This window comes from Hibiscus syriacus, unplaced genomic scaffold (assembly GCF_006381635.1).
Source record: "Hibiscus syriacus cultivar Baekdansim isolate YM2019G1 unplaced genomic scaffold, ASM638163v2 tig00111648_pilon, whole genome shotgun sequence".
NCBI lineage: Eukaryota > Viridiplantae > Streptophyta > Magnoliopsida > Malvales > Malvaceae > Hibiscus > Hibiscus syriacus.
Window position 1 is genome coordinate 920,450 of NW_024063145.1, and position 72,089 is coordinate 992,538.

Below are 72,089 nucleotides of genomic sequence, written 5' to 3' on the forward strand. Positions count from 1 at the left end.
TTTGTGAGGAGGTAGGGAAAAAAAAGAAAAAGTTGAGAAAGAGACAAAAACAAAAGAGGTCACTAGTTACAAAAGCCAAAAGAATAAGGACCCATGGGAGGTGAGTGAAACTAATTGTGAGAAGAAAAAAGTGACCCAAAATCTATGTGCGAGCACAAAATAATTGAGAGAGAACCTTTTTTACAAACAACCTTGCATCCTTGTTCGCTTTAGGGAATCAATTGTTTCGATTTTCAACATTAATAAGGATTTTCCTAGTGTGTTTTCATCTATTTTACAGGATTTTCAAGAAGTGATAGGTGATCCACCTGACGGATTACCACCGAAAAGTGGAAAACAAACCAATCTAATTCAAGGTTCCATCATACCTCGTCAAACATACAATCTCGAAGAAACCATAAAGTTATATTTCTTACAAAAAGGTTGCATCCAAGAAAGCCTTAGTCGTGACGCAATCTTAATGACAGAACATGATTTGAGCAACTCCACAGGCTTTATAGTTAGTTTACAGGGAATCCATGTAAATGATGAAAAAGTGAAAGCAAAATGAGACTGGCCCATACCATCTTCCATCAACAAAAGTTATTGAATGGTGCTAGGTGACCCTCAAGATGGGTTACCACCTGAAAGCCCTAATCACTATGTCATATCAATAAAGAGTCACGATTTACGAGAGTCTAAAGGTAAGCATTTTACTACTCATTTTAATGATATTGTAACATACTTCTCCTTTTTACAAGGTAAGACTCTGGAAGTTGTCATCCATACTAAACACAACTCCTTTAAGTGCATAAAAGATCGAGTTAAGCAAAACACAATAGACTATGCATTACCACAAAGGTTTTGTAGTCCAAAAATCTCCTCCCGAGAATTTATAATTCATAAACCACACTTAGGAGACTTAAGGGATTACTTTCACAAACCAGTTGACATGTTTTTTCAACACTCATTCTCGCCACACACTAGGCAAACCATGGAGAGAATATATGAAGTAATCATAATGAAAGCCAACAGTAGCCACCACCATGCTCAATTTCAACCTAAACATCATATTACAAGACTTGTATGCAAAAGAGGATTTCAAGAATACAAGAAATCAATTCCTACAAAGAAAAAACCTCGAATAAAATGCATAAAGACATGTCACATTGATCTTGGTAAATGTTTCACAAAATTTCCTTTCAACACATCTAATTCTCTTTCTCTTGGATTTTCAGATTCGAGGATGAATCCTTTTGAGGAGTGAGGGAATGATACATGCACCAGATTCCATAATACATGCTTCTTTGGACTAATTTTTCTACTTGAACTATTAGAAGAACAAAGTCTCGAAGATTCAAAGCATATTTATTCGGTAAGCATAATGTGAATGAATCATTAAACGATTCTAATGTTGCTCCCTTTAATTTTTGAGATTCGAGGTTGAATATTTTTAAATTAAGGGAGGATGATACATGCATCACAAGGCTCACATCAAAGGAAAAGTAATAAATCTTCCAAATGATCTACTCGTCCAAGCATTGGAAAAGAAGACCAGAATAGCAAAAACCTTACGATGACTTTTTGAATGAGATCATGATTTTAATTGGTCAATATGTCTTCTGGAGATACAACCTTCTATCTCTTATCTTTCCAACGGTTCTTGAATCGTATCAATCCGATTCAAGAACTCAAGATACATTCATTTTAGTGAAGACAACACATGCAGAAATTCCTATACGAGATTAATATGTGATTTTGTAAATATTACAAATTTTCAATATTTATATTGATTATTAGTAATATACTTTAATATAGGATGATGAATTATCTTTTAGGATTAGATTTATTATTTTATTAGGAATTAAGTTTGAGTTAAAACATTATTTTTAGTTATTATTATTTTATTAGGAAATAAAGTTAAGACATGTTTAGTTTGTTATTATTTTATTCATTAGTTATTTAGGACCTTTAGAACTTAGCCCCTATATAAAGGAGACTTCATTCAACTATGTAAGACATATTTATTTGATTAATAATACAACCAGAGTTGTTTTTGCAAGTGTTGATTGCCTTGTGCCTTCGAAGCTTCTTCTCCTGAGTTCTTTTAAGTTCTTGTGAGGGAGATTAATCTTCACACTCCAATTTTCCTTTTCATCGCGACTAGTAGGATTGGTTAGAGTCATATTATTGTGTTTGCCTTTTCATTGCGACTACGAGGGTTCGATAGGACATTATCCATCTATTTTCCACAAATTCATCCTCCCCATCATCACCTTTTACATCCACCTTCATAAGGGAGATCTTTTGATTTCTTGATTATCATACTTTATTTTTAAGTTCTTTATCTTTTGTTTATATTATTATAATATTATTTTTACCTTATTTCTAGCATCTAAAAGAACCCCTAAAGAACCCTACTTGTTGCCGCCACCTTCTCCTATTCAGTCCCCATTGTTCTTCATCGAGTCTAGAGCTTTCTAGGTTTGATTCTTCAACAAGAGCAATGTTCATTAACTCACCACCGCTCCCCTATCATCCGTGACACGTTGCTCAAGCCATCCACAATATTTCATGACTTGTTTCCTTCTCATTGAGATTCCATCAATGACATGGTTGCTATGATGCGTCACTATTGGTGGTTGGGGAATATTTATGAACATGGTTGGCCACTTGTCACTTCGAAAACTATGTGTCGACTTAAATGTGCTGACGACAAAGGTTTTTGGGACATGCGTAGCTTTAACATGGCTTTTCTTAGTAAGAAAATTTGGCGCCTTATTAAATAGCCACATAGTTAATTTAGCTGGGTCTTTCCTATCAAATGTTTCCGTTCTGGGTATATCTCCATGCCACTATTGGAGACAACAACTCCTTCACTTGGAAAGGTTTGCATCGCACTCTTTTGGCACTTTCTGGGAGTCTATTTTGGAGAGTGGGATTGATAGTAATACGAGGTTACTTGGTGATAGCTGGGGAGGACCTAATGTTATTCGTATGAGTAGTTATTATATGGAAAATTCTTAGAACCCAATTTGCTGCTAAGAATTTATGTTGTCAGGGACAAAGTACTAGAACGAGTGCCTGGTTTGTAGTGTTTTTATTAGGGAGGATGCTGATTTAGTTCTCCAAGTTCCTATTGCTCCTTGTAAAACGGATTCTATTGTGGGGGGATTTTCATGATTCGAGGATCTATAATGTTAGATTTGGTTATTTCTGGCTATAGTAATCTACAGGGTTTCAAATAACGGACTGAAAACGCTATAGCGGCCATAATTTCGTGGTAGCGTCGTCGTTCGAAACTGGTATTTATGATTTTAGCGGTGGGTAACGGATTCACATAAATAACGGTCTATCACGCCCGTAATTTAACGGGTTACGGTGGGAAGCGTTAATAACGGGACGCTATAAGAGTTATTCCACCGTTATTGCAAAATAAATAAAATCAATAAAAAAGACCAGAAATTTCTACGGTTGAAAGAAACTAGATCTAGGTTTAGAAATTAGAAGAAAAAAATTTGTGTCTTCATCTTTTCCCACGATGACCTGAAATTTCTACGGTTGAAAGAGGAAGAAGAAAGTAAAAGGAAGAAAGGGGTTATACCCAAGGAAACGAAGCAGTACCAGGAGGAATCTTCGTGGTCATCTGACTGGAACTTGCAGGAGTTGAAAGCAGGGGAGCTAGAAATATTAGTTCTGGGTTTGTGAGTGAATGTGAAACAGTGAAAACGTATGGTTTGTGAAACTGTAAAAATTTTTTGATGAGGATATGAAGGTGAAGGTTGGGATTTGGGTATTTTTGAAGGCCAGTGCTGGCCCACTCCCACCTTATATTTTTTAAAATAAATTTTATAATATCAGAATTATAATTTTAACATCTCTCACCTTTTCAAATTCTATAATTTAATTCTTAATTTAGATTGTAAAGTTTAATTTTCAATTAATTTAGTCATATTTTGAGTAATCAAAATTTCTAATATTTAAATTTTACATTTTTAGTTTAATTCTATTTGATTTAACAATTTTATGTTCTTTAAATATGTCACTTTCGATTAGAAAACATTCTAAAAATCATTAAAAACGATTCCTTATAATTTTAATTATTGTTATTATATTTTAAAATAAGTTGTGTGAAATTTAAAAAAATTCACGACCGTGACACCCGTAGTGACCGCGATGGCATCCGTAATCCGCAACCGCGATAAACGCGACGCGACCGAAAACGTGACTGCTAACACTATCTAAATCCCTGGATTCTACACGTTCAAGATTAGTCTTCCAAACTTTTAAACATTATATCTAAGCTTAAGGTTGTTCCTAAGATAAAGATATTTGCTTAGAGAATGACGTGAGATGCTATGCCTGTTGGTTCTAGCATGAAAACTGCTGGGCTTTTGAATTGAGTTTGCTCTTTGTGCCGAACTTGTGAAGAAACAATTATCCATGTTGTTCGCTCTTACCCTCATGCTCAGGAGGTTCTTCGGTTGGCTGATCTTCCTGCTAGGGTTTTACTCAGCATTGCTCCTGATCCTTTGTAATGGCTGGATGACGCTTTGCATATCATGGGGCTTGATCAATAGAGGAAAACAAGGAGAAAGCCAAATCCAAGGCAATAATAGTGCCAAAAATATTTAGCGAAGAACCTCCACCAATCATTAATGAGTCAGTGACTAAAGCTCAAGCTCGTGAATTCCTGTGGTTCTTAAAGCATAGTGAATACAACGAAGTAGAGCAGCTTCACAAGAAGCAGGCCAAAGTCTCAATATTGGATAAGTTAATAAACTAATAGGTAGATCGGAACGCCTTGTTGAAAGTGCTAAACCAAACATTTGTCCTTGAGGATATATCAACATATAAATTAGACTGAATCATGGGAAATATAGCTACAGATACTATATCACATTCACTGATGACGAGATCTCGAAAGAAGGGATGTGATCAATAAAACCTTTAAATATCCCTACTTACTGCCATGACCATGTCCTGCCCAAGGATGCCCAAAGATAGCTCACACATGAGAGCTTATCACAATGTTGTCAGGGTGTTTGATGGAATCCAAAAAGACGTGATGGGAAAATAGATATACACTTGTTGATTAGACCTGCCATCTACAAAATTGACTTTGTGGTGATGGACATCCACCCGACCTATAACTACTTATTGGGAAGACCCTAGATCCACGTTGTATGGGCAGTTCCTTCGTCTCCATATCAAAAATTAAAATTCATGATTGATGGGAAGCTGGTCAACATCAGGACTAAAGAAGAAATCATTGCTTCTATAACATTCGATGCGCCATATATCGATGTCAATGATGATGTCTTGGAATTCTCCTTCGGGGCCTTAGAGTTCATTAATGTAACATATATAGCCGAAAGAAGTAAAAATTCCATGTCCCATGCTATTTGATTGTACCAAGATGGTAGTAAGGAAAACTCTAGGAAGAGGAGCAAAGACTTGAAAGGGACTAGGTAGGAATCTATAGGGAATGGTATGACCCATACCCATCGAATGGAAGAGGGACCATTTTGGACTCGGATTCAAGCCCGCCTTCCAACAACAGGGCCATGAGCTGAGAAAGAAATTTGAAGAAAAAAAAAACCATAATGAAAAGATATGATAACCCTATGGAACACATTTTCTTTTATCCCCAAAAGAACTCTTTCAAATTCAGATGAGCGTACGACATGGAGCAGCAACTGACCAATACTATCAAGACTGAGGAGCTGACGAAAGAATAGGAATTGAAGGGAGAAGCTTTGAAAGGACTTTCTGTCAACATGATTAGCAGGGGCAACCAACTTCGAAAGTTTTAGCTGGAATTAATCCTTGCTTCCTTAGTGAAGAACTCGACAACTGGATAGCTGAGGACCTCCCTGTAGTTTTTAGGGTTAATTCAAAGTAATATCCAAAGATAACATGTGTTAGAATTTTAAAGTATATAAAAGAACATTTTTGTAAAAATCAATGTTATCAAAGTTGATTAATGAAAGGTTTTTTTTGTTTTCTCAAATGTCAATCATTTTCATTCTTCACTTTTTTGCATCGCGTTCTTTGCACCATATTCTTTATTTTATATTGTTCATTCTTTACATTCATATTCCAATACATCCAAGCCAAAGTTTATGCAAATGTCACAATAATACTAGCATGCGTGTTCCTGAGGCCAGTTACAAGATAGATTTTGAGCGACATTTGTGTTTGGAAGAAGTCAATGAGTGCAAAGATAAAGAAGATTGTGAAGTTCCTAATGAGCTATTAAGATTGGTGGAAAAAGAAGAGAAACAAATTCTACACCACAAGGAAGAAACAAAGCTTGTGAATTTGAGAACAACTTATATGAAGAGAGATATAAAAATTGGCACTACTCTACCGCTTGAATAAGGCTAGAATTGATAAGTTTGCTCCAAGAGTTTAAAGGCATCTTTGCATGGTTGTGCCAAGATATGCTTAGGTTAAGCACTGATATAGTGGTCCATAAGCTTCTAATTAGACCAGAATACAAGCCAGTTCAACAGAAACTTAGAAGAATGAAGCCAGAAATGTTATTAAATATCAAAGAGGAAGTGGCAAAACATATCGATGCAGGTTTCCTTCAAGAGGCAAAGTATCCTGAATGGGTAGCCAATATATTTCATGTACCTAATAAAGATGGGAAGGTTCTCATGTGCGTGGATTATCGAGACCTTAATAGGGCTAGCCCGAAAGACATTTTTTCTTTGCCTCATATAGATACTCTAGTGGACAACACTGTTAGGGCATTAATGGTTTTCCTTCATGGATGGCTTCTCGGGATATAATTAGATCAAAATGAATCCTGAGGACATGGAAAAAATGATTTTTATAACCATATGGGGTGTTATGCTATAAAGTGATGCCATTTGGGTTGAAAAATGCTGGGGCAACCTATCAAAGAACCGTGGTAACTCTTTTCTATGACATGATGCATAAGGAAGTTGAAGTATACATGGATGACATGATTGCCAAATCCCGAACAGAAGAAGAGCATATACGGAATCTGAGAAAATTGTTCCAAAGAATGAGAAAGTACCAATTAAAGCTCAATCTAGCCAAATGCACATTTAGGGTAAAATCAGGGAAACTACTTGGCTTCGTGGTAAGTTAGAAAGGAATCGAGATCGATCCAGATAAAGTTAAGGTAATTCAACATCTTCTAGCACCTCACACGCAGAAAAGTTCAAGGGTTCTTTGGAAGACTAAATTATATATCTCGATTCATTTCTCAGTTGACCGATAAGAGCGATATGGTGTTAAAATTGCTCAGGAAAAAATTATCTTGAAATACATGTCCAATTCCCCCACTGATTCAAAAAACTGTGTTGTGCTTTAGTTTGGGCAACCTGGAGACTTAGGCAATACATGTTATATTATACCACATGGTTGATATCGAGGATGGATCCATTAAAATATTTGATTAAATCTCTTACTCTGACAGGAAGACTGACTAGGTGAAAGATGTTGTTGTCTAAGTTCGATATTGTCCATGTGAGCCAAAAGGCAATAAAAAGGTGTGTCATAGTTAACTTTCTTTCGAGTTGTTCCTCAGAAGATCACGAGCCTTTAAACTTTAAAATCCTAGAAATTGTACTTTGATGGAGCCTCTAACGCTTTGGAGAGAGGAATTGGGCAGTGTTGATTTCCCCAGAAGAAATCTACTATCCTTTCACAAGTAGATTGAAATCCTTTTGCACCAACAACATGGAATAATATGAAGCATGCATTATGGGGTTAAAGGCAACCATTGAAAGAAAGGTCAAAAAACTTAAAGTATATGGAGATTCCTCATTAGTAGTGTATCAATAAAGGGGAGAATGAGAGTCAAAGGACCCGAAACTAATTGAATATCAAAATTTGGTCATCGAACTATTGAAAAAAATTTGAGGATGATACATTTAGATGTCTTCCCCGAGAAGACAATCAAATGACCGATGCTTTGTCTACATTGGTTGTAATGTTTAAGGCTAATAAGAAGACAAAAATAATGCCAATAATTATACAAGTGTATAAGACTCTGACACATTGCTATTTTCTAGAAGAAGTGGATGGCCATCCATAGTACCACGATATCTTACAGTATATAAGATACCAAACATATCCTTCTGGTGTATCTGAAACTGATAAGAAAACAATCAAAAAAATGACAGTTGGATAATTCCTTGATGAAGAGATCTTATACAGAAGGGGCAGTGATCAAGTTTTATTAAGATATGTGATTGCCAAAGAAGCAAAGAGTGTAATGAAAGAGGTGCATGGCAGAACATGTGGAACACATGTAAATGGTTTATCTATAGACAGGATGAACATGAGGTATGGATACTATTAGGTCACGATGCATACAAATTGCGTCAATTATGTAAGAAAATGCCATAAATGCCAGATATATGCTGATAAATTTTAAGCACCACCTTTTTCTTTACATGTTATGAGCTCACCTTGGTCGTTTTCCATGTGGGTTATGGATGTCATTGGGGTAATCACACCAAAAGCTTCAAATGGGAATCGATTCATCTTAGTAGCAATTTATTATTTCACTAAGTGGGTAGAGGCTTCTTTTTATTCCAGTATCATAAAATCTACAGTTTGCAAGTTCATAAAGAGATAAATAATCTATCGATATGGGCTACTAGAAAGAATCATCACATATAATGCTACTAATTTGAATAACAAAATGATAGATTAACTCTTACGCAGTACAAGATAAAACATGCCAATGACGTGACCTACCGCCAAAAAATGAATAGGGTAGTTGAAGCAGTGGAAAAAAATCAAAAGAATCATTATAAATACTACAAAACTTATAGAGATTGGAATGAGAGATTACCCTTATATGGATATAGGACGACTATGCACACATCGATAGGTGCATCGCCTTTCTCTTTGGTATATGGAACAGAGGCAATTGTACCCATTGAGGTTGAAATTCCATCACTTCAAGTCTCAGAAAAAGTATAGTTAGATGAACTGAATGAGTTCAGTCCTGGGTTGATCAATTGAATCATATTTAAGAGAAGAGACTGAAAGCTATATGTCATGGACAAATGTTCCAAAAAAGGATGATGAGAGCCCATGATAAGAAAATTCACCCCAGAGAGTTTTGAGAGAGTGATCTAGTGCTTAAAAATATCTTAACAATCCAGAAAGATTTTCATGGAAAATGGATCCATAATTAGGAAGGTACATACGTTGTCAAAAATGCCTTTTCCGGATGAGCATTGATTTTGGCAGAGATTGATGAAAGAGTGATGAGGAACCTAATAAATTCACACTCTGTCAAGAAATGTTATGCATAAAAAAGAAAAAGAAAAGGAAAAGGAATAAAGAAAAAGAAAAAGGAAAAGGAAAAGGAAAAGGAATAAAGAAAAAGATAAAGAATAAAGAATAAAGAATAAAGAAAAAGAAAAAGAAAAAAAAAGGAAAAGAAATAAATGAAAAAGAAAGAAAAAAAGAAAAAGAATAATGAAAATAAAAAGGAGGGTTCAAGATGAAAACCTGTAAATGGCGTCTTGAAATAAAGGGAAGGATTTGAGTTGAAAACCTGAAAAGATGACTCAAATGCATTTTGATGTTAGGGCATCCAGCAAATAAACCCTCTCAAAGGCCTAGTAGTTCATGAAAGACTTCACATCTTCAAAGAGCTCCACTACATTGAGATCTCCTAGACAGATGATCACCTCGAGATGTTAAATTAATTGATTCATGAACACTGGTGCTAGAATTCATTATGACATATTCTATTTGCTTCCAAAGTCTCTATTAAATTCTTTCGATTTCCATGACTTTGTGTAAAAACCTATATTTTGTCAATAAACTTCATGATTATTATTTCAATCTTCAAATCATTCATTTTTTCATGTTACAACAACCTAACATAATACAATTCCAAACAAATATTTTTTTGGTATTACTTTTGAATTACCCTATAAAATATTGGGAATCCAAGGCAATCCACCAAGTCAATATTTACACTCATTGAAGCAATTGGTTGACAAAAGGCGACGCAAGAGATGTTAATAGCCCAAATGACAAAATAAGTAATGAAAAGATAATGACACAATTCGTTCCAAGGCATATCTCTAGCCGCTCCCGGGCAGAGGCATACTTAGATTATTAAGATAACAATCTTGATTTTATATAAAGAAGGATATGATTAGGGATCAGAAAAAGACTCAACAAAGAAAAGAACTCGACGAATATAAAAAAGTAAAACAAAGATTTACAAGACCTTAGAATTCAAAACATAAAATCACATCATACATACTTAGACATTTGTAAAAATAGGAACACATTTATGTTTCATCAAGTTTTGGACATCATACAGGAATTTAAAAATTCAACAGAGATTTCATCTCAAAACTTCAAAAGGGAAGAAGATGATTTCGGCAAAGAATCAATCCATATTTTTTATCATTGAAAGAAATGGGTCCTAGAAAAATTGAGGAACATTGGGTCACCACCTTTGGGTATTTCAAATACAATCACTAACATATGATAAGCTTTTGCAGGTTTAAAACTCTTCAAAGAGAGGATAAACCAATCAACATTTCCAATGGAAGGGTTCATAATGATAAGATCTCATTTGATGAGGGACAATAAGTTCATAATAAGAAGAAGAACTTGTTCAACCTTAGCTCGTTTCCATCATATAAGTAGTTGAAACATTACCAATAATTAGCTCATCCATCACATATGGACTAGGACCAACCTCATCGCTTTGTTTGATTCTATCATAGAAGGAGATGGATAAACATTTTCAGTAGAGAGTTCATAATGAGAATAACTCATCGATGAGGGAGAAGAAGTTCATAATGAGAAGAACTTGTTCAACCGTAGCTCGTTTCCATCATATAAGGAGTTGAAACAACACCGACCTTTGCTCATCCATCGCATATGGTGTTTGATTAGAATAAACACTTTATTTGAATCCATCAGAGAAATAGGTGGATCAATATTTCCAATGGAATTATTCATAATGAGAAGAACTCGCAGCTCGAAGAACAGAGATTGAGCAAAAAAATGGCGCTTTATATCTTTGTTTCATTCCCGTTCCACAAAAATAAGCAAAAAGTGGCAGTTGTAACCAACATTCTTTTTATTATTTTTATTTTTTATTACTTCAAATATATTATGAAACCCATTTACAGAACTGGGACCAAACAAAACCCAAAACCGGGCCCAAACCAAACCCAATCTCGGGCCTAAACCAAACCCAAACCCGAGCCCAAATTAAAACCTAACCTAAACTTATCCCTAGCCCTAGCATAGCCTCCTCAGCTACTGCCACCATGCCCTACCGTGCTCTGCCCCAAGAAAAAAGATTGTTGCTCCAACACTTCACGCCACACAAACTCAGCATCAATTACAAGTTACAAGGTAATGTCAGGATTTTTTTTTATGGAAAAATTTGCAAAGTTGGGTATAAAACACGCACCGGTTTTAAGAGAAGGGGACCTTTTCTTCCCATTTTAAGAAGCAATGCAAAAAAATTCAAGTATTTTTTCTACTTTTTCAGTTTAAAAAAACAAAAAGACTATGCAAGTAATAAAAAAAAGAGGAGAGTTTGAGCGGTTACCTAAGAGGGGAGATGAACCAAAAGGTCGTTTCATCTCCACGGTGGTCGGAGTGAGGGAAGGTCGAGCGTCGTAGCATTTTCTTTTATGTCTAGGGGTAGTTTTCAGACGTTTTACCCCAAAAAGGCATATAGGGTAGTAGATCGGGGCTTTTTCTTATTTTGGGATAGGTTTAGGAATTCTGACCACCGTGTGTGGCGGCCGAAACGGTGGCTGGAGCAGTGGTGTGAGGTGCTCGGCAATGGGCCGACTGAGAGAGAGTAGAGAGGGGAGAGAGTTTCATTTTTTTGGGATTTTCGGGTAAAGTAAAAAAATTAAAAAAGTAGGTTTTATAGAATTTTTGTGTAAAATCATGTTTAGGTCCCTTTATGTTTAGCTCGTTTTTGCATTTTGGTCACCTGTAAGGAATAAAATTTATATTTACCATTTTTCATGTGTGTTATACATTTATTGGGTTATTTATTGTCTAGTCCTCTAAGTTTAGCACCTTTTTGCATTCTAGTCATCTATGAGGACTGAATTTTTATTTACCCTTTTTTATTATATGTTAAATATTTATTGGAATATTTGTTGTTTAGTCCCTCTAAGTTTAGCGGCTTTTTGTATTTTGGTCGTATATAGTGTCTCTTTAATTTTATTTTAATTTGGCTGGACTAATTTCGTAATTTCACATTCATTATTTAATAGTTCATTTTAGGTTTTAAAAAATTGATAATTAGTGTTTAAACCCCTAAATTTTCGGTATGTTTTTGTATTTTAGTCATTAACCTGTTTTGCATTCTATTTTGATTTAATCACTTAATTTTTAATTCATTTTAATTTGGTCTCTCTTACATGTTTAATTTATTCTTTTTAATCCCTGTAATTTACTATTAATGCAATTTTATCCTTACATACTTTACTTATTTTTTTATTTTTGCTTGTTTATTATTTATTTTAAATGGATTTGTTATTTTAATTTTATTTAACTATTTTTTAACTTGTCCATAGATTAGATTGGTAAACCAAATTGGATCTAATGATTAGGATGTCACCTTAGTTTCAATTAGGTCGCAATTCGATTTGAGTTTTCACATGTGATGCCAATTACTCGAGTTGATTGTTCAAACTCTTAATTTGCTAATCATCGACTATTTTTAAAAACTATTTTAATTTAATCCCTTAATTTCTAATAGGTTAATTTAGATAATTATTAGAATTTTGAATTGTTGATTAATCTTTTAATTTTAGATTATTGAGTTAGGTCTTTGAACTTTAGATTTTTAGAATTCTAGAGTTTAGATCTTTTGCATTTTAGTCCTTAAATCTTCAATTTGATTTTAAATTAATATAATTAAATAGGTTAAATAGAGCCTCTAATTTTAGCTAGATTTCAATATAGTCCTTTTAATTTAGGGAATAATCCGAGTTGGCCCTCGCCTAAATGCTCAAGGGACCATCTCAATTATTCTATTCAATAATTGATTAAAAGCAAACAGGGTTAATATTAGAACCTATATTTTTAGGTTTATGGGTTTAGGTTCTTTAATTTTCATAATTTGACATTTTAAGACAGAAAAAACCTTAATCTACTTTTAGTTAATTAGGGTTAATAATAAATTGTTTGATTTCATATTATTTTAAAACCTAAGGCAATTTTCACTTATTAGAGAGTCAATAGTATATCTCTCGCAAGTATGCTCAGGGGGTGACTACTGGTGATTCCTGAAATAGGTCGACATCCTTTTCAATACTCCTTCATGATTTCTAAAATCAAGGCTATATCAAGTTATTGGGTGCAATAGTTGATCTCCCGCATTCATGATAGAGGGCGAATGATATGGGTTTTAATAAACAAATACACTTTTCAACTTTACTTTCTTAATGATTTTAAATTAGATAAAGTTCGAACTCAAAATTTTAAATTTTAAATATAGGGTGATCAACTAGGTACCAATTTTTGGGTGCTATGGGGGTGCTAATCCTTCCCCATATGTAACCGACTCCCGAACCTATTTTCTAGTTTCGTAGACCTTAAACTTGGTATTTTGATAAAAATAAAATATTTTATTAAAATCACCTGGCTTTTATGGTGTCCCGATCGTACCTTAAAATGATAGGTGGTGACTCCTCACATTTCAAAATCTTTTTAAAGAATTTCCCGAAGTCGTACCTAGTTTTTCCCCGCCCAAGTAAAAAATGGTATTGACAAATTTGGATATGGAGGTTGCCAAGGTTCCACATAATGTGAGGCCACTTCTTGGGCTTCTAAAAGATTAGCATACAACTCCTTATATGATATAAGGATAGAATCAAAATGAAAGCCACCTCTCAACTTGGATTGAACTGGAGTCGTCAAGTTTATTTCCCCTGACGTTGGGAGTAGACGCTAAAATACCCACGAGTTCTGATTGCATGACTTCTTTTTATCTTTATGAACTTCTACAGTTATCACCATTTCCTTGGTGTCTCTAGACAACTTGTTCATATGAATGGTGATTATGCATGATTTCTCAAAATTGCTAGGATCAACTTGATCTAAAGTAATCCCTTGTGCATTTGACATCGCGTGATTATTTTCATCGACCTCTTCCTTTCTTTTACAGAAGTCTATTTTCCTTTGGCCAAATCAACTATTCTATCCATCATCTTGGGCATTTGTTCTCCCATCTCTCTTATCTCCATTTACTTTTCCCCGGATATACAATATTTGGATGCATCGCTCTCCACTATTCTCGGAGCTTCCTCAAGATGTCATTCCCTAACTATGTTATAGTCTACTTGATCATAAAACCCTTTGTCCATCATGAAATCCTTTTACTCTGATGACCACTCACAAATCAATACCTTTTGATTATGTCATGATCATGTGATGAAAGCAAAAAGAAAAGTAACATAAAAACAAGTTAGTACAAATAAGGTAAGAAAATGACAAGAATTATTATAAAAGAAATAATAACAAAATAAATAAATTAATAAGCTAATGCAAAACAAGAATGCAAATACAAATGCACAAGGTGTTAATTCCAAAAGCGACCACCATAGAACAACCTTCATCAGAGCATAGGTTCTCCTTACACTAGACAAACGAGCTTAATTTTCTTCATTTACTTGATCTAGGTCTTTCTCATGATTTTATGTTGTTTTTATAGCCATTGTTGGACTTCTCAAAATTATGATCCGCCTATCTTAATTTTAATTGATCTACTATGATTGTTGGACCTCTAGACCTCTATTTATATAGAATTCTCTAATAGAAAAGCAACCTTGATATCTCGTGAAGGATCTTCTCATTCTTGACTTAACTAGCATTTGACTATTTGGTACCATCTCGATCTATGTTCATTTAATAGGAGTCTTCGATCAACTTTGAGCTCTTCTCTTGTCGATCAACTTTGTTTGTAAGTCATTTCCCTTACGAATTTGACTACCTAGCTATGGAACTCTTATGTCAGTATGAAAACCTTCTAATTTGGTCAATCACTTGTGAAATAACACCTTGTTTGATTATGATGTGAAAATGAAAATGCAAACAAAAGACAAAAAAATAAGATAAAACAAAAGAAATTTTTAATACCACTTAACCAAAAAAATAGAAAAATATTTATGAAAAGAAAAGATCCTACCTAACATGGTATCTACACGAACATGCTTTTATAACAGTTCTACCTAGACATGTTTTCTACCTACATGCTTTGTTCAACATATAAATCCTAACCTCATGTCATCGAGTTCACATGCTCGTTTGAAAAAAAAAAGAATCTAACTGCATGATCTATAGTTCTCAAACATTTATTCAAAAACAAAATTAAACTACAAAATTTAAAAGACTCAAAAGAGATTTTCCTTGTGTACTCTCCTCATGGGATTCTTAAGGTTTGGGTTAGGCTCTATCTAGGTTTGGGTTTTAGGTTCACTATATGTTGGTTCGGCTCTAAAGTAAAAGGTTCTTGAATTTTCATTGTCAGTGCCCCCTTGGGCTGCCAGACCTCAATCCTAGCCCATCAAAGACTTTCGGATCAAGTTTAATTTGAGGGGACAAACCTTCTTCTGTCCATACGGAGGTGAAAACCATGACGATGACCATAAAGCGTGAGCCCCAGAAGTGATCCATTATCCCATACGGAGGTGAAAACCACAAGAGGGAGTAGTTTTCTCACTCCTACTTAAATTGGACAGAGCGAGGTTTTAGCTCATGTTATGCAAATGTAGTTGTGCAGTGTGTGAGGAAAAGTGAAAATAATATTGTAGACATTTTTTTCACCGGATGATTTTCTAAATATTAATTATCATTATTATTATTGAATTTTAATTATAATTATAATTATAATTATAATTTTTTATTTTTATTATTGTAGGCAATTACAACAAGTCCAACTGGGCCCAAATACAATTCAAGGGCCAATCAACCCAAACCCAAGCCCAACTTAACAAGCCCAAACCTAGCCCAATAGAGCTAAACTTAGGGTTTGAAACCCCTAGGGTTTCCATCCGCCACCACTCACACCAGAATCATTCTCGCCATTACCGCACCACTGCCACTGCTCCAGCCACTCGTTCCTGACAATCTAGACAACAGTTCAACCACCCCCGTCATCATCATCTTGCATCAACAATGACAAGCAAAGAAAATCAAAAAATATCCATACCAAAACCATTAAAAATATATACTAAATCAAAATAAGATATGGCATTTTAATGAAGATTAGGGAAATCATCTTCTATAGTGCCATAGCTGTCAACAAATTCTCATGAAATAAGAAAAAACTATGAGAGATACGAGGGGATTCAGTTCTGAAGAGAGAGGGGATTTATCAATTCAAATTTTTGAAAAAAATAGAGAGAACAAAAAATATAATGAAAAAAGAAAAAATCAGAGAAGAAAAGGGAAAAACATAAAAAAAAAACTAAAAGGGAGGAGGGTTCGAAAAAATAGAGTAAAAACAAATAGGGGTTTTCTTTGGGAAAATAGGAAGAAAATGAGAGAAAAGTGGTTTACCTTTTGGATTCAGAGAACACCACCTCGTCGGAATCACAAAAACGCCTAAGGTAGCCTCTAAGTCCCCTTTATTTTCGATGATTTAAATATTAGAATGGGGTTTCTTTAGTTGAGTTTTGTGGATAGTGGGTTATAACAGCATTTGGCTCCTCGTCGGAGTCCTTGGCCATGGTGGCCGGCGTAGAGAAAGGAAGAAGGAAAGAAATATAATAAAAAAGGGGGAGGTGTGGCTGAACAGCTGTAAACGAAATAGAGGAGGGTTTCAGCCAAAAATCACATAAAAGGGTTTATATGTTAGTCATCGTACTGCTTATTGTAATATTTTATTGATATTTGATTATGGCAATGACCTTCACAATTATTATATTCTAGTCACCATTTATTATGTTAATATTACGGGATATTTATGCGATAAGGGTTTGGGGCTTTGTAAGGTTTCGTTTTAGTCACGAAATGCGAGTTTTTGTTTATCATGATTTGGGCCATTATTTTTTCCCGCATTTATTTTAGTCACCTCAGTTTATATGTTGTTGATTATTTTAATTTTAGCAACTAATTTTAAATATTTTTTGTTTCGACCACTAAATGAAGCTTGCCCTTTTATGCTTTGAATGTTTATTTTATGCTCTATTTCACTTTAGTTCTACATGTGTTTTAAATCTTATTATGATTCTAATGCTCTTATTTTATGATAATTGTATTTATGTCCTCATAATTTATATATCTACATTTATATGTGTGCTATGTTAAGAATAAAATATGCTTTTAGTTAGTTGAATATATATCAAATATATTTTTATTTATTATATTACATCCATGTATTTTTTATACATACTATAAAATATATCTTCATGTCTTTTTTGTTTTACATATGTGTGTATTGATATATATTTCGTTTATAACATATTTTAATTTCGATATTTAATTTACATATATGTATATAAATGAGTAATTTGGTGCATATTGGCTTAGATTTTATTTTAAATTAAATTGTATGAAACCCTTGTAAGTGACTTGACTCGAGTCAAAATAATTTGACCAAGGGAATATCCATTTGTTTTAAGATTAGGAGAAGTGATTATCTTAAAGAATAATATATCGCGCTTTCAATAGTCTTAAAGTAAAAGGGTATTCCATCAATTGAAATTCTAAAAAATTTGATTACATTTAAAATTTTAGATTAAGAAAAAGATCATGTTCTTTTAATTAAATTCATCCAGAAAAGAATGTTAGATCGAATCTAAGGTCTCGTCTTGATGTATTTAAATAATTGAACATCCTTATTCTTATTAAGGTTGGTAAAATAATTAGTTAATCATATTTTTTGATGCACGTATTTAACTTTCGTTTTATTTTTATATTTGTTTTAATATGATTTCAAAAATAAATAATACTCGAATTAATATTGAATTTTAGGATGAAATTGTAATATTTCTTTATTTCGATTCGAGTGATAAATGACTACTTTAAGGCATGAGAAGTTACTTTTTCTCTATTGAAAATAATTAAATATTATTGTTTTCCCTCTTAAATTTCAAAGAATTTGTTTTAAAATGAAAGTATTAAATTTATTTTGTTTTGTTTTATTGTTATTTATGCATTTAAATTTGAAATTAATAATGAACTCTAGGTTGGAATTGTAATATTTCCTTTATTTCGATTATAGTAAGAATCTACTACTTTAAGGCATGAGAGGTTGGCTCTTCTCGATATGAAATAATTAAATATAATTGTATTTCGTCCTAAAATGAAAATACTACTATTTATATGGGATCTTAAATTAAATTAATTCCAACTCGTAAATTTCATTGCAAAGACAACTAATTAATCGACTAGGTACTGATTTAGGGAGTAGTGGGGACTAATCCTTCTGTACGCATAACTGACTCTCAAACTCAAATTTTTGGTAACACATAGCACAAATTTTTTGTTTTAATTAAAATTAATATTTTTATTAAAATGAAAAACACGTTCTTGGGTGCCTAATCACACCTTAATCAAAGATTGGTGGTGACCCCTTGAATCACCTTTTATTATTAAAAGGTCACCAAATTATTCGAAATGATATATTTTAAAAATTAAATTTAAAAATTAAATTTTTTTAAGAAAAATTGTTTTGACAGTTTGGCGACTCCACTGGAACTTTTTTAGAGAGTCGAGCCATTAGTTAATTAATTTTGATTTTGATTTCTTATCTGGTTTAAATAAATTTTATGTTTATAATTGGTTTAACCACTAAATAGTTGTACTGATTTTTTTGTTGATATTTTTAGATTAAATAAATGTTCAAGATTTTGAAAATCATGTTTTATGTTGTGGTTTTCACCTCCGTATGGGATAGTAGATTGTTCTTGGGGCTCATGCCTTACAGTCCTCGTGATGGTTTTCACCTCCGTATGGACATAAGGAGGTGTGTCCCCTTGAATTGAACTCGATCTGAAAGCTTGTGATGGGCCAGGATTGAGGGTATGACAGCCCAAGGGGGCACCGACAAGGATAATTCGAGAACCTTGTACTTTAGAGCTGAACCCAGCATATAGTGAACCTAGAATCCGAACCTAGGTAAAGCCCAACCCAAACCTTAAGAATCATGTGAGGAGAGTACACAAGGAAAAGACTTTTTGAGTCTTTTAATTTTTGTAGTGTAATTTTACTTTTTGAATAAATGTATGCGAACTAGAGATCATGCGATTAGATTTATTTTTTAAATAAGCATATAAACTAGATGGCAGGAGGTTAGGATTTTCTATAAACAAAACATGTGAGTAGAAATGATGTTTGGGTAGGATATACTAAAGCATGATTGGGTAGCCATCATGCGTGGGTAGGTTTCATTGATAAATTATATTATGCTCGATTAATTTCTTTATGTTTATTAATTAATTTTCTTTTGCCTTTTTTATTTGTTTTCATTTTTGCATTGCACTATTCATTCAATGGTGTTGATCTATGGCCAATGTACATATAGAAGGCTAGTAATATGGAACAATGGATTCAAAAAGAGGTAGAGGACAATCCAGATGTTTTGAGATGGTCCGAGCAATCCAAACTAACCAATGGAGATAGCTTACAGCCTGGATACGTGTTAAATTTGATTGGGTAAACACACATGAATTTCTGCCAAAATGAACTGAGCGTGCTGAAAGAAATTTGGGGGAAAGGGAAGAATCCAATAAGTAGTTTTTTATCAGCTCTATAGTGACATCTCTTATCTCTTGAATGTTCTGATTGATCAAAATTTGTTTAGTCCATTGTGCAGTTCTGGAATTTCACCTACAATTGTTTTACTTTTGGCCGAGTGGATATGACACATACCATAGAGAAGTACCATGCCTTGATTCATTGTCCGAGATTCCAAGTAGACGAGGTGTACACCAAACTGGAAAACACTCATTATTTCAAGAAGAAACTACTTTTGATGACTGAAATGGGTGAAGAATGGGTCATTAGTACCTTTAAGATGAAAGGAGATAGTGAGTGTATTACCTGGATTGCTTTGAGATAAGTAATTGATCGTCATCCCGACAAGATAAAGAAGATTGGTATGTTTGCTCTGGGTATTTATGGGCTAGTCATATTCCCAAAGGTCTTGGGGCACGTTGATGTATCAATGGTTGATTTGTTTGAGAGGTTAGACAAACATGTGGATCCTGTTCCAATTATTTTGACTGAGACATTCCGTTCCTTAAATTCCTTCATACGAGAATGATAAGAAAACTTCATAGGGTGCGCACCACTGTTGCTAGTTTGGATCCTCAATCACTTCAGAAATGTAGACAGGGCACATGGTCGAGTGTTTCTAGAAGAATTTTCACCTTTGAAAGGTTTCCTTTCTTGAGAATGGCCTAGTCGCTTCACTGAAGAGAAATTGATGGTCATCTTCAAAGATATTCGAGATAGTGATATACTATGCCACACTTAGTGGAACAACTCTTTAAACATACTTTATAGATGTGAAGAACGAGATTGGGTTCTGTTATCAGGCATATGAGGGTCTGTAGGATATGCTCATTTACTAGTTTTCAGGCAATATGGATCAAGAAAGTTTGTTCCTGTAACTTGGGATTTATTTGGGTCAGAGTTCACATTCAAATGAAAGCATTATAAAAGTAAAGTCAATGGGGTTATTGATGCATGGAAGCATACTCATATAGTAAATCTATTCACCTTCGACTTAAAGTTGTCACTAGAATACGAGTAATGGAGAAGCAACAAAGTTAATGATAATATCCCGATGGTCAATCCTGAAAATATTGAGCACATGGAAGAACATCTTAGAGTGATATCATCTCCATTAGAATTAGCCAAGCATTATTTTGAGGCCGAAAGAAAACAGTAAAAGGAAACGTTATAAAAGATAGTAATGAGGTATACCAAAAAGGTTTAGAAATCAAAATCCAAAAAGGTCGAGCTGACCGAGTTGAAAAATAGAAAAATAACTCAGATTGAATTTTAATGATCTCCCTTATCATATAAACGAATAGTAAAAGCTCATTTGGCCACTAGCTCAAGTAAATTGCTTACTGAATGGAGATAGGAAGTGGTGAGTTTAAAAAAATAAGTTGGGAAAACAACTAAGAAATCAAGCAGAGTAGACATCAGGTGAAGCTACTTTCAAAAGAGAATAACACATTAAGCAACAACTACAAGAGAGTTGGGCCCAAAATGAGAAATTGAAGGGTAGGATTTTGAGTTTAGAGTCATATTTATAACAATACCTAAGTCAAGAAGGCAATTCAAACCAAAAAAAGTTGAAAACTCGAGGAAGCATGTGACTGAACTTGAAGCTATGGTTCAAGATTTTTAGATAAGAGCAAATGAACTGCCGATAGTCCCTATGAAAGAGTTATACAATGGCGCCATCGTTGGGAACAAACTTAAAGGAGAGTTAAGCAAAGGGATGACCTCATCGTAAGCTACCTGGAACATGCTCAAAGAGTGGCTTAGTGCTTGGTTGACTTATCACATGAAGCTGCTACTGTAAGCGAAGTATTGGAACCCGAGACTGAAGAAGCTCAAAGGATTTTGGATTTAATTGGGCATATGTAGTAATTAGGGGAGATAGCTTAGATCTATCTGTGATATGTTTAAGCCTTGTAGCAAAACTTCATTCCCAATATAATATGTTGTTCTAAGGAATCATTCCAGAATCAACATCTTGCATTTTTTTGCATCTACATTGCATTACTTGTCGCATTGCATTTTATTCATTAATAGTCATATTTTTCATATTCATTAATAAAATATCAATATTAATAAAAGGTTTTTATGGTAGAATACTGGAAACTTCTAAGCATCCATACCATACCTGAAAAAGGCAATGGACGAGAGAATTGCCCAAATTGAGAAGACTCATCTTGAAATGCATGAGATTTTTAGGAAAGGTCAAGAGGAGATACACGAAAAAATGTTGAAAGATCATAATAATATGATGGAAAAACTTGTAAGCCTATTATAAGGAAAGAATATAAATCGAGAAGATACTCCAATTGCCGTGCTACTACTGAAGAACCTGTGTATCCCCCGAGCTTTGAACCACGGGCTTATCGTGGAAAGGCTCTAACTGTTGGTTCCACTGAAGAACCCCTATATCCTCATGGCTTTACACCATCGCATGTTAGAACATAGCAAACAATTGCTCAGCCACGAAGAGTGCACATAAGCTTACCCAACACCTCTGTAAACCCACATCCAATTAAATATGTCCCAGATTTTGATGAAGAGGGCATAAAAGAGAAGAACAAGTAATTAAAAGAGAAATGGAAACAATTGGAAGATGAAATTGTGGCTATAAATGAAGACACTAAAATGTATGGGATTAAGGTCAATGAGCTAAGTCCGGTTCCTGATTTAGTGCTACCACCCAAGTTCAAAATTCTGGATTTTGAAAATTTGATGGCACAAGATGTTTCTCTCACATCACTATGTTCTGTAGAAAAAAGACTGGCTACATAGGGGATGATCAATTGTTGATCAATTGCATCCAAGAGAGCTTAACAGGTTCAGTCATCCATTGGTACAATCAGTTTAGCAGGGTTAACTTTAAGTCATGGAAGTATTTGGCTAAAACTTTTATAGAACAATATAAGCATGTGAAAGATGAGAGGCCTAATCGAATCATGCTGCAAAGCATGGAGAAGAAATCTAATGAAATCATTAGATAGTATGCTCAGAGGTGGAGGGATGTGGTTGTACAAGTTCATCTACCACTTGAAGAAGAGAAAACCATCATCCTTTTCGTAAACATTTTGAGAGTTTATTTCATTTGCCACCTCATAGGAAACTCATCTAAGAGTTTTGCTGATTTGGTTAAAGCAAAAGAGATTATCAAAATGGTGATCAAGAGTGGGAGGCTTGATGGAGAAGAGTCTAGTAAGAAACCGCCAACACAAAAGAAAGATAACTAAGTTAATAATGTGAGGAAATATGACTCCAATAACATCACTGTGTCTCGACCTCAAGCCACATGATCATATACACAAAATTCTACTAGGAAAATGACAAGATAGCCAAGACAAGAGAGAAAGAAGCTTCAGTTTGACCCGATCCACATGTCCTACAAAGAATTATTTTATATTTTATATGATAAACACGTGGTGTCACCTTACCATACATCACCAATGCAACCTCTGTACCCTATATGGTATGACGCTAATGCCCAATTGAATATCACGTAGGGATTCCAGGATATTCAATACAGAAGTGCATTACCTTTAAGAAGATTATTCAAAGATTAAGGAAGAAGAAATTCATCAACTTTGGTGACAATGAACAACCAAGTGTGGCTCAGAACCCACTGACAAACCATGCAGGCGCAGGGGTCGATGCAATTGCTGAGGAAAAAAGAAAAAAGATTTTAACAAAGGTAAGTGAGGTAAACTCACCCATGCATTAGATATAGGGTTAGATGATCAAGGTGTACCTATTGGTCTCAAACGTAGTCGTTAAACAAGTTGATAGTAAGCATGCATGCCAATATCACAACTGTGAGAGTCAAACCATACAAGACTGTTCTGATCTTTGAGTTTTTGTGCAAAGAATGATGGATGACAAGGAAATGGAATTCTACAAATAAGTAGCTGAAAAAGAAGAAGCATAGGTTTATATGTCAGAGGGTTCTTCCAGGGGAGTTTACAATGCCATCTGTCCTTTAGTCATCACACCAAAAATTTGTGTGACAGAGAAAGTAACTATTAAAGTGGTAATCACACACCCCATCTCTATTTCCTTACAAGGACAATAAACAAGTCCCTTTGATATATGAGTGCAAGACAGATAACGTGGGTACTTCAGAGATCGCCAAAGAAGAAGTAGATGAAGTAGGCCATTTCACTAGGAGTGGAAGATGTTATTCTCCTAATCAGACCAAAGAACCTAAGAAAATAACTACCACTGATAAAGGGAAGAAGGTTGAATTGTTGTTGAAAGATGACGAACTATTTATTAATGAGCTTGTGATAGAAAATGAGGCTATAGAGTTTCTAAAATTTTTAAAACATAGCGAGTATAGCATCGTTGAACAACTAGCTACCTACTCGCATCTCGATCCTTGCTCTTTTACTAAGCTCCGAGGCATGCAGAAATAATCTGTTGAAAGTCTTGAATTAGACTTTCATGCCAAATGATGGTTGTGAATATTCAATACAATAATTTTATCTCTTTTTCTGATGATGAGATCCCACCTGGGATAATTGCCACTCACAAATCTCTACATGTTACTATTAGATGCAAGGGGCATGTGTTATCTCGAGTGTTAGTTGGCAATGGCTCTGTGCTGAATATAATACCATTGGTAACCCTGAAGAAGTTACCAGTATATAGTACGTATATGAGAATTGCCAGAGTGTTATTCTAGAATTTGATGGAATGAAAATATAAGTGCTGGGGAAAATTGATATTCCTTTGACTATAGCCCTATCTACTTACGAGGTCGAGTTCCTTGATATGGATATCATGCCTACTTACAATAACCTATTGGGAAGTCCATGGATCCACCAGGTGGGGGTTGTGCCATTCACGCTGCATCAGAAACTCAAATTCGTGATTGAGGGTAAACTAGTATACATCAATCCTGAGGAAGATATTTTTGCGTATGTGTCCACAACTGCTCTCCTGGAGTTTGATAATTCAACATTCGTGGCTAAGGGAAGAAAGATATCAAAACCTATATTGTCTAACTATACCAGGATAGAGCTAAAGTTTACCCTGGGGAGGAGAGCCAAGGCTGGAAATGGGCTAGGGAGTTGCCTACAGGGATATGTTGATCCAGTTTTTTCCACTATCAAAAGAGACCATTTTGTCCTGGGATATCGGACGACCTTGAAAGAGAAATTAAAGGGAATCCAGAGAGTCAGGAAAGAGAAGAGCATGGTTAGCTGGGGAACTTACTAAGTGAGAGCCAATGATTTTCCACCACTGCACGATACCTTTGTATCGGAAGACCATATGTTCCAAGGATGCCAGCCAACTTAGGAACCAATTATTGAGGATGCCTTGGGAGATTTAGGCATTAATGTTATATTGGATGATGAGGCTGAAGAAGAAAGAGCTATAGGCATCTATCTCGCACCTCCAGTCTTCGTGCTAAACAATTAAACTGCAGAGGAGTTGGTTGTAGTTTACAAAACTTTTTCAGAGTAATACATGAAAACTTTCCCTGTTGTCTAAACTTGGGGTAATAGGTGATCTTTTGTAAAGGGTTAATGTACTTGTTTTTAAATCTTCAAAAAAAGATGCATTCTTATTAATTCACAAAGTGGCCAACATTCTCCCATGCTTTTTTTGTTCTTTATTATTTATATATTATTTTATTCTATTTTGATATGGGATATATTCTCCTATATTTGTATATGTATATATCATCTCGTTCGTTATTATTTCAGGACCTCATGTATCAATAGTATAAAGCTAATGAAACTGACTTGGAGATTTACTGCCCATATGTCAAGGGGAAATTAAGGGTTGTGATAATGATGAGGAATGTGACTTACCTTCTGAACTATTAAAAATGGTGGAAAATGAAGAATACAAATTCTGCCTCATGAAGAGCCCACTGAAATTTTGAATCTGGGATCATATGAAAATAAGAAATAAATAAATATTGGCAGTACTCTATCTACTGAGGGACGACAGAATTTGGTTGAATTGTTTCAAGAGTAGAATAACATGTTTGCTTGGTCATATTAGGACATATCGAGTTTAAATACTGAGTAGGTGGTACACAAATTGCCGATAAAGCTAGAGTGTAAACCTGTACAAAAAAAGTTTAGAAGGATGAGACTTGAGATGTTGCTAAAAATTAAGAAAAAGTAAAGAAACAATTCGATGATGGATTCTTTAAAGTATCCAAGTATCCAAAATGGGTGGAAAACATTGTTCTATTGCCAAAGAATGATGAAAATGTTTGTATGTGCGTTGACAACAGTGATCATAATAGGGTGAGCAAGAATGATAATTTTCCTTTTCCACACATAGACACACTGGTGGAAAATACCGCTAGAAATTATATGTTTTCATTCAGGGATGGGTTCGCTATTACAATCAAATAAAGATGTACCCTCAAGATATGGGAAAAAACTACGTTTGTCACCATACGAGGCATATTTTGCTACAAGGTGATGTCGTTTGGGCTAAAGAATGCAGAGGTAACATACTAAAGAGCTATGGTAACACTATTTCATGACATGATGCATAAAGAAATAGAAGTTTATATCGATGATATGATCGTTAAGCCAAGACAGAGGAAGAGCACGTAGAGGATTTGAGGAAACTCTTCCAAAGATTGAGAAAAAGCCAGCTAAAACTCAATCCAAACAAGTGTACGTTTGGGGTGAAATTTGGGAAACTCTTGGGGTTTTTAGTGAACAAAAAATGGATTGAAGTAGATCTAGAAAAAGTCAAATCAATTCAAAATTTACCACCCCACAAATAAAAAAAGAAGTTCGAGGATTCCTAGGGAGATTAAACTACATTGCTCGATTTTTTTCACAATTGATTGAGAAATGTGATCCCATTTTTTGCCTTCTCTGCAAAAATAATCCAGGAGTGTGGAATGATGGTTTTCAAGAAGTTTTTGAAGCAATTAAGTGATACTTGTCAAATACCCCAATCTTAGTGCCACCTATGTCGGGTAAACCATTAATTCTCTACTTGTCAATCTTTGAGAATTCAATAGGGTGTGTATTAGGGCAGCATGACCAAACCGAGAAAAAAAAAAGAGCAATTTACTACCTCAGCAAAAAAAGTTTACTGATTGTGAGGCAAGATACTCACCGATCGAAAAGTTGTGATGTGCTTTGGTTTGGACTACTCAAAGGCTCAGGCCGTATATATTGTACCATACCAGTTGGTTGATCTCTATACTTGACCCTATGAAATATCTTATGGGTGTACCTATTTTATCTGGAAGATTGGCTCGTTGGTAGATTTTATTGTCTGAGTTTGACATCCAATATGTGAGCTAAAAGTAGTTAAAGGGAGTGCTATAGCAGATTTTATCGCAAGTAGGGTTTTTGAAGAATATGAATCGTTGAGTTTTTATTTCCTAGATGAAGATTTGATGGCTATTTCAGTTGAAGATACATTTACTTCTACCGATGAACATTGAAAGTTGAAATTTGATGGTGCTTCGAATGCCTTGGGGCATGGAATTGGGGCAATTTTGGTCTCACCTAGTGGAGAACATTATCAGTCGATTGAATTTTGATTTCATAAATAACATGGTTGAGTATGAACCATGTATTTTGATTCTCAAAGCTGCCAATGAGCGTCAAGTAAAAATACTCAAAGTATATGGTGTTTTAGCTCTGGTAATTTATCAACTCATAGATGAATGGGAAACAAAGGATCCCAAGTTGGTGAATACCGTAAATTGGTCCTTGAGCTTATCAAAGAATTTGAGGAACTAGCATTAAATTACCTCCCCAGAGAAGAGAATCAAATGGCAAATGCCTTAGCCACATTGGTAGTAGCCTTTAAAGTAAATGAATGTTCAAATGTGATACCCATTGAGATGCAAGCTTATGAGTATCCAGCCACTGCTATAACATAGAAGAGGAAGATGATGTAAATCCTTGGTATTATGATATCTTCCAATACATTAGATACCAAAGTTATCCTAAGCTAATAACCGAGAATGACAAAAGAACTATTAGAAGGATGGTTACAAGGTATAAGATTGATGGCGAGATCTTGTACAAGAAAAGTCATGATTAAGTTTTATTGAGGTTTGTGGATTCCAAAGAAGCTAAAACAATCATTGAAGAAGTGCATTAGGGAGTGTATGGTACCCATGCCATAGACATGAAATGGATAGAAAAATAATGATATTCGGATATTATTGGTCAACTATGGAAATCGATTATATCAATTATGCCAGAAAATATCACAAGTTCCAGATTTATGTAGACAAGATTCATACCCCTCCTTGTCCATTAAACATAATGACTGCTCCGTGGCCATTCTCTGTGTTGGGCATGGACGTCATTGGACAAATTTTACCCAAGGCTTCAAATGGTCATCGTTTTATCTTGGTGCCAATACACTATTTCACCAAATGGGTAGAAGCGATTTCATATGAAAATGTCACTCGGTCAATAGTCTTTAAGTTCTTAAAAAATATCATTTGTTGATATAGTTTACCATAAAGAATCGTCACTGACAATTCCTTGAATTTAAACAATAAGATGATGGAATCATTATGTAAACAGTTTAAGATAAAACGTCATAATTCCACCACTTATCACCCGAAGATGAATGGGGTAGTACATGCAACTAATAAGGACATCAATAGGATTATAGAGAAAATGACTGAGACTTATAAAGACTGGCATGAGAAGTTACCATTTGCTCTGTTTACCTATCAAACTTCGGTAAGGACATCAACTGGGGTAACCCATTTTATTCATTCTATGGGATGGAAGTTGTGTTACCCATTAAAGTAGAAATTTTGTCACTTCGAGTATTAACAAAGGTTAAGCTAGATGAAGTAAAATGGGTACAAGCCAGGTATGTCCAGTTGAATTTGATTGAGGAAAAATATTAAAAGGTATTTGTAATGGTCAAATGTTCCAGAAACATATGATGAGTGCACACGATAAGAAGTTTACCCACAAGAGTTTCATGAAGAAGGTCTGGTACTTGAAAAGATTCTTCCAATCCAAAAAGACTTTAGAGGTAAATGGATACCGAATTAGGAAATATCCTATGTTGTTACCTAACCCTATAAACTCCGATCTTGTCAAGAAATACTTCGCCTGAAGAAAGAAAAAATGAATAAAAAAAGAGAGAAATAAAGTAAAATGAAAAAGGGAAAAAGGGAAAAATAAAATGAAAAAATAAAAGAAAAAGAAAAGTAAATGAATAAATAAAAGGTAGTTCAAGATGAAAATCCGTAAAGGACGTCTTGAAACCAAAAGAGGTCTCAAGTTGAAAACCCGCAAAGGGCGGCTTGAGTATCATTCAAATTCAAGATTTGTGCATGGTGGAGGTTCTGAATTGATTTTGAAGTTGAAAAGACTTATTATTTGAGTAGTAAAATCAAATGGTAATCAGGGTTACGACTAGAGATTGAAAAAAGCTTGAATAACCATAAAAGAAATGGAGAGCACATGAGGTTCAATATTGGTTTACAACATCCAACATTTGGGGAATTTGGTAATACAGGGTGAACTTCACACCGTTGTGCATTGTCACAATTCTCGAGATCCCTTAAACAGAAGCTAGACTTGAGTCATTCTGCAGCGTGCCAGTTCAAAAGCATTCGTACTATTGATATCTGACGCCTACTTCATTTTCTTTTACTTTTTCCAGTTAAAAGTTTGCCATGCATTTACTCAAAAACTCTTTACATTCATATGATAAAAAGAGGTATTTCTTGTTAAAACCATGTTGCAAGCATCCTAATTTGAAAATAAAAACATGTAGATTATCTTGGGGAACTCGAGATCATTGTGTATTATTGTAACAATGTTTTGGAAAAGTGCAAGTGTTCTGAAGCTGAAAATGGTTTTAGCATGATGCTTACACAATGATGGGCTAAAAAATTAAAACCTTAGGCTACATAAAAAAGTTCAGCAAGTTAGGATAATCCAATATGTTTGTTGCTGATCAAGTATCTGATCATGAATATTGTCTGCGTTCAACAATAAAAAAAAATCAAGGTCATGTCCAACCAAAGAGTATTCGATCAAGATTGCTGGTTGGGGTGAACTTCTGGTGATTTTCATGCTCAAGATTTGACTGAATCACATGGCGATCGACAAAAGAAAGTTTTCATTTGAAAAATAAAATACACTAAAATTGCATTATTGCACACATTTTAGGAATAACAAGATCATGACATTCATAAAATAAATGATGATAAATGTAATTGGGTACTTACATGTCTTTCGAAAGAAAGCTGAAAGTTGAAGATGCTAAAATCCAATATAAAAGTAACCAATTCAAAGTCCCAAAATGTGAAAGGTTCAACTCAAGGCAGATTCCCATAGTTGGTGACTACTAGACAAGTTTCGACAAGAGAAATTGATATTCAAAGATTCTCTTGAATTCCAAACCTTCATGTATGATGTTTTCAAAAGCATCAAACATATACTAACAAGTGGTAATGTTTAATTTTCAGATTCAATCTTCTTGAAGACAAGAGGAACAAAGCTACCTCGATTCAATCTTCCCGAAGAACATTGAATGAATAAACATTTTTAGATCTGATAAACCCTAAAGAAGCAAGAAAGATCCCATTTTTCAAGAATTAATCTTCCTGAGGAACAGTGGAACAAATCTACCTCGATTCAATCTTCCCTGAAGTGCAGTGAAATGAATCAATATTTTCATAACTGATCTACCCTGAAGAGTAGCGGAACAAATCATTTTTCAATTTGATCTTCCCTGAGGAGCAGTGGAACAAATCTATCTCGATTCAATCTTCCCTGAAGAGAAGTAAAATGAATCAATTTTTCCAAATTTGATACACCCTGAGGAGAAGTAGAGCAGGTTCCTTTTCAGATTTCATCTTCAAAAATCTCTCTTGAGATATTGTTCATTTCCAATCTCACTCGAGACTATCATATTTGAAAAGAACAGATTTGATCGAACTAAAAATCATTGTCTCTTTATCTTTACCCTATTATTGTTAACACAAGAATGGGCAAAAAAAGCCAACTGTAGACACTCATTTTCGCCAGATGATTTGCTAAATATTTAATTATCATTATTATTATTTAATTATAATCATAATCATAATAATAGTTTTAATTTTTAATTTTATTATTGCAGGCCATTACAACAAGCCCAACTAGGCTAAAATATAATTCAAGGGCCCATCGGCGCAATCCCAAGCCCAAACCTTAGTCCAACAGAGCTAAACCTAGGGTTTGAAACCCCTAGGGTTTCCAACCATCGTTGCTCACACCAGAATCATTCTCGTCTTCACCGTGCCACCACCACTGTTTCGGCCACCCATTCTTGACAATCCCGACAGCCGTTCACCCACCCCGTCATCATCATCTCACATAAACAGCGACAAGCAAAGAAAATCAGAAAATATCCATACCAAACCCATTAAAACATTATACTAAATCAAAATAATATCTGGGTTTTTAATGAGGATTAGGGAAATCATCTTTCCTAATGCCATAGCTATCACTGAATTCTCATCACACAAGCAAAAGGGGGAGAGCTATAAGGGATTCAATTCTGAAAAGAGAGGGATTTTTCATTTTGGGTTTTTGAAAAAAAAAATAGAGAGAACAAAAAAATAAGAGAGAAAGAAATAAAAAAACATAAAGAAAAGAGAAAAAAATATAGAGGAAAAGGAAAACATAAAAAACTAAACTAAAAGGGAGAGTAAAAAACAAATCGGGGGGTTTTCTTTGGGAAAATAGGAAGAAAATGAGAGAATAGTGGTTTACCTTTTGGGTTCGGAGATCACCACCTCGTCGGAATCACAAAAATGCCTAAGGTAGCCTCTAAGTCCCCTTTATTTTCGATGATTTGATGTTTAGAATGGGGTTTTAGGGTCTTTTTTTGTTGGGTTTTGTAGAGAGTGGGTTGTAAGAGAATTTAGGCTCCTCGTCAGAGTCCTCGGCCATGGTGGTCGGCGTGGAAAAGGAAGAAGAAAATAAAGAAAATAAAAAAGAGAATAATATGAGAAAATTGGGAGGGGTGGTCGGACGGCTTAGAAAGAAATGGAGAAGGGCTTTAGCCAAAAATCACATAAAATGGGTATTTAAACCCTCCCAAAACGATACCGTTTTAGCCAAGGGCAACCCGTGTTTTCTGAGTCTTTAGGGGTTAATAACCTGTTACGTCCCTTTGGTTTTGTAACCTCGTGGTTTGGCCATTTGAATAATATTTTGCATCATTTTACTTTGAGCATTTATTCTTCTTGCGTTTATAAGTTAGTCATTATACTTCTTATTGTAATATTTTATTGATATTTGATTCTGGGAAGGACCTTTACAAATATTATATTTTAGTCACCATTTATTATGTTAATATTATGCGATATTTACGCGAAAAGGGTTTGGGGCTTTGGAAGGTTTCGTTTTAGTCACGAAATGCGAGTTTCTGTTTATCATGATTCAGGCCTTTTTTTCACGCATTTATTTTAGTCACCTCAGTTTATATGTTGCTGATTATTTTAAGTTTAGCAAGTAATTTTAAATATTTTTGTCACGGTCACTAAATGAAACTTGCCCTTTTTATGCTATGAATGTTTATTTTATGCTCTATTTCACTCTAGTCCTGCATGTGTTTTGAATCTTTTTATGATTCTAATGTTCCTATTTATGATAATTGTATTTATGTCATCATAATTTATATATCTATATTTATATGTGTGTTATGTTAAGAATATGATATGCTTTTAGTTAGTTGTATTCAAATATATTTTTTATTTATTATATTGCATGCATGTGTTTTTTATACATACTATAAAATATGTATTCATGTTTTTTTACATATGTGTGTATTGATATATGTTTTGTTTATAACATATTTTTATTTCGATATTTATTTACATATATGTATATAAATGAATAATTTGGTGCATATTGGCTTAGGTTTTATTTTAAATTAAATTGTGTGAAACCCTTGTAAGTGACTTCACTTAAATCAAAATAATTTGACTAAGAGAATATTAGTTATTTTGAGATTAGGGGAAATGATTGTCTTAAAGAATAAATAGTTGTCTTAAAGAAACTCTAAATCGGTACCTAATCGATCAATTAGTTGTCTTTGCAATGAATCTTACAAGTTCAAATTTAATTTAATTTAAGAACTCCTCAAATAATATTCTTTGAATTTTATGACGAAAGAAAAATTATTTAATTATTCCCTATCGAGAAGAAATGACCTATAATGCCTTAAAATAGTCGATTCCTACTCCAATTGAAATAAAGAAATATTACAATTTCATTCTAAAGTTCATTATCAATTCCAAATTTAAAATGCATGAATAATAAAAAAATTAAATAAAAAAATTAAAAATTACACATCCTTTTAGAAAGAAGAAGGATGCTCGATTATTTAAAGATGTCGAGATCGGATCTTTTATAAGTTCTAACGATATTTTCTCGATGAATTTAAATAGAAAAACATTTCTTTCTCTCGTTCGCAAATTTTAGGTGTGACAATCTTTTTAGCGTTTCACTTGACGGGACACACTTTCATTTTAAAATTATCAGAAATGACCTTCTATATTTTAAGACATTCACCTCACAATAACCTTAAATTAAAAGGGCATTACTCTTAATCCAATTATTCTGTCAAACGAAGTTATGCACATGAAGGTATCATACATTTTACATGCAAAAATGTTTAGACCTATGTGTGAATAAACATATTTACACAACATTCATTTTTTTAAGAAAACACCAATTCCATTTAATGACGAAGCAGCAAAGCTTACGAAATAACAAGGTATGAATTTGCTATTAATCCACTTACCCAAAACAAGCAAATTCCCCCTTTAAATGGCAGTGTTTTGGAAACAACAAATATTATGTTTTTTTTAAGTTGGCCAAGGGACAAAAATGAATTCATTTAAATCATGTGGGCTCATGAATGAGATTTGCCCCTACAACAACATAATATATGGCTATGTATTACGTAAAACCCTAGAATGAAACATAGCTTTCATTTTACAAAAAGCCTCGGGAAAATTTTAGAATACTAAAGAAGACAGTTTTAATATATATATATATTACAAAATATTTATAATATAATAAATAACGTATCAAAATAAGGTGAATGATACTACAATATATATGTATAATATATAACATATAAAATTTATGGCATGAAAATCCTAAACATTTATGGTATTAACATAATCAAATTAAAAACCAATTAACATGAACGCAATAAAAATATTCTCACCAAATGATTAAAACCAATTGACCAAACAGGTAATGAAGGCTAAAAAAGGAAAGGCCTTGATCGAAAAGTGGTAAATAATTATCTATCACTAGAATTAAGGAATAAATTAAAATGTTCATAAATATTATCGAATAAACTAACCTACCAAAAATGTAAATAGACCGAAAAGGAACGCAAGTAAAAAAGACATGCATTTAAAAAAATTAAAATGAACCGAAAATAAAAGGGCAAAAGTAATAAAGTATTAAAGGGAATAACGTGGATTTGAAATAAGATAATAAAAAGTACAAGGACTATAGTAAAATAATAGAAAGTATGTGAACTAAAATGTAAAATATTATATTAAATTGAGGGCTAAAAATAAAAGCTAAAAATAAAAATAAAACTTTAGGGACCACTTTGTACGTTTAACGCATGAAACAAGCATCAAATCGCAACCAACAGAGATGATAGGGACTAACCCCAAAAATTATCCAATCATAATATGTGATCACATTGAAACCATACTCAGCATAAGGAAGGATCAAATTATAAATATTAATAAACTAAGAGGTCTGAAACATAAATAACCCGTATTTCATGCAATGGTCAAAACAAAAGGACATACAAATTTAAGGACTTCTCACACGAATAAACCAAAATACTAGATTCAACAAATAAAAACATCTCAAACATTTAGGACTATAACGCGAATATAAAGAAAATACAGGGGATCCAAACATAATAATCCATTTCATTTCAGGATCAAAATAGAGAGTTACAAAGAATGAGTGACCAAAACTGAAATTTCCCCCTAAAACACAAAAACACGATGAAAGAGGGCGTGAAACGACGTAGTTTTGGGTTTGATATAATCAAGGCTTAAATCAACTAAGCCTTTTATTTCTTTTTTCTTTGGTTTCTTAATAGAGAGAGAGAATGAGAGTTCAGACTCTCTTAAGCTCCTCTCACTAGAGGAAATGACCGTCGCTGGCCATCACCGTCGATCACCACTGACGGTGGTCAAAAATTCAAAACAAACCCAAAATGTACCCTTTTTTCCTTCTAAACCCTAATATTAGGTTATTTTTAACTCAAACCAACCGCAAATGACTATATCTAGGCTTTTACCTTCTCAAAAACTTGGCTTCCGATAACGTTTGGGATTTTTGGAAACCTATGGGCTTCCCCACGATCAACAAAGCAAGGTAAATCTTCTCTTTTCTCTTTTTTTATTTTCGAAAACTCTTTTTTTTCAAAATTGAAACCCGGGTACCCTTCTTCTTTTTTTCTTCTTCCCCTTCCCCCTTTTTAGTGGTCATCTTCTCCCTGTTTTTCTTTTTTTTCTTTGAACCTCCTTCATCTCCCTATCTTCTTTTTTATTGCATGCTTATATCTCTCCTTTTTCTTGTTTGGTAAGATTTGGTGAAACTAATCTTCGGCATGTGAGAAAAATCGAGACATTTAATGCCCCGGATTTTTTGGTACTAGGTAGATTTAGGCATTTTTTAATATTAGATTTGGTTTGCTAATTTTCCCCTTTTTTTACTATTGATGATGATATAGAGCAGTTGGATAACTTCGATAACAGTGTCATCGATGATGAACATTCTGACGGTGATGGTGGGAAGAGCTCTGTTGCGGCTCCAACATAAGAAGACTATGGAACCTAGGGTTTCAATAAACCCTAATCTTAATGGGCTTAGGCCTTATGTTTGGGTATTGTAATTTAGGCCTGGTTTGGGGGTTGTAATTTGGGCATGGTTGGCCCCTTGAGTTGTAATTGGGCTGCAAAAATAAAATGAAAATAATAATTAGAATAATAATAATAATAATAATAAAATAAAAAATTGGACAAAACGAGTGTTTACAACAGCAAAACAGGTTTTAGTGGTATTTTTTAGTCTATAGTGATGTTTGTGAACCTAAAATGCCACAAAAGGTCTAGTTATATAGCAACATTTGTTCTTCAAAGCTGCTATATGTTGTGATTTATAGTGGCGTTTTTATCCACAAACATCGCTAATTATCCTATCTTTAGTGGCATTTTTTGCCATATATGCCACTAATTCTCTTGTATTTAGTGGCGTTGGTAATACTAAGCGTCGTTATATATTATGATTTGTAGTGGCATTTTTACCACAAATGTCACTATTTGTAAAACGTTGGCATAAGCAGGTTTGATTTGGTTGCTCTTCGTTGAACCCGTAAATTGTTGATCATCATTGTCTTAATGCATAAACTTCCATTAAATTTAATATAATATTATTTTACTTATGAGTTTAAACCTTGGGTCTGATGGCATTATTTAAAGAGTTGGTAATGGCAGTTGTTATTTTGCAGTAACCAGAAGCCTAGTTCTCTCAAGCAACATTCTTTTCGAAGCTAGAGAATATTAAGCAAAGTAATTTATTAAATAAAACAATTTATCATCATTCATCGTACATGATATCTTTCAATAATTTTAAGTTCAAAGCTAACAAACTCATGGGTAAACCTCAATCAGTAAATATTGGGTTCCCACTGAAGGTATTGAAGTGATTCCTACGAGTCAAGACCGCCGCAATTTCAGGGGTAGTTACCACATCACCCAGAGGGATTATTTCCAATTCCCTTTCCATGTGATAAAAGAACATGTCGATGCACAAATGTTAGCTGCAAGTGAATGGATAGCTACACAAAAATAGATTTGGCGCTGTACTTTGTTTAAATTTAAAGGGGAAAAATCTACCATCAGAGTAAGATCATTGTTATAATTCATATCTATAAAAGGAAGGCAACTGGATCTTTTAATAACACTAAGATACTAAAAGAGTTTATAACCTTTTCTATTTTCAATATGTCAAGAACAACCCCATGCTTATCAAATCCCCATAAATGTCTCCTTGTGCGAGAAAACCCAGCGTGAACCTTATCAGCAATGCACAGATCTATAGCTTTATTTATGGTGCTATAAACAGTAGGCAAGTAACCCAAGGCTAATTCTATGATTCCACCAATTCTCTGTTGATGAAAACATGGAATGTTAGGTGATGTACTCTTCACTAGAAATCATATGAAATTTTGATAGAAGAAAATGAAGATTAAATGAGACTTTGAATATTGGTGTTTATTTGTATAGCTTCATAAATGAAACCAGCAATGTTGCCTGAAGTTCCAAACTCGATAAGATCATATTTATGAGTTAGGCATACTTAAGTTGACATATTTTTATTTCATAATTTCAAAACATGGCAATTAATATTAAATAGTAACATAACAAGTTAACTTTATAAGCCACAACATTGGGTTATATGCATTGATCATTTATATACAGCAAAGTGGGTTTATAACGGCATTTTAGCGGCATTTTTTATCAAACACCATAAAAGACTGTTAATTTAGTGGCATTTATATACAAATGCCCCTAAAGACTCTTACTTTAGTGGTGCTTGCATACAAACGCCACTAAAGACTCAGATTTTCGTGGCGTTTATATACAAACACCGTTATAAACTCGTACTTTAGTGGAATTTTTATAAAATCGTTGCTATAGACTCGTACTTTAGTGGAATTTTTATACAAATGCCACTATAGACATATCTTTAGTGGCGTTTTATACAAATACCGTTATAGACTCGTACTTTAGTGGCATTTTTATACAAATACCGCTATAGACTCATACTTTAGTGGTGTTTTTATACAAACACCACAATAGGCATGTACTTTATTTGTGTTTTTGTAATAAATGTTGTAATAGTCATGTACTTTAGTGGCTTTTTTGTAACAAATGACGCAATAATCATGTACCTTAGTGGCGTTTTTATAATGAACGTCATAATAATGCAATCCTTTAATCTATGGGGTTCCAAATCCCTAATTATTTCATTCACATTTTATTAATTTTCCTAACCAACGCCCAACCATCACAGTGAAGTCACCCCCAGGCAACCTTCATCACAAATGCAGCATCACGCTGTCGTTGCCTGTTTCCGGTTACCAACATGTATGTCTCTCTTCTCCTTTGCAATCTGCCATTTTCGTGATCCAAAACCATCCATTTTGGTTCCATTTCCGCAGCAATACTTGTTCTTGAAATACATCAATGTCATCTCCGTTTGGGTGCCATTTTCATATCTGTTTGTTGTTATTGTTGTTTGTTTCTGATTGAACATCCATTGATTGTTGTTTTGCTATTTTGAATATGATTATTTTAGGTTTTCATCTCCGTTTAGCTTTTCATATCTGTTTGTTGTTGTTTTGTTGTTTCATGTACCAGCAAGAGGTGCTATTAAGTAATTTGTTAATACCAATTAGCCTTTTCTTTCCTTTTTTTACTAATTATGATTGAAACTTGTAAGTGCTTGGATGATTTTTCTCTTCTTTTTTTTCTTATATCAAGACATTGAAATAAAATATTTGTACACTTTGTATTCATCAAGTATTTTCTAAACCTCGAAGCATATGTGCCATATTAAGTAATGTGAGGATTGGAATTAAATTGAATTTCTATAGCTTGATCTGATTTATGGGAATATTGATGTCCAACTCCAAATCTCTTTTATTGTTATTAACTTTGTATATTCAGTTCATTAAAATTATATTTTAATAACCTCTGTTTATTTGTCTTTTTTGGAATTATAATAATTTGACATGTAAATATATAATAAATCATGGATTCTTGTTGGTCGTTGGACTATTAAAAATGGTGTGATAGCGTAATTGCGTTCCTATGTGAATATCTAAATATAGAAAAAATGTGACATTTAGATGATGTTGTACAATTTTTTAGGAATCTATCTCAGAGGGAGAACAACTCCGCTTGAAAATCATTTATGTTTTTCTTTAGTTCCCCTTGCATCATACATGTTTAAATATACTAATCGCCCTGTTAGTATTATGCTACAACTTTGTACTGAATTTTGTCAAAGTAAATTAGTTCCTTTAACATTCATGACTTAAATATAATATTCATATTTGAGTAACTTAGTGTTGTTTATAGTGATGTTATATATTTCATTTTCTTATATTTGGTAGATTTTATTATGGATCTTCAATGTACTTGTTTTTGGTGTCTTATAACACCAATAGATCAAGAGAATTAATGTAACTATGGTGCAAAATCACTTGGTGTCACAATATTTTTGTTTATTCTCTGTCAGTGTTAATATTTTACCAAAATATGTTTGTTTTACTGTGTTTTGGGTGGTTTTATGATGGTGTCTTAAAAAGCATGCTTTGATTGTCAAACTTAGGGATTTCTAGCAGAGAAGACCAAGAAGAAACATGGATCGTAAAGGGGTGGTCAGATCAATTTCAATTCGGTGTCACAATATTGTTGTTATTCTCAGTCAGTGTTAATATTTTACCAAAATATGTTCGTTTTACTGTTCTTTGGGTGGTTTTATGATGGTGTCTTAAAAAGCATGCTTCTGATTGTCAAACTTAGGGATTTCTAGCAGAGAAGACCAAGAAGAAACATGGATCATAAAGGGGTGGTCAGATCAATTTCAATTTGCACTCGGCGAAATTCAACTATTTCGATGATTAAGTGGAACTCAATGATAATGTTTGTGATCGTCTATGGAGTCTCCGGTGTTGTTTTGTTAGGGTCAATAGTTCCATAAGCTTGCAATAATATGTATGCTACCATCAATTTTATTTTTAAATGCATGCTTTCTACCAGTTTAAGAACATGGATTGTCAACATTTCTTCTCTTCTAAGAGAATATTAAAGGCACATATAACATTGTTTTCAAGATGTATAACATTATCATTTAAAATAATTATTGAATTGATTATTAGGAACATTTGAGGGATAAAAAGGCGAGTATGAAGCTACAACTTCAAGTCATGGTATTTTTAATGCGGATGACAATGAAAATCAAGTTATTAATGAAGTTTTGGGTCCTAAAATACATGGTCGGGTTCACTGTCAAGATCATTCTTTACTCCAACCAAATATTTTGGATCCAGTTCATCTTAGTACATGTCATCACAGAGTCAGTATTCCCAATTAGATGTTAGTCGATTAAAACAACAGTTGGCTCAAATGGATCAAAAAGTTGATCAAATGAAAGTAAAAAATGAAGCGAGAGAAGCAGCATATCAATAAAAATGTTAAGACTTTGAAAATTAAGTTCAAGTTATGATGCATGTGATACGAAAAAATCAACCCCAGAGTCTATCTTAGGTGTTATTTTAGATATATACTTTGTTTATTCTAGTTAACAATGTTGAACTACATTGTATTTTACATTAATGTAAACTTTGATATATTATTATGGATTTCAAGTTTGTTGTTAGGTAGGGTTGTAAACGAGCCAAGTCGAGCTCGATATTGTTGAGCTCGACTTGAACTCAGAAAGTTTAAAATAGGCTCGACTCAAATCGAAAACTTGCGAGCTAAAAATTATCAAGCTCAGCTCAACTCGAAATATAATATTGAAACTTGACTCGAACTCGAAAAGGCTTGAACTCAAAAAATTTCAAAATCTCGATTGAAGCTCGAGACTCAAGCTTGATTCAAGCTCGAACTCAAACTTGAATTTCAACCTATAAAAATCTTATATTACATTTAAAAATATATAAATAATTTTCCTTTAATCAACCATCACCAATACATTATAATACAAATGTATGAACTATAAAAAATCTAAAAAATAAAAATACAATTACAAGAAATTTAGGATAATTAATATAAGCTTTGCATATTTTGAAACTTCAAATGTATTGAGAGTTTACAAAATATGAAAACACATCTAAATTTATAAAAAGATGACAAATATGACAATATATCCAAATTTATACAAGATGACAATATTTTCTTTACAAAAGATAACAATATCATGATCAAGTTTACAATAAAAAAATTACAGTTGCATGTTAAGTTTACTTAAAAATATGATACAAAAAATGATAGAAACAAGTTAAGCTTACTTACAAAAGATGGTAGCAATATGTCAAGTTTACTTACAAAAGATTGCAACATGTCCAAGTTTACAAAAGATGGTAGTTGCATGTCCAAATTCACCAAAAAAAAATGATAGCAACATGCCCAAGCTTCCATACATAGCAACTATCAAAAAGAATAAAAGACAATAAATAATAATAAATTATTCTATAAAAAAGCATGAAATCATTATAAATATGAAGTAAAAAATATAAGATTAACAAATTCAAATATTAAGCCTTTTAATTAGGTACATTATTGATTCATTCGAAGGTACTGATATAATAGTTTCATTCGGTTATTTCATCATTCTGTAATAATTTAAAAACTCAAATAAGTCTACATATATTTAAAAAAGTAAACAAACTTTTTTATAATAAAATACATTTACCTTATTCTTTCTTTTTACTCCATTAAGGGATCTACACCAATCACATGCACACATCAACATTTGAATTATTTATGGAGCAAGAGAATACCTATAAGGATCTGTTACACGACTTCCAGCACTAAATGTGCCTCAGAAGCCACATTAGTAGTAGGAACTACCAATACGTTTACTTATATCCTAGCTAAAATGTGAAATTTGTTTGACTTCTATTTCCACTAAACACTGATATCAATTTCACATCTTGACTAAATATGCACCCCTCATCAAAATATGAATCAAGTTCAGACTTCATATGCGGTAAAGATGTTTCCCCACTAAAAACGTCTTGTAAAAGCTCATACACACACTAGATGTAACATCACCTCCATGAACATCCGTAGAAAATGCATGTTCTTCACTTTATTCCACATTACAAGATGAAGAATACATCTTCAAATATTCATCAAAAAGTTGATACATGATGCCTTTGACCTTACTAATGTTCTTCCTAGCAAAATGTGATGGAAACATTTTGGGAAATGCAATTTCTATCGCCCTCATTTTCAATGTAGGATCCAATACTGAACATATTACCATTAACAAATTGCATTCACCCCAATACTTGCGAAACCTCTGTTTCATGTTATCAACCATATTCTTAACAAAATCATCAGCAGACTCAAATTTTGAATCCAACAACACTTTAATTCTTTGCACCTCTTCAAGAAACATGTTAGAAGTTAGATATTCAGAGTCTGCTATAATGTTAGTAGTGGCTTTAAACACTTTCAAAATTTCAAGCAGGTTTTCAATTTTTTCCCACTCATCATCATCAAGACAATACTTATAAGAATGATCATGCAAAGCATATCTAGGGAATACCTTTCTAAACTTGATAGCACAATCCAACATGTCATATGTAGATTTCAAACGTGTCTTGCATTCAAGAATAAATTTTCGATCTTGCACATTGTATTGACTAACAAGTTCACCAAATCATTTGAGTCGCGTATCACTTGTATTTAAGAAGTCAACTATGTCATGAACTTTTTCAATGATGCTTTGCACTTGTTGGAGACCATGTTGTACAATAAAGTTAAAAATATGCGCACAACAATGACCATGAAATATTTTTCCACTGCAAAGAAGTCTTCCATTTGTTGCAAAATTGTCCTTTAATATCTAATACAAGAATCATTTGTTGATGCATTATCCACTGAAATTGTGAAAACATATAAAAAGAAACAAATAAAAATCTTTTAGTATTCTATAATCATAACAAAAAGACATATACTACTAATTAATAAGTATGTTAAAATAAAAATAATATAGGAACACTTACTTTCTCTTCAATTTCCCATTCCTTTAAATATGTTAAAATGTAATCAGCAATATTAGCACCTTTTCTTGGAGGGGCAAATGAACAAAGTTGAGTACCCGGTTTTGAAGCTTACAATCAAGATCCACAAAATGAGCGTAAGAACAATGTAATCAATTTTTTATGGCTTAGATTTCCATAAATCCGTAGTCAAGCTAATTCGATCCATTTTTTCAACAAAACTTTTAAGTTTTTCTTCTCAAACCCATAAACTTTGAATGAGTCACTTCTTATAGTAACTCGAGAAAAACTAGTCCATTGTGGCCTTCCTCTTTTCATCATCAAATTAAATCCTTCCTCCTCCACAATACTAAAAGGATGCTCATGCATTGTGATCTAATGAGCCATAGCCTCTCTCATATTCAACATGTCAATTTTACCATCATGTAAAGCACTAACAAATCCAGATTGATTTGTATCGATGATTTAATTAGACGGTAATAAATTAATTAATTGTTGTTGCTTAAAGAATATTGATTTCTTCATGCAAGTATACAAATGTCGTTTCAAATGAGAAGTTCTCTTAGATTTCAAGACAAAAAGAGGATGTTTGCAATACTCACACCGTACTTTACATTGTTTTTCTTGGTCTTTCAAAGGTTTGGAAAGGATTTTCAAACTCAACCTCTTTTGTTGTGGTGTAAACAATAGGTTCAGAAGCTTCTATATTGCACTCTTCTTCTTCATTAAGAACATTATATATCTTATGTTCATCGTCAACATTCACAAAAAAACTCTTCAACTCTTGAAACACCAATGGGTGTTTAATAACTTTATGGTTCACTAGACATATCTGAAAATAAAATGACAATATGTGATCACCATTTTTCATTAACTAGGGCCCAAGTCAAAACTCGATCCAAAATAAACCCAACCCAAATGCTTAAACACCAAACCCCAACCATAACCCAAAACCTAACCCAAATGCCTAAGACATCCAAACCCGACCCTGAACATGAAAACCCAACCCGAGACTAGGCTAGCCCTAGGTAGTCGGCCACTCCCCCAACCAATGGCCACCATTTTCACCCCACTCAGCACTTCCATCCTCTGCCCCAATAACAGCAAAGCTGCCTCAGCACACCACCAAGCCCCAACTCCACACCACCTGTATCAGAAAACAACAAGGAAGAAAACAAAGAACATTATTTTTATTTTCTATAAATTGGGTATAAAACTCGAGCAAGAACAATGTAAAAATCTCTAGGTTTTTCTATGGTCGAAACATTGTAAAAAATAATCAATAAAAGCAGTATTTTAAGGTTACTTTCTTTTCTTTTTATATTTCAAATATTATTCTTTGTTCTCTGATCTTCAGTTTTGAACCTCAATAAATAAATAAAACAATTCTATTTTTAAGTTTTTCAAAAATATACCAACGTTTAGCTTCAGTTTAAAAATAATAATAATAACTGTAGAATTTTTTTTTCCATTTCGAATAACAAATAAAGATAGAGTTTTTTTCTAAAATGAATAACAACCCATCCAAGAAATATTTATAGTAAAAAATACGAGAAAAATTAAAGGGTAACTAGATCAAACTTACCTGGGTCTTCAGATGAGTCACCGGACCCGGGAAAGTCGAACAGTCTTAGCCATTTTCATAATGATTGAGATCGTTTCGTGCAAAATCGAGCCCAGATATATGACGAGGAGCCCGAGACGAGTTTCCTAGTAAATTTGGTGGCCGATGGCGGCCAGCGACGGGCCAATTTTCTAGAGAGAGGGGAGAGCCTCCCTCTCTACCTTTTTTAAAATGGAAAAAATGAAAAATATAAAAAAAAAGTTGAATTTATAGAGGTAAGTTAAGGGAAATTGCACTTAGGTCCCCCTAACTTACACGTGTTTTACAAAATAGTCACTAACAGGGATTGTTTCCATAATTTAACCATTTATATTTATGGTATGTAATTTTTAGGATATTTTATGTTTAGTCCCCCTATTTTAGCTATGTTTTTGCATTTTAGTCACCTGTAGGAATTGTTTTTGTAATTTACCTTTTTATGCATGTTATATTTTTTTATAAATTCATTTTTAGTCCATGTAGTTTACGTGTGTTTTTATATTTCAATCCCTAATATGTTTTTTTATTTTATTTTGATTTAACTATTAAGTTTCAATTTGTTTAATTTAATCCTATTGCATGTCTAATTATTTTTTATCTTGGTAATTTAATGTTTATGCAATTTAGTCCTTTAATTTATTTTTATTTTATTTTTACCCTTACTTTTTTAGTACTTAATTTTAGTACTTTTATATATTTTGTTCGTCTTTAATATCAGTATCCTTTTAGTCCTTGATAGATCACAAATTTTAGATTTAGTCCATAGTCTTTTAATCATTTGATCCATATTTAGTCCTTAAATTAAGTAATTCTTAATTTGGTCCTCGCTTTTGCTCAAGGTTCCAATTTAATTATTCGAATATTAAAATTAATTTAGGTCAATATTATAGCCTCTATTTTATATTAGATTTCAAACTAGTCTCTTTTATTTAGGGAATAATTCGAGGTTGGCCTCACTTAAATCCTCGAGGGACCATCTCGGTTACGATTCAACAATTGATTTAATAATAAAATAAAGTTAATATTAGAACCTATACTTCTAGGTTTGTACCTTTATGTTCTTTAACTTTCATGATTCGACACTTTAGGATAGAGAGAGCATTAAATTACCCTCAGTTAATTAGGACGAATAAAATTTGTTTGGTTGATTTTTTTAAACCTAAGGCAGTGTTCACTTATTAGGGAATTAATGGTATATCTCCTACAAGTATGCTAGGGGGTGACTACTGGTGATTCTCAAAACATGTTGACATCCTCTTCAAAACCTCATCATGTTTTCTGAAATAGAGGCAATATTCGGTTATCGAGTACAAAGTTGATCTTCAGCGTTTATGCTAGGGGCGAATGTTATCGTCTTTAATAAACGAATACCCTTTTTAACTTTGCATCAGTAATGACTTTCAATTTATATAAAGATAGAACTCAAAATTTTGATTCTAATTATAGGGTAATCAAATAGGTACCAATTTTTGGGTGCTTATGGGGGTGCTAATTCTTCCCCCACACGTAACTGACTATCGAACCTGATTTTTGGATTTTCGCAAACCTTAAAACTCGGTATTTTGATAAAAATAAAATAAAATGTTTTATTAAAATTACCCAATTTTTATGGTGTCCCAATCACACCTTAAATGATTGGTGTCGACTCCTCATATTTCAAAATTATTTTCAAAAGAAAAACCCCCCGAGTCGGTATTAGTGTAACACCCCAAATATCGGGTCAGTGACCAAAATGTAAGAACTTAAAATTTAGTGGTTTAATTAAAATAAAATGAAAGGTTCAAGGATTTATTTTTAGAAATTTTGCTTAGGACTTGATATCAAAGTTGGAACATTGGAATGGCATGATGGTCTTTTTAAAGGAAAGATTTTTATCTTCCCTTTTTAAGGGATATAAACACGTGGATTGAAGGGAAAAAGGAAAAGTCTGTAAACCTTAGTTATCTTCTTCCTCCTTGTTCGTGGAAACCATTTCAAATGTGAGTAAGATTTAGTTGATGATTTCTTGAAATTTTTGTTTTGGTTGTGGTATTTGGGTAATATTTAAGTTTAAGGAAAGTTTAAGGTTGATTAAAACTAAGAAATTAGTGATTTATCAATGGATTAGAAAAGTGGGTTTTTTTGTGAAGTTATGAAATATGGTTAGTAAGTGGATACTAATTTCATATTCGACTTGTCAAGGGTCAAATTAAAGTGTTTGAAGTATTAAAAATGATTAAGAACATGTTTGAAAATATGGTATAATTTTTAATCTCAAGTGTTTTAGTGGGAAGTTTGATGTTTAGGAGTGTTAACGTGAGATAAGTTAGTTTTGATAAGTGTAGTTGAGTGAAAATGCATGAAAGGAGATTAAAGTGGGAGATTTGGGTAAGTTATGGTTAGTTTTCAAAATGAAATAGATAAATTCTGGGCAAGGGTATCAGTACTATAAGAACAATACTGATACTTTAAGGCAAAATAGTTGAATTCGAGGAACAATATCGATACTGATTGGAGAAGGTATTGATACTGAAATAGTGGTATCGATACCAAGAGTAAGGTATCGATATTATTATCATGTATGAAATTCCAGAATGCCAAAATGGTATCATTACCGAAGTGGGTATCGATACCATAGAAAGGAAGCATCGATACTATAGATGGGGTACCAATACTGGTACGCCTGAAATAATTAATTAGGTGTTTCTTTCAGCTTAAGTTATTAATGATTGGATAATAGCAGTATGAACTTCAATATTCATATCGATTGTATTATTGTGTAGACATTGAACAAAGACAAATTTCGGACGATTCGACGTTGTAAGTTATCGATCAAGAGTAATAACTACTTTGTTTTGGACTTTAGTGAAGCAACGGTGAGTGCAACTCATTTGTTTTTATTAGATTTTAGGGTGGCTTGCGATAATCCAACCTCAAAGTTTTCGATCGTAAGCCTTTCTATTTCTTTTATGTTATATTTTTACAATGTTTTATTCAAGTTATATTCCTTAAGCTTTGTTTTGATGATTATATGTACATGATTATGAAATTGTGATATGTGAATATATATATATATATATATGAAAGTGCTTGATGTGAAAGTACTTATGTGAACAAAACACACTCTGAATAATGAAATGATAAATAATTATGTGGTTAAAAGCCCATGGTATGTGTATGAGAAATAGAGGTATAGTTGGCATGCTAAGAGTTGAGGTTTCTATGTGGTCTTTCGGAACAAAACTATGTGGTCCTTCAGGACAAATATGTGGCACTTCAGTGCAAATTATGTGAGTTTTGGTGACATCATTAGTGCACAACCTCAATGTACTCAATTACCTAGCGTTCTTAGTAATATACATTGGGTTATTGAAAATAAAGTTGTATAAATTGAACAGTGTATAAAGGTATACATTTTTATTATGAAATGCAATTTGAATCCTTATGAAATGTTTTTATAAAATGAATAAACATTAGTTACAAAGTTTTATGTGACTCGTAATTGCCTCACTAAGTTAACGACTTAGCGTGTGATTGTTTCACACGCAGGTTTGAAGAAAGAAGAGAGCTAAAGCTAGACGAGGACAGCATACTCCCTCAAAAGATCAGTCAGACCAATTTAAATCGTATGTTCTAGTTATTTTGTAAATTGTTGGCATGTATCATAGTTTAAATTGTAATACTCCGATCAGTTTTGTAATCAAACAGTTTTTGTATTTATGTGAATTATTAAGTATTTTATTTAAATGTGAATGTGAGGGTTCCACCATGATAATACAAATAAAAGTTTAAATTTTCCACATTTTTTAGAGTAAATGTTTTTGAAAATTAAATATGGCACATTGGATTCGTATCTGGGTCGGGTATGGGTATGGGTACGGGTTAGGGATGTTAATCGGTCTTTCCCTGCCTGGGCGAAAAACGGTATCGACAGCTTGGCGACTCCACTGGGGATGTGTTGTTTTTAAAACAACTTGAGATTCGAGCCAGGAGTTGGTTACCCTATATTTAGGAAACTATAAATTATGATTTTGATATTATTTTAATTTACGGTTCATTACGTTATTTCAAAAGAAAAAAGGATTTTCTCTCTGGTTAAGCTTACACAACTATGAAATTATTTAGTATTGTTGCATATCATAGCTCTAAACCCGAGCTCCAACCCGGTTTACCTAAGTAGGGAGAAACGTCACACCTCATTAAGAACATTGTGCTTCCTTGTGTGGGTCTGATAAAGTATCTCTGGAAAGCATCCTAAGTTGCCTATTCAAATCAGATTGAGGTACACTTTTAGTGGTGTGATCCCCTAAGAAAAATTGATTCGTAAGTCTGTAATGGGCCATCATTGGAGTCAACATTAGTAGGTTATGAAGATAGCTTGGTAACCCTTTGCTAGACCAAGCCTCATGTAGAGAATTTAGTAAACCTACCCCGCTAGAGCCATGTGGATAGCCTAAGATAATTAGAACGCATACGGTTAGGACTCTTGATTGCCATTGTAAGCTTATTTTTCATTCTCAACTTTGGATCAAATTTAATTATTGTTGCTAACATTACACTTCTTTGACTAATCACTTCAACTAACTTGATTATTTTTGTCTTGTTTCTACTAACATTGATTTCCTTTTGTCTGGTATTGTTGCATTTTTGCATGAACATGACATATCATTCAAAGGTATTGATTCCTTAAATAACTAATCATTTAAAAGGTTCTTGAAAAAAAATTCCACAACAATGCCTTTCGTTGGGATCAGTAGAATTTTGAAGATGCTTTATGTAGATCGAGTAGTGTCAGGAGAGAGTCTATCTACTAAGGATACAAAATAGACATATACCTACTGAGATAACAAGGTGGACTCAATAATATTAACGCTAAAGCCAACAGTTGAAGATCACAAACCAGCTCGAAAGATTTCTGAAAATAGAAGATGAAGTAGAAGCTTTGAAGATGATGCGATACCCATATGCTCACAGGAGTTGAACGACTTATAGATGGCTATATTTTCACTTCCTCGGTGTACCGAATTATTGTGGTTTTTCATGAATTGTTCAATGAACATTTATTTTGGTATCAATGTCTTTTGCATACATTCAATTTGCATGACACTTGTATTCCTTAATACATTTCCAAATCATGCATTAAAACATTCATTCATTAAAATAATAATAATAAGATAAGGTTTTTGATTATAGTGATCCTGGTTCATACTAGTATCAAGAACACTTAGCATATGCACGACACAAGAAAAATGTCTTAGGAAATAGAGGATAAGCTATCCATAATTGAGAGAGAGGTAAAAGAGATGCAAGAAGAAATGAGGAGCGAGTTGGCACAAATTGAAGCTAGTATCATAAACTCTTAGCTCGATCTGCTGAGCAAGGTGGAAGAAACATTTAAGAGACATTCGACCGTTAGAAAGACTCTTGTGGAAGACCCCACAAATCCTCCAGATTTTACATCTATTTTCATTCTTGAGCACACCTTTGCGCATCAAGAAATTCGATCACCAGTATGCTTTATTGTCAAGAACCCACAATATTAGGCTGGAGCTTCATTCCCCCTTACTGTCCTGCTACCTCTGGGCTAATGCCAAGTGAACGTTGTACCAATAATGAGGCCCCTAACCTAAGTGAATTAGTTGAAAATGAAAATATTAGCCAAAGTGCTAAGTTTGGTTCCCAATCTGGTTCTCCTACCAAAGTTCAAGATTCCATATTTTGAGAAGTACAATGGGATCACTTGTTCATTTTCTCACCTCACTATGTACTGAAGAATAATGTCGAGTAATACTGAGAATGAAAAGTTACTGATATATTGCTTCTAGGATAGTTTGACTGGATCGGCTGCAAGATGGTACAACCAGTTGATCAAATCCCACGTCAAGTCATGGAGAGATTTGGCAAGGGCATTTTTAGAGCAATACTGCCACGTCACTGACATAGTGCCTAATAGATGGACATTGCAAAGCATGGAGATAAAGCATATGAAAGCTTCCGATAATATTTACAATGATGGAGGGACGTTGCTTCTCAAGTGCAACCACGAGTGACCGAAAAGGAATTTGTTACTATGTTCATCCATACACTAAGATCTCCCTATTTTAATCACAATATAGTGGCTACCACCAAGAATTTCTCTGACATTGTCATGTGTGGAGAAATGATCGAAGCAGCTGTCAAGAATGGCAAGTTAAGAGGTTTTTATGGTACTAACGTCAAGAAAGGAGCTGAGGTCAATACATAAGGTCTTATTCAGCTAATCAAAGGACCAAACCTTATAAAGTGACCTGAGAGAAGACTCCTATCGGTAAAATTTTAGTGACATATGAATAACTGCTCCCATTACTAGTTGAGAATAATCTTGTGACTCCAGTTCAGTCTAAACCTAAGGAAACCCATTTCCTGAAAGGTATGATGCTAATGCAGTATGTAGCTACCACATGGGAGGCTCGAGGTATACTAGTGAGAAATGTGGGGCATTGAAGTGCAAGGTTCAAAATTTAATTGATTTGGGGCATGGATTTCGATGAGTGATGAGGCATTCTGATGTAAACCAAGAAAAATCGTTGCAGCCACTAGGAGCTTTTGATGCACTTGCATATTGTCTTGCTTGAATTTTCTTTTCTTGTCTTTTCGCTAAAAGGTTTGTAAGTCACTTTACAATCAAACATTTTAAATAAAATGCTACCTTCTGAGGTTATGAGTAATGACAAGATTGAAAACTGATAAAATGACAAGATTGAAAATTTATAAAACAAGGACCTTGACCTAACCACAGATGATACATTCGAACACCATACCCTTTTCTTGCAGAGACCAATATAGCCTTCTCCTCTCATGAGGAAATGATCAAGAGGTTTGGCATTCAGGTATAAAAATGAGTGGACAACATAAGACATCTCTTGTGTATGACATTACAAAATTGTCTAGACTACACTTCTGTTGAACATGTTCAATGATGATCTTAATCTTCGTAAATGGAATAGTGGAGTAGACGAATTTAGTTTAGGTTAGTTGTTTGGGAACTAAACTCTAAATGTGTGATTTCCTGACCATCAAAGACACCTAGACTATAACATGTTCTTCTCGATGAGCTTATGAAATTATAAATTTGAATATTGAAGAGGTTAATAATATATTACTATAGATTATACAATAAAGTTAAGTTATTCCACTAAAGCAATTACTTATAGAGGCAACTCAAAGGACATGGCTTTATGAATGGATTGTGTTTAAACCATGACATTACTCGGATACTAAGAAGTTCGGTGTTTGCTTCTAGAATTGTCAAGTCAAAGATCTTGTGATGAGACGAACCCTTAACTAGCCCAATGAAGGTGATTATAATATATATACAATAAAGTTGAATTCATCAAGCCAAACAATGGCAAATTAAATCAAGTTGATCTAATAATGAGTTTCGATGAAAATGGACTAAGGGAGTTGAGGAACACCTGTTATAGTCAACTTCACACAAGCACTCAAGAATTTTATATTTAGACTGATGTCCCTGCGCTACCTCTTCTAAGGGAAGTCTATGAAGCTTGAACAAATAAAAGATTTCAGAGAATCAAAACAGAAGTGTACTATAAGTCTAGTAATTGATTATGCCAGTTTCGTCATTTTGTCTACATCTGATTAAAATGCCAAGGTAAGAAGAGGGGCATGTCGTAAGGTTCACAAGGACCAAGAAAAAAATGAAATCTTGATGACTGAAACCTTAGAAACTTAAAGGAGCTAACTTGAAACCAACCCATCAATTTTGACACTTATCAAAGAGCTATAACTTTTAAAATATTAAAAGAGTTGTTGATTCTTTTTATATTTATTGAGCTCATGTTCTGTGATTTGCTTCAGTTGTGATCCTAAAATAAGGAAATTTTTAAACAAACTTTACATATTTTGAAAATAAAAAGAAAGAAAATATTTTCAAACAGGAGAATTTCTCTAGATAGTTTAACTTGGAAATTGACAGAGGTCCGTCAGATTTAAAAATTCAGAATCATATATTGGGGCAAAGAATTTGAATGTTAGGGAGCAAGAAAAGAAGATTTTTGCAAAGAAATGCAATGGTACACCTTGGTGTGGGAGGATAATGAAGGAGAACAGATCGGGAAGAGAACCAAAATTGATTTAAAACCTTTTCACTGCCCTTAGTTGAGAGAACATGCATCGGCATACACATACATGAATTTGCATCTTTGCATCAAACATCCACATCATTTACAATAAAAACTTTAATTTTTTCCTCTCACGAGGGCACCATTAAAATTTCTCTTGAAATCCTGTCTTTCTCAAGCACATTTTATCTTCTCGTGAAGACATTCAGGATAGTTGCATCTTTTACAGATATTTCAGGAAAAATTAGATTAAAAGACGACAAGACGTCCTCAGCAAGAGGTAGCAGTCATCTTCATATTCAACATTTTCAAAACAAAAATTATCTCACTTTAGACAGTTTCATTTAATACGAAGATTTATCTCACTTGAGATTGTTTTAAAACAAGATTCATCTCTCTTGAGATTGTTTTAAAATAGGATTCATCTCTCTTGAGATAGTTTCACTCGAAACAGAATATTAGTCTCACTTGAGATTTTTTTCTTAAAACAATATTTTACCACACTTGAGATAGTTTCACTTGAAACAAGACATTTCATTTCACTCAAAATTGTTTTTCTTAAAACAAGATTCATCTCGCTTGAGATAGTTTCACTCGAAACAGAAGATTCATTTCACTTGAGATTGTTTTTTTAAAACAAGATTCATCTTGCTTGAGATAATTTTACGCGAAGTAAAAAATTTATCTCACTTGAGATAGTTTCACTCAAAACAATATTGATCTCACTTGAGATTGTTTTAAAACAAGATTTATCTCACTTGAGATAGTTTCATTCAAAACAATATTGATCTCACTTGAGATCATTTTTCTTTAAAAAATATTATCTCACTTGAGATAGTTTCACTCGAAATAAAGATTTATCTCACTTGAGATTTTTTTCTTAAAACAAGATTCATCTCGCTTGAGATAGTTTCACTTGAAACAGAAGATTTATCTCACTTGAAATATTTTTTCTAAAAAAAACTATGCTTCACTTGAGGGATTAGCATGTCCTTTTCTAGATTCACAACACTTTGAATCAGTAATACCTCACTTGAGGCTCAAGATTTCCTTTGCTCAATTTACAACACTTTGAATCAGCAACGCCTTACTTCAGGGATCAATATTTCCTTTGCTCAATTAACAACACTTCGAATCAACGACGCCTAACACGAGGGACCAAAATTTCCAGTAGAGAATTCATATGACGAACTTATTCAACCTTCGCTAGATTAACGACATTTCGAATCAGTGACGCCTCACTCAAGAGACCAACATTTCCTGTAGAGAATTCATAATGAAGAACTTGTTCAACCTTTGCTCAATTCACGACATTTTTAATCAGCAACACCTCACTTGTGGGATCAACATTTCCAGTGGAAAGATCATGACGACAAGAACCCATAACTTGAATAACAGAGACTGAGCCAAAAATGGCGCTATACTATCTTTGCTTCATTCTTGTTTAACAGTAATGAGCAAAGAGGACAGTTGTGATAATCATTTTTTTCATTTAACTGGGGCCCAAGTCAAGAACCGATCCAAACTAAACCCAACCCAAATGCTTAAACACCAAACCCTAACCAGAACCCAAAACTTAACCCAAATGCCTAAGACACCCAAACCCGACTCGGGTCTAGGCTAGCCCTAGGTAGGCGCCCACTCCCCCCAACCAATGGCCACCATTTTCCCCCCACTCAGTAGTTGCCATCCTCTACCCCCAATACTAGCAAAGCTTCCCCAACACACCGACAAGCCCTAACTCCACGCCACTTGCATCAGAAAACAACAAGGAAGAAAAAAAAGAACAATCATTTCTATTTTCTGTAAAATGGGTATAAAACCCAAGCAAGAACAATGTAAAAATCTCTCGGTTTTTCTCTGGTTTGAACACTGTAAATTTTTTTTGAAGCAATAACAGCAGTATTTTAAGGTTACTTTATTTTTCTTTTTATCTTTCGAAAATTATTCTTTGTTCTCTGATCTTCAGTTTCGAACCTCAATAAATAAATAAAAACAATTATATTTTTTAGTTTTTCGAAAATGTACCAACGTTTAGGTTTAGTTTAAAAAATAATAACATGTAGAAAAAAATTACATTTCGAATAAAAAATAAAGATAGAGTTTTTTTTCTAAATTGAATAACAACCCATCGAAGCCATTTTTACAGTAAAAATACGAGAAAAATAAAAGGGTAACTAGATCTAACTTACATGAGTCGTTGGAGGAGTCATCGGAGCTAGGAAAGCTAAACGGCCCCGGCCATTTATACCGTGATGGAGGTCGTTTCGTGCGAAACCGAGCGCATATCTGTGACGAAAAACCCGAGACGAGTCACCCGGTAAATTTTGTGGCCAACGGCCTCTTGAAACTACCGGTGGCAACGGGTTGATTTTCTAAATAGAGGGGAGAGCCTCCCTCTCTACCTTTTTTTTAAAACGAAAAAAAATGAAAAATATAAAAAAATATTGAATTTATGTTTATGCTTTGTAATTTTTGGTATATTTTCTGTTTAGTCCCCCTAGTTTAGCCATGTTTTTTTCATTTTTGTCACATGTAGGGACTAGTTTTGTGATTTACCCATTTTATACATGTTATATTTTGGTAAATTCATTTTTAGTCCCTATAGTTTCTGCGTGTTTTTAAATTTTAGTCCCTAATCTATTTTTTTATTTGTTTAGATTTAGCCATTAAGTTTAAATTTGTTTAATTTAGTCCTATTGCATGTCTAATTATTTTTTAGCTTGGTAATTTAATGTTTATGCAATTTAGTCCTTTGATTTATTTTTATTTTATTTTATTTTTACCCTTCATTTTTTAGTACTTTTATACATTTTATTCGCCTTTAATATTGGTATCCTTTTAGTCCTTGATAGATCACCTTTTTTAGATTTAGTCCATAGTCTTTTAATTATTTGATCCATATTTAGTCCTTAAATTAGGAGAATTCTTAATTTGGTCATCGCTTTTGCTCAAGATTCCAATTTAATTATTCGAATCTTAAAATTAATTTAGGTCAATATTATGGCCTCTATTTTAGATTAGATTTCAAACTATTCTCTTTAATTTAGGGAATAACTCGAGGTGGCCCTCGCTTAAATGCTCAAGGGACCATCTTGGTTATTCGATTCAATAATTGATTTAATAATCAAATAGGGTTAATATTAGAACCTAACTTCTAGGTTTGTACCTTTATGTTCTTTAACTTTCATAATTCGACACTGTAGGATAGAGAGAGCCTTAAATTACCCTTAGTTAATTAAGATAAATAAAATATGTTTTATTGAAAGTTTTTCAAACCTAAGGCAATGTTCACTTATTAGGGAATTAATGGTATATCTCCCGCAAGTATGCTCAGGGGGTGACTGCTGGTGATTCTCGAAATAGGTCGACATCTTCTTCAAAACCACATCATGTTTTCTGAAATCAAGGCAATATTCGTTTATTGAGTACCATAGTTGATCTCTTGTGTTTATGCTATGGGCGAATGCTATCGGCTTTAATAAACGAATACCCTTTTTAACTTTGCATTCGTAATGATTTTCAAATTAAATAAAGATCGAACTCAAAATTTTTGATTTTAAATATAGGGTATTCAACTAGGTACCAATTTTTTAGCGCCTTTGGGGGTGCTAATCATTCCCCACGCGTAACTGACTTCCGAACCTGACTTCTGGATTTTCACATGCCTTAAACTCGGTATTTTGATAAAAATAAAATGTTTTATTAAAATCACTCGGTTTTTGTGTGTCTCAATCGCACCACCTTAAATAATTTCAAAATTATTTTTAAAAGAAAAACCCTCAAGTTGGTATCGATCTTTCCCAGCCCGGGCGAAAAATGGTGTCTAACACAATATAAATAAAAATTTAAAGGAATATTTATTTAAAGATAAACAAACTCATCATAAATAATTTTTTAATCGAACCTGATTATACTAACCAACTTAATCATAACTTCGCTTAATCATTTCTAGGTATTTGTAACATAAACATGCAATTTAGTTTTAATCTTTACAGGCTGAGTAATTTATGCTAATTATTATTATTTTGATGGTTCATTGGTTTTGAATTTAGTATTTAAAGGGTTGCAGTGAATAGGCTTAGCTTTACAAATAACATTTACTTTATTTGTATTTAAACCTCAACCTAAACTCTACTAATAACATTTATTTTATTCCTATTTAGTTGTCCCAAGCCTCAATCTAATAATATTTTTATATACCTCTATTTATATAATAATATTTGACCACAGTAAACAATGGATCCTAAAAATATAAGTTATATTTTGTTGAAATGAAAATTGGGGTTTCCAAAAAAAGGAAAAATGTCTATGTTTATATTTATTACTTGTTATAATAAAAAAATATCTAACAAAAATTAAAACAATAAAAAAAGAAAGAAAACTTACTCGTGCATGAAGACAACCACAAACGACGATTGATCGTTGAGACCTACGAGTGAATACGATGATAAGTTATTGCCAATACTCTGACCCATCAATGAAGAATTTAGAAAAGAAGACTTAGAGAGATAGAGTTTAAACCCTAAAAATTAAAAGAAAAATAAAACTTACTTATAAATAAAGGTGGTGATTAACAACGGTTGGCAAATGACTGTAATGGCGACCAACTATTAGTGGTCACTACCTCTTCCGATGAAAGCTTGAAAACAAAAAGTTCAGAGTGAGTTCAGAGGTTGCGTGAAGCGTGATGTTCTAACTACTGAATATTGATGTTGTTTGAAACTTTAAATCATAAAGCTCTAGTAAAAAGTTGAAAAAGAAAGAAAAAAAATCAACCAAACACGTGAAATCTAACATGTTCTTAATTAAATGGGCTTTTATTTTTCTATTAGTAATATACAATGCAACAATTGGACTTGGGCTGGTTAATTTTAAAAAAATTCAAGTTGAGTTAGATCTCGAGCCGAGTTCATTCGATTCAAGTGTTGATCGAGCTTTGACCGAGTCGGTCTCGAGTAGCACGCGCTCTGTCTCATCTCATTTACAACCCTAGTTATGGATGTTAAGTTTATTGGATAATGATATAGGATAAAAATTTAAATTTGGGTAGCAAAAGTTCAGAAAATAGCATCTGGAAAATCAGTGTTAATTAGAGTCGTTTGTATAACAAACACCACTAAATACATACTCAATATCGGCGTTTTAGGGGAAAAACACCACTAAAGCTCTAGATCTTTTGCGGCGTTTATACATAAAATGCTACTATAGCCATAGTCAATAGCGGCGTTTTACATTCACAAGCGCCGCTATATGTCATAACCTTTCCCCGGCGTTTTTGGGAACAAACGCCACCATATGTTAGAATATTTAGCGGCGTTGTTTACAAACACCACAAAAGAAAAAGATATATAGCGGCGTTTTTCAACAATGCCACTAAATATCATAACCTTTAACGACGTTTGTGGAAAAACGCCACTAAACATCATAACCTTTAGCGCGTTTATCATCCACAAATGCCGCAACCTTTTGCGGCATTAGTTTTAGCGGTGTTTTTTGTTTCGCCACTAGGGTTATTGGCGGCGCTTAACAACGACGCTATATGACTGAAAAACGCCGCTAAAAACATATTTTACTGTAGTGATATAAGGAATGGTTTGGGCATGATTGGACAATTAGGTTGATTTGATTTTTAATTATATCTTCTTTAGATATTATCATATATGTACACATTTTAGTACCAAAGATATCAAACATTACATAAATAAATCTTCTGTCTAATAGAGGATTCATTGGTTGTTGCCATACAGGAAGGATTGAATTTTAGACACATGCATCCACCCTTTAGAAGGGAAAAGGGGAAAAAATGAAGAGGGAGATGTTGTTCTTTTGTCTTTACATCAGCACTTGCTGCAATCATATGGCATGGTTTGCTAGCGATCATTGTCAAAAGTTATGGACCTTATGGTGTAAAAGATAATAAACGGTGGTCCATGCAAAAAAAGAACTAGCTAACATCATGTGATGCATTAATACATATTTTCTACTCGCACAACTTTGAAGCAAACCTATGCACAACTTTGCCGATAAGTTCTAATAGAATGCATATAATTTACACAATTGATATATATTTTCTCTGTTTTCATCATTTCCCTTTATACTGAAAAAAAGGCAGCTCATCTGTACATAAAATCCAAAAAATTAATATTTATTTACTTTTAGCATTTTAGGCACTATGATATCAATTACAGAATACTTTTAGTAACTAGGCAAATATTGGATGTAAATTACGAGTACAATATTTATGTCATAGCAAAAAAAATATGCTGGTTGGCAATCCAACAATAAAATAAGATTGACATGACATAAGTGTCCTAATAACCACCTACCCAAGTTATTTCATCTTTAACAACTGTAATCAAACACAGATATTTGGGCCAATACTTGAGGTACAACAAATTTTCAAGAATATACAATGAGAAAAAAAGCCACATACCTGTATATCATTGAACTTCCAATTACACAGTGCAGAATACATTAGAATACTGTGCTAAAGAGTTAAAGATTTCACAGGGCATATCAAAACCTTTAAATCAACAATGACCACACACACATAAATTGGTAACCTAAACCTAAAAACTTTCTCGGGTTTCTTAGTAATGGACGAATGAAAGCACTGCCATTAAGGGAAGTGCCGAACAAGAAATGGTCACAAAAGACATTCAACGAAAAATCAAGACGTAGAGGATAACTTAACAAAAACATATATTTTTTAAAATTAATGATCCAAATAATTCTTGAAAACACAAACACCATTCAAATTTCAGAATTTAAAAATTGCTTCGACAGTGATAGAGAGGCCATACGGCATCGAACGGTGGAAGTGATACTCAGAACAACGATGGGATCGTGATAGGTGTGACGGTGAAGATTACGACGGCATCGAATGGCTGCAATCAATAACAAATTTGTTGGGTCTTTGCAAACAGCGGGGAGCAGCAAATGTTAGGGAAAATAAAAACTGAGATCGGTCTGAAGGGTTAGGGAGATAAAACTCTTAAAATTTGTGGCATTTTTAATCCCAAACACCGTTAAAGCATTGAACTATTGTTGCGCTTGATATAAAAAAAACACCACAAACGTACCAAACTATTGCGGCGTTTGTAAAAAAATTGATAAAATACTCTCAATCGTGGCGTTCTTGAAAAATGCCACTATGAATGAACCCTATTGCGGTGTTTGTATACAAAACATCAAAAGTACTACTCTATCATGGTGTTTGTTGAGAAAGCCACTATGGTGAACCCTATTGTTGCATTTGTATAAAAACATTGCTAAAGTACTACTATGTTGCAGCGTTTGTTGAAAAATGCCACTATGGATGAACCCTATTACGGTATTTGCATAAAAATACCACTAAAGTACTACTCTGTCACGACGTTTGTTGAAAAATGTCACTATGGATGAACCTATTGCAGCGTTTGTATAAAAACACCGCTAAAGTACTACTCTATCACAGTATTTTGTATAAAAACATCGCTAAAGTTACCATTTTATGGCGTTTGGAATGTAAATACCGCTATATGTTTAAAGTTAGTGGCGTTTACTCTCAAAACGCCGCTAAAAATGCCACTGTAGAATAGTTTTGATGTAGTGAAATTTATGACAATTGTCCATTACAATGGATAAATTGTGAAAACTAACGTTGGGGTTGCATTTGAATCTGAAAGCCCTTTGAACATGATGTTTAGAAGGGATATCACGCTTTAAGAAATGAGGGAAATGATAAAAATAAAAATTTGAACTGAGATTGGTGGTTTGCGGTACAGGGTGGAAAACATGTCACAACCCAATTAGATATTCTGCAATATTTCTTCGATATGATAGTGATGTTGGAAGCATGATTGTAGTACATGAATCAACAAATACTCGAATTATTGAGTTATATGTTAAGGTGCATGGCATATATGATGTTCCTGGCTCATCCAGAAACGTATTTGTAAATTCATCTCAATTGGGTTTCGTTAGTGGGATTAAGGACTAGACATATCAGTCTAGAAACAGTTTTTTCATGATGCTAGAAAGTATGACATCAAGAGCATTTCTTCCATATGGTTGGCATTCGACATATGCAGCTGTTGATCTGAATATTGATGTTCATGTTGAAAATCTCCGAGGTTGCTGGGGGAAACACTTGTTGATTCTATCGATGGTGCAGAAGAGGATCCCGATTTGACTGGTGATGTCCCTATTTTTGGTGACGGTGAATTTATTTTAGCTGGCAATTCCATTAGATTCTATCAACCTCCCGCTCTCATTAACTTAATAGATTACAATACAATGAAGGCGCCTGAATTTTCGGACATGCCACAATTAACTTTGAGTTACTCTCATGACTTATCAATTGGGATTTAATTTAATGAAAAAGAGGAATTTGCATTGACAATTAAAGAGTATTGCATAAAAAACCACGTGGACTTCGTCGTTTTAGAATCCAGTCCAAGAACTTTGTTTGCAAAATGTGTTAAATATGGAGAAGAGTGTAATTGGAAGATCCGAGTGTCTAAACTTCAGAGGAAAAATGCTTGGTGGTCACAAAGTACAAAGGCAATCACACTTGTTTGCGAAATCCCATCAACAAAAATAGGTGACAATTGGACTCGAATGTAATATGTCAACACGTGAAGATGGTTGTTGAAGAAAATCGAAGGGTTCCCAGTTTCAGTGTTACAAGCATCTATTAAGAACCAGTTTGGATATCAAATAAAATACGCTAAGGGTTGGCATGCAAAGGATCATGCAATGAAGTTAGTGTTTGATGATTACGATAAGTTGTATAACGAACTACCGCCTTTATTTCAAGCAGTGCAATATTTCATCCCGGGGACTATATAGTAAACTATCAAACCTTGGATGCATACAACCAAGAAGGTCGAGTTATTGACGGGAAGAAAATATTTCATTGATTATTTTTTGTATTCTAGCCATGTATCGAAGGGTTTCTATTTTGCAAATGTATGGTCCAAGTTGATGGTACATTTTTATACAGAAGATACAAACGTGTGTTGTTGATAGCAGTTACACAAGATGCTGACCGAAATATCTTCCTGATTGCATTTGCAATTGTTGATAAGGAGTCAGAAGAGTCTTTAAACTTCTTTTTGAGTAATGTGAGTACGTTATTCGAGAAGATGGTGTTTGCTTGATATTCAATATAGGAAAAGGTATTTTAGCTACAATTGAACGACCAGGAAGTTGTTGAACACATCCACATGCAAATCCCACATACTGTGTACGCCATATTGGTAAGAATAGTTTGGAAATGTGGAAAAACCAACACATTTACCGTGAAGTTTTAAGCATGGGTAAATTTCATTATGTCAATCTAGATTATATACGTGTATACATTTATGTGTTCTGGTTTTTCTCGATGCTAACATCATAAATGATAAAACATTATATTAATTATTACAGCCGAAATTTGAGAGGAAGTTGGAGCATTTGAAGGTGTATGACAAACATGTTTGGACATGGGTAAACAATATTGGGAGTGAAAGATGAGCTCAATCATACGATGAAGGCCGAAGATATAGATAAATGACAACCAACCTTGTGGAGGCCATAAATGGAGTACTAAAAGGGACACGCCATCACCCAATTGCAAGCTTGGTGAGAGAGACGTATTACAGGTTAGCTAAGGTTTGGAGCGATAAAGGGAAGGAAATTGAGTCCATGATAAATAGAGGACAACATTGGTCTCCCGACCTTGTGAGAAAAATTCAAGACAATGTAAATAAGGCAACCTCGATTACTGTTCATGAGTTCGACCGACTAAATCAGACTTTTGATATTGTTGAATCCATACGCAACAACGAAGAATGACACCGAGAAACATTTTGAGTTGATTTTCAAACTCGATGGTGTGATTGTGGTCGGTTCCAGGCATGGCGATATCCATGTGGCCATGTAGTTGTTGCGTGTATGTTCGTAGGGGTTGACCCGTACACCTTTGCGGATGAATGCTTTAATTTGCAGACGATATTAACTATTTACAGTTGTGATTTTCCACCAATCGAGTATTCACAATATTGGCCGCCAACGGAACATGACGAATGGCTACCAAATCAACAAATTCGTAGAGTGTCAACGGGCTGGCCTCAATCAACAATCAAATGAACTATAATAGATAATTAAAAATAAAAAAAAATTAATGATATAATATCACTAAACTAAAAACTAAAATATACATATAGACTAATATCTTCTCATTTTTCTTTCTTCTTTTACAATTTTTCATTTTTCTTAAATTACATGCATGATATTAAAATTATATTAACATTTCTCAACAATCAAATTAAATATAATATATCATTTAAAAATTAAAAAAAAGTTAACGATATAATATTACTTAATTAAAAAAATATACATCTACTTTTTAATAGAATTTTCTCCTCCTCCTCCTCCTCCTCCTCCTCCTTCTTCTCCTCCTCTTCTTCTTCTCCTCCTTCTACCTCTTCTTCTTCTTCTTCTTCTTCTATAATTTTTCTTTATATAATTTAAAAATTATAAACAAATTAACGATATAATATTACTTAATTTCTACTAACTATTTTTTCTCCTTCTTCTTTTTCTACAATTTTTTCTAAATTAAATTCAATCAATCTCTCCTATGAAAAAAAAATTTCCAATGACTACTGCAGCCCCTGCTGCTGCCTACACCAACTGACAGCTTTTTTTATGAACAGTGTAATTGAAAGTTTTTTTTAATTTCTTTGAATAGTGAAGACTACTACCTGCCCTCTTACTGCTGCCTGCTCCCGCTAACTCATGTAATTTTTTTGGTTAACAATATACACGATTGAAAGTTTTCTTTTGTGAATAGTGACGAGGAGTTGTATTCCCATCGTATTCACTGTAGCTTTTTTAGTGAATAGTGAAGACGTTTTGTATACCAATCATATCTCTTCTTCTTCTTCTTCTTCTTCTTCTTCTTCTTCTTCTTCTTCTTCTTCTTGTAATTTTTTTGGTTAACAATATACACGATTGAAAGTTTTCTTTTGTGAATAGTGACGAGGAGTTGTATTCCCATCGTATTCACTGTAGCTTTTTTAGTGAATAGTGAAGACGTTTTGTATACCAATCTTTTTTTGATTAACAATATACACGATTGAAAGTTTTCTTTTGTGAATAGTGATGAGGAGTTGTATTCCCATCGTATTCACTGTAGATTTTTTAGTGAATAGTGAAGACGTTTTGTATACCAATCATATCTCTTCTTCTTCTTCTTCTTGTAATTTTTTTGGTTAACAATATACACGATTGAAAGTTTTCTTTTGTGAATAGTGACGAGGAGTTGTATTCCCATCGTATTCACTGTAGCTTTTTTAGTGAATAGTGAAGATGTTTTGTATACCAATCATATCTCTTCTTCTTCTTCTTCTTTCTTCTTTCTTCTTCTTCTTCTTCTTCTTCTTCTTCTTCTTCTTCTTCTTCTTCTTCATCGTGACGAGGAGTTGTATTCCCATCGTATTCACTGTAGCTTTTTTAGTGAATAGTGAAGACGTTTTGTATACCAATCATATCTCTTCTTCTTCTTCTTCTTCTATAATTTTTTCTTTATATAATTTAAAAATTATAAACAAATTAACGATATAATATTACTTAATTTCTACTAACTATTTTTTCTCCTTCTTCTTTTTCTACAATTTTTTCTAAATTAAATTCAATCAATCTCTCCTATGAACAAAAAATTTCCAATACTGCAGCCCTTGCTGCTGCCTACTCCAACTGATAGCTTTTTTTATGAACAGTGTAATTGAAAGTTTTTTTTTATTTTCTTTGAATAGTGAAGACTACTACCTGCCCTCTTACTGTTGCCTGCTCCCGCTGACGCTAACTCATGTAATTTTTTTGGTTAACAATATACACGATTGAAAGTTTTCTTTTGTGAATAGTGATGAGGAGTTGTATTCCCATCGTATTCATTGTAGCTTTTTTAGTGAATAGTGAAGATGTTTTGTATACAAATCATATCTAATTTTTTATTCAAAAAAATAATATAAACAGTGAAGACGGGTTGAATTAAAATCATATTTCAATTTACTGTTCAAAATACAATAGATTGAAAAATAAAATAAGATACACTATATTTGAAAAAAAAATCTAATTGTAATATTAGAGCAATTTACCCCCTCATATTGCTAGACTAATAACTTTTTTAATTTCTTCGAATTCTAGTAGGACTAGAATTTAGATCCCTTAAACAACGTTATTAAAGGTTTGAATCCTAAAGGTCTCTCTATAATGGACTTTTATAGTATCTGATATAAATTAGTCGATCAATAGATTATGTATCAACATATAAACTAAAAAATAATTACATATTTTTATTTTTATTTTAGAATTTATATAATTATAAATTTTTTATTCAATAATTTATAATTAAAAATAATTTCATATACTTTCGTGTACTACTTTATTAGATTTCATTTTTTAAAATTTTAAAGACTTTTTTTTATAGATTTTTAGAATTTAAAGTATTAATTTCTCCTACCAATTTGGAATAGGGATTAAAAAATGACATTTTTTCAATGGAAGTCAAATGATCAAGTTTGGTATGCTTTTATATAGTCGGAAAAAATATATGTTTTGGATTATTAAAAAATAAAATCGAAAACAACAAGGGCTTCGGGTGCTATGACTTGGCTGTTTGCTAATAGCATCTCCTTCTTAATCTGTCTATTTGTGGACATATTAGCAGCCTCAATCTCTTTGTAATTTTACCATTTACAGACAATTCAATAGAGTAAAGTTTAAAAATGTAACTAAAATATCTTAAAATATTTTTTGGACACCGAAATTCTAAGAATTAGATAATACGTAATAAACTTTTGATTTTGTTATAAAATAGACACTACGTCGTCAGAAGATGTTTGGAGGATGAGATGAAACACTAAATTAATTACTGTTAAATTCGCATTTAATTGGGTTCATGTAAAGGTAAATTCAAGGGGAAAAAATTATTATCATCGTAAATAACTTCGAATTTTATTAGAGGAATAATGAGGGTGTAGTTAAGAAAACATTATAAAAAAATATTAAAAAAATTAAAATTAAAATCACAAAAGTAACCCTAGCATGTCTTCTTTTCCAGAATCCCCGAACGATCCCAAAATCCCCAGAAAGCAACAACGGCTCAATGAAGCGCCGCCTGACCCTGCTTCAGACACTCCGAACCCCATTCCGACTTCCATGGATCATGATTCTTTATTGCTGCTCCTCACCCGCCGCCTCAAATCTCTTATAGAGAAGCTGTGGTTAATGCTTGTTCCAAGACACTTGATGAAGATCTTCTTCCTTCAGACGATAATGATATCGATCTTATGGAGGATGATATTGAGATCGGTGAATCTAATGGAATCGCCTTCATAAACTTCTAAAATAGAGTCCAATCTCTCGCAATAAAAAGTATGGAATTAACAATGGTTGTGAATATCCTTGGCCACAAGATCAGATACAACACTCTATTCAATCGCACCAGCAATCTATGGAAACCCCTGAACCCTATGAAAATTATCGATATCGAGAACGATTATTTTCTCGTCAAGTTTGATGCTCATAGTGACTATCTCAAATCCCTTTCATATGGGCTCTGGATTATTTTTTGCCATTATTTGACTGTTGAACCACCATTGATTTCTCTCCGCAACAAAATCACCATAGTTGTATTTTGGCTTTGGTAAGACTCCCGAGACTTCCGATTGCCTGCTACAAGAGAAGAATAATCGAAGCCATTGGTTCTTGCATTGGTTCAGTTATTAAAATTGACTTTCAAACGGATAATGGTTATCGAGGTCGATTCGTTCAAATAGCCGTCAATATAGATCATAACAAACCCTTGACCTCCAAACTCACTGTTAATGGTCGAGTTCAATTGGTTGAATATGAGTCTCTTCCCACGATATGATTTACCAATGGAATTTACGGCCACGTTAGCAATCTCTGCCCAAAGAATGCTCTTGCTAATGAAGACGAGACCACCCATGCAGGTGATGATCAATCCCACGTGATCCCGTAAATCCAAGTTGACTCGTATGGTCCTTGGATGTTAGTTGAGAAAAGAAAAAGACGACAATCCTGTAAAACTATTGTTCAGCCTCGAGAAACCCATGGAATTAAATCGTCATCTCGCTTTGGCCCTCTTGCTAATCTTGATGATGCCACAGTCGATTCAAACGCTAATGTCACTCCTAAACCAGCAAGCAATAGTCCTGCAGTTACACTAATCAACTCTTGAAGCAAGGGAAAAGAAAATATTGGCCCTTCTAATATCATACTTAAATATAATGGGAAAGCTTCAATCACTATTTGTAAACCCCAAGTTAATATTTTAGATCAGAGGAATCTAAATATAGTTGCTCCGGGTAATCCTAGCTCTCGACCATCAAGTTCGAATTCGGTGCCATCCAAGGTTCCACATGGTTCTATGTTAGATTCTTCCAATCATACATCCATTGAACTATATACTGATGCCAACCCTATACTGTCGCAATCTATAATAGCTGGTAAGCCACCTAAACATCCACCGATCACCACAATACCTCTGCCTTTACCAAGTTCTTATCCCATTCGGATTGATCCCCCCATTTCATACATCTGAGAATCCCTTGGCTACTTACATGGAAATGGAAACCCAATGCACAATCGTGATTCTTGAAGAAGATGACCATATGGTCACCACAAATTGATCTTTTAATCTTCTTTTTTTATGATTTTAAAAGCCTTCGTTTGGAATGCCCAAGGTTACGGGCTTTGTAATTTTGTCAAAGTTACTCGCCAATATTTTCGAGACAATCGTCCAGATTTTTGTGTTTTTGTTGAAACTTGTATTAGTAGAATGCAAGCTGATAAAGCGATCAACGCTCTTGGATTCCCTAATTCTCATAGAGTTGAGGTCATCGGCTTTTTGGGTGGTATTTGGTTATATGCTGGTATGATCATGTTATTACTGATGTTCTCTTCTGTCATTTTCAGTTTTTTCATTACAAGATCTCTCTTCATAATTACAAGTCCTCTATTTATTGTACTTTTGTCTACGCTAGTCCCAACCATCAGAAGCGCAAAGCTCTACTGGTCTTATTTACGAGATCTCAACAATTTCATTTCAAACCCTTGGATTATTCTGGGAGATTTCAGTGCCACCTTACTTCTCGAAGATCGTAAAGGATGTGTTTTTCTTCTCCGTCTCAAGACCTTCAAAATGTGGTTTCTGACTGCGATTTACAAGATTTGGGTTTGCATGTCCTAATTATACTTGGTCTTGAGGCTATTGTTATGTTCATCTTGATCGTGCTCTGGATAATGTTTGGTTTGAAAATTTTCCGTCTTCTTCGATTCAGTATCTTCTTCGTATGAAATCCGATCACAGACCAATCTTCCTTTTTGATCGATTATGAAAAGACTAGGAAGTAGTGGAGTATGTAGTGTGATGACGTATGTGTGAGCTGTTAGGTTGTTAGTACTGTTGCGTACTGTTAGGGTTGCAGTTAGCCATGCAGTTAGGGTTAACTGCCTGTATATAAACACTGTCACTGTACTTGACAAAGGCACGATTAATATTTTTACTCATTTACTTCATACTTAATATTTCAACATGGTATATTTTGTCGAAGGTTCTGGGAGGTTTTGTTGTTCTTTCGCTGCTTGACATTTTTTTCTTCTCTCATCATGTTGACTAGTGATAGTTTGTCTTCTTCGAATGGATTTTGGTTCGAGGAATGCTAAAGCATTTTCAAATAAAAAGGTAAACATAGTTCTTGATGAAACATATTTTTTGTTGTGGAAGCAACAAGTGATGCTCACAGTTCGTAGTCATCGTTTGGAACGGTTGCTGACGGGATCGATGCCTGCTCCATCGCCAATGGTGCTTGATGATTCAAGAGAGATTGTATCGAATGATTTATATGAGGAGTTTGTGGCTCAGGACAGTCTGCTAGCATTCTGGTTACTTTCAACGATTAGTCCACAGCTTTTACCTCAGTTTGTGAGTGCAGAGATGGCATCAGCAGTTTGGAATACGGTACTGCAGTTTTTCAGAAATCGGTCTACAACTGCTGTTATTATTATGTATTATAAGCTTTAATCTCTTAAGAAAGGTGATGATTCAATGAGAGTACATATTACTCGAGTAAAGGAGGTCTGTGATGCCTTGGCATCTTCCAGAAGTGTGGTGTCTCAAGTTGTGCATGTTGCTATCATTCTGAAGGGGTTACCTCGTGAGTATCAGTTGTTTGTGGCTGTGATAACAACTATGCGGGATTCGAAGACTCTTGATGCGATCTATACTACATTGACGAATTCTGAAACACAATTGGATGGGTTTGGTGATCCGCTCAAATCTCTTCCGATGAGTGCTCATGTTGCTCAAGGAAAGGTGTCTAGTAAATCTATGGACCAGTCTGAGCATAAATCTTCCTCTTGTTAATTTTATTCTCGTCGACGATCTGTTGGTCAAGGATGAGGTTGTGATCGGTTACAGTGTCAGCTTTGTGGGAAAAATGAGCATTTGGTTAATCGGTGTTGGCACCGATTTGATAAAGAATTTCCTGGAGTTACAACTAATAGTAGCTCTTATTCGAAAGATGAATCCGGTGATGTTTATTATTCTGTGAGTGACAGCAAGGATACTGGGTGTGAATGTTGTCCTGCTAAGAAAAATGAATCTAAATATATGGCTCATTCTAAGCCACATTCTGCTCGTGAACAATGGTTCACGGATTTGGGTTCCACACACCATGTTACATCTGATGGTATGATATATTGCTCAGACGGTTGACTTTAATAACTCAAGTAAACTTATTGTTGGTGATGGCGTTGCTTTAGATGTAGAATATGTTGGTCATTCATCTTTGTATTAGTCTTCTCGCGTTTTTTTATTAACTGATTTATTGCATGTGCCAAGAATTACCAAGAATCTGCTCTCGGTGTCGAAGCTTACTATGGATAATAACGTTTTCCTTTAGTTTCATGCACATGAGTGTTGTGTCCGTAATGAAAAGTCTGGTGCAGTTTTTCTTCGAGGAAGATAAGATGGTGGTTTCTATTCCTTTGTTGTGGATTCTTTAATTAGTGTTTGTTCTAGGGTAGAAGCTAATACAACACGGTTGTCTAAGAATGCATATGATATGTGGCATCAGCGATTGGGTCATCCCTTGCATGATAGCTTAGTTACAGTTTGTAAAGAATTGAATGTAACTCTTTCTCCAAGTGTTAATAAAACGTGTGTTGGCCTGCCTATGGGAAAGGGTCATAAGTTAACTTTCCATGATGCTACCTCTGTTTATGATACTCCTTTTTAAGTAGTGTTTATATACCTTTAGGGTCTCTCACATGTTGTATCCAATGGTTATAGGTACTATCTTACGTTTGTTGATGCCTGCACCAGACATTCATGGTTATATATGTTAAGCGATAAGTCTCAAGCTATCAATGCTTTTGATATGTTCGAAAAATGGTCAATATTCAGTTTGATTTCCCTATAAAAGTAGTTCAAAGTGACTAGGGAGGTGAGTATCACAGCTTGTCGAGATATTTACGAAATGTATGCATCACTCATTATCTTATATGCCCGCACACCTCCAAGCAAAATGGACTGGTTGAACGCAAGCATCACCGTGTGATTGAGCTTACTCTTGTTTTGCTTGCTCAAGCTTCTATGCCGATCAAGTTCTAGGCATATATTGTGGTTACTGCTGTGCATCTGATCAATAGGCTTCCTAAGCGGGTTTTGCAAGGAGCTTCCCCCTTTGAAAAGTTGTTTCATAAGAAACCTGATTATGGACAACTGAGGGTATTTGGTTGTCTATGTTTTCCCCATTTGAGACCTTATCTGAAGCATAAATTGGATTTTTTATCCTAACCCTGTACTTTTTTAGGGTACAGTCTTTAGCACAAAGTATTTCAATGCCTTGTTACTGATGGTCGGTTTAGATAACTAGGCATGTAATTTCTAATGAAATGCAATTTCCTTTTGCAAAAAAGCATGGTGAGTCGACTATTGGTCATGCTATGTGCAGTCCACCTAGGTCACTACAAATTGTGACTGATGTACGTAAGTTTTGAACTGTTAGTCATGCAGTAGACTCTGGACGTAGTACAGTGGCGTGTAGTAGTGGTATTCATGTAGTTCTACCTAATGATGGTTCTGGTCCTATTCTTCTAGAAGTATTAGATGGTGCTCAGGGTGTAGAACAGAAAGTCACAGTTGCCGCTCCATGTGCTAAACAAGGCGATGCTTCTAGGCCCTATGAAACTACTACGGTGCCACAACCCTGTGATGATCGTGTGTCAAGTGCAGGTGATATATATGTTGCAACGATGAACATGCACTCAATGATGACTAGGAGTAAATGTGGAATTTTTAAGCCAAAGGCTTATACTATTTCTCTTGTTGATGAGGTGTCAGTTGATTTCTATAGAGAACTTGAATCACCTAGCTGGAGATTAGTTGTTCAGGCAGAGTTTGATTCATTACAGTTGAATAATACATGGTCTCTTGTCAAGTTTCCTGCAGGATATGACGTTGTTAGTTATAAATGGCTCTTTCGGATCAAAAAGAATCCTGATAGTTCTGTCCAACAACAAAAATCCCACATTGTTACCAAAGGCTATTCACAAGTTCCTAGTTAAGATTTTAAAGACACATATAGTCCGTTGTCAAATTTGTTACGTTGAATGTGGTTCTTTTTCTTGTTGTTGCGAGGAACTTGCCCTTGAGGCATATTGATGTGAATAACACATTTTTAAATGATGACCTGGTTGAGGATGTGTTTATACAACAACCACCTGGGTTTGAGGAATATGTTGCTGATGGGGTTCCTCTTGTGTGCAATCTCAACAAGGCGATGTATGGTCTTCGATAGGCACCAAGAAATTGGCATGACAAGTTCAAACTAAGTCTAGTTCAGTTAGGTTTTACTGAATCTCGAGCTGATGTCTCTCTTTTTGTGAAGAATAAAGAAGGTTACTATACGTATATACTCGTGTATGTGGATGACATCATTATTACAGGTGGTTTTACTCATGAATTGATAGTGTTGTTCAAGCTTTGTGTTAGGATTTCTCTTTGAAAGATCTAGGAGAGTTGTCTTATTTTTTGGGTATTGAAGTCAAACACAATGAGGTTTCATTGGTGCTTTCTCAACGTAAATACATACTTGAGCTAAATACATACTTGAGCTTTTGGTGAGGACAAATTTGTTAAAAGTTATGTCCTCTGTCACCCCGATGATCTGTGCTCCAAAGTTATCTGAGGAAGTTGGTGAGTTGTTAAGCAATGCCCGAGAATACCATAACATTGTTGGCGCCCTCATGTATGTGTGTCATACAAGGTCTGATGTTTCCTTTAGGGTAAATAAGGCATCTCAATATATGCATGCCCTATGAGAGTTGCATTTGGTTATTGTGAAGAGGATACTTCGGTATTTGGCTGGTACACTAAACTATGGCTTGACGTTCTTTTGTACTAGTGTGTCGCTTGGAGTTGTAGCCTTTGCTGATGCTTATTGGGGAGGTAGTTTGTATTATAGGTAGTTTGTTTCTGGTCATGCGGTGTTTCTTGGTACATGCCCTGTGATTTGGTGCTCGAGGAAGCATAAAATTGTCTCCAAGTCTACGATGGAGGCTGAATACATGAGTGTAGTTGTTTTTGCTGCATAAGTCATGTGGATAAGCTCATTGCTACGTGATATAGGGGTTGAACATCAAAGTAAGTCTGTTATTTGGTGTGATAACACCAGTGTTGTTGCTTTAAGCACAAATTTGATTTATCATGCACAGTCAAAACATGTGGATATAGATGTTCATTTCGTTCGTGAAAAGTGGCAGCTAACAGATTCAGGTGAATT

At 33.8% G+C, this 72,089-nt stretch overlaps 1 long non-coding RNA gene across 1 annotated transcript; it reads right to left on the reverse strand.

The window, feature by feature from the left end:
• Nucleotides 1-21,820: 21,820 nt before the first annotated feature.
• LOC120166871 lies at nucleotides 21,821-39,501 on the reverse strand. The gene is made up of 3 exons (XR_005519977.1): nucleotides 39,419-39,501; nucleotides 35,565-35,572; nucleotides 21,821-21,831 (listed from the first exon to the last, which is right to left on the reverse strand). It is a non-coding gene; the product is annotated as an uncharacterized LOC120166871 (long non-coding RNA).
• Nucleotides 39,502-72,089: the final 32,588 nt, after the last annotated feature.